The sequence below is a fragment of the Vigna radiata genome, unplaced genomic scaffold (assembly GCF_000741045.1).
Source record: "Vigna radiata var. radiata cultivar VC1973A unplaced genomic scaffold, Vradiata_ver6 scaffold_73, whole genome shotgun sequence".
In the NCBI taxonomy this organism is placed as follows: Eukaryota; Viridiplantae; Streptophyta; class Magnoliopsida; order Fabales; family Fabaceae; genus Vigna; species Vigna radiata.
The window spans coordinates 602611-653963 of record NW_014542365.1 but is presented as its reverse complement, the minus strand read 5'-3'; the positions used below and the strand labels follow the sequence as shown (position 1 = coordinate 653963).

General features: G+C 36.5%; 3 protein-coding genes and 1 long non-coding RNA gene across 7 annotated transcripts; all 4 read right to left on the bottom strand.

Moving 5' to 3' along the window:
* Positions 1 to 15355: 15355 nt before the first annotated feature.
* LOC111240862 lies at positions 15356 to 16139 on the bottom strand. Its single transcript, XR_002666473.1, has 2 exons — positions 15911 to 16139; positions 15356 to 15572 (listed from the first exon to the last, which is right to left on the bottom strand). It is a non-coding gene; the product is annotated as an uncharacterized LOC111240862 (long non-coding RNA).
* A 279-nt stretch (positions 16140 to 16418) lies between these two features.
* LOC111240861 lies at positions 16419 to 18839 on the bottom strand. 4 transcript variants are annotated; one of them, XM_022776771.1, is made up of 4 exons: positions 18542 to 18834; positions 17691 to 17937; positions 17208 to 17323; positions 16419 to 16953 (listed from the first exon to the last, which is right to left on the bottom strand). In XM_022776771.1, the coding sequence occupies exons 1-4, from the start codon at positions 18572 to 18574 to the stop codon at positions 16846 to 16848; spliced, it is 504 nt and encodes a 167-aa protein (XP_022632492.1). In that variant the 5' UTR covers positions 18575 to 18834; the 3' UTR covers positions 16419 to 16845. The 4 variants fall into 4 exon arrangements, with proteins under 4 accessions (XP_022632492.1, XP_022632491.1, XP_022632490.1 ...); XM_022776770.1 differs by lacking the exon at positions 18542 to 18834 and adding an exon at positions 18058 to 18241 and having other exon boundaries at positions 17646 to 17937; XM_022776769.1 differs by having other exon boundaries at positions 16420 to 16953; positions 17646 to 17937.
* A 23669-nt stretch (positions 18840 to 42508) lies between these two features.
* Positions 42509 to 42982, bottom strand: LOC106779881. The gene has a single exon (XM_014668093.1). The coding sequence runs from the start codon at positions 42980 to 42982 to the stop codon at positions 42509 to 42511; it is 474 nt and encodes a 157-aa protein (XP_014523579.1).
* A 2647-nt stretch (positions 42983 to 45629) lies between these two features.
* Positions 45630 to 48026, bottom strand: LOC106779918 (polygalacturonase 1 beta-like protein 3). Its single transcript, XM_014668135.2, has 2 exons — positions 47779 to 48026; positions 45630 to 47678 (listed from the first exon to the last, which is right to left on the bottom strand). The coding sequence occupies exons 1-2, from the start codon at positions 47830 to 47832 to the stop codon at positions 45861 to 45863; spliced, it is 1872 nt and encodes a 623-aa protein (XP_014523621.1). The 5' UTR covers positions 47833 to 48026; the 3' UTR covers positions 45630 to 45860.
* Positions 48027 to 51353: the final 3327 nt, after the last annotated feature.

Below are 51353 nucleotides of genomic sequence, written 5' to 3'. Positions count from 1 at the left end.
ATGAAAAGGAGCCTAAGCATCCAAGAGATCCTCTCCAGAGAGTGAAATTAGGTCTGGCCGCCCCCTTCTGTCAAAAGAATGCATCTAAACGCGCAATAGGGCTATTTATAGGTGAGGAGCGCAACAGAAAACAGGCCCAAGTCCAGCAGACAACCGCCCGGCGGAACAAGTGTGGCGCCCGGCGGTTTTCCACAAATCGCACTACCGCCCGACGGTTTTCCTCTAATAGAAAATCTGCCCAGCGCCAACGCCAAGTGCCTACTCGTCGCCCTGGACAGCCCGGTGGTGGAATTTGCCACCAGGCGGTGCGTCGACTCTTCAATTCTTCAATTTTCTTCTCTTTTCTTGAGTCCACGACCTTTATCTTCAACTCCATTCTTCACTTTCTCAAACATGCTATAAAACAATGCAAAACAAGCATAACATCGCTAAAAACAACTTTTGACTCTCTACAGACTCATTTATTGAGTTTTGTTTGATTCTAAGCTCATTCTAAGTAGTAAAGGCGTAATTTGGTCTAAAATGACATATGAAAATAACTTTTTTTCAACCTTCATCAACAAGCAGTGCAAGGGTGAGCTAATCATATAAAAAGCATGCGTCGTGTCAACCATAGCATATACAAGAGTTAATCTCAAATTAGAACAGAATAAGGCATATATCCTAGCATGTTAATTTCTAGACTTGACTCGTCCGGACTTTAGAATGAGACTCCAGCTATGGCGGGTCATGCACCCGTGGTGGCTTATGAAACTTGGATTCTCCACCCTGCCACACGTACGAGGTTACTGGAAGCCTCCGAGACTAAGACCTCCTGCTACTCCTCACGACATGGTCCAATCCTCTATATGTGAGAAGAAAGGCCATTGGAGCGTCAGGAAGACCCCCAAGACTGAGCTTCTACTTTCATTCTAAAACACTAAGAATCTCACAAGGAGATTCTACACAGATGGAACTTGGTTTACCACTTGGATTGTACTTTCATCACTTTGTAATCATATACTTTTTGCCCCAATCAACATATACATAATCTCAACAATATACATTACTCACCAATCACAAGTTATAAAAGTAACATCTCCACAATTGAATCTAAGTTAATCAATACCAAAAACCAAGTAGCTCCAACTAACCCGTAACAACTCATAAAATACATCAATTTATACATACCTACAAGTAATATAATTATTGATTAACACTCACGTTTCAATATAAAAAACAACACTTTATTATATATATATATATATATATATATATATATATATATATATTTATAATAGATTAATTTCAACAAAGACACTTACAAACATAAATTTCCACATGTACCAGTTCAACACCAAATCACAAATTATTTAAGCACAATTTCACAGTCTCAGTTATAACATCCAATAAAAATTAAAATTGTAGAACAACTTCACAAGAACACATCAGTTCAACGTTCAACCTGCATATATTTTTATAAAATAAATTCATACAAAATAATTAGCTCCCCTTACCTAGGTTTCTCAAAGTACAGCTAGTTTGAAGATGCCCTAACGGAGTCTCACCCAGAGAGAACACAACAGCACCTATAAATCCCATATTGGCAGTAGAAAATAGTTCTTAGAGTTATGACTTAACAAAAATTAGAATGAGGACAACTCTAACTGCATGAAATCAGTAGAACCCCAAACCCTAGGTATCCAAATGGTGGAGGGAAAAAGAAAGACCACTTACCAGAATGATATTGAGAAACTGATCGGTTCAAAGTGAAGCTCTTGACGCCGTGCACACTTAAGCCCCTTCAAACAAAAAATTAAACGGTTCAATGAGTTGAGATTCTAGAGAGAAGGCAGAGCAACTATGTGAAAGGGTTTCTAGAGAGAGAAGGAAAAATGGCTAAATGAAGAATCTGATTTTTGAAGAAGCCCCTTCTAAGTCATGTGCCCTTAACCTTTATGAATTGGACAACCTAAACATAAGGTCCATCAGTCCTTGGTTTATTTTCAGGTCCTTATAAAGATGACTTCGGTGAGGAGGGGAAGAATATAAATAAAATGATTGAGAAATGATATTTTAACACAAATTTTTTATATTAATTTTATATTATTTTATTTTATTTTTTATTTTTTTTAAAAAAAATATATAAAAATTTATTCTTTTGTAACTATATTATTTTTATAATATTTTTCAAATCAATATAAATATGTATGACCCTATCGTTCCTCCTAATCATTTATCTCTTTTATTGAGTGTGTTGATTAATATTTGGAGTCGGATTCCAGAGTTTTTATATGAAAAGTAACTTTTATGTTGATCGTATATATACTTTTAACTACAAATCAAATATGCACTTATTTCTTTCACATTATTTATCACTCCTTTTATGTTTTCAATGAAGGGAGAAATATTAAATTATGACATCAGAGAAAAAAAATTCAAATAATCATTTTATCGCAAAACACTCAATTCTCAATATTCAAGGGTCTATGTTGATTTTTTTTTCACAACACACTAATTTTAATATAATAAATTTTTGTAATGTATTTTGAAGTATAAGAATCAGTGTATTTGGAAAACAGATCTATAAAAAAAATTAACCAAAAATCTAAAATTTTGAAATTCCTGAAAATTGCTGAATAGTACATTAGTGGAAAAACGTCGATTAACGTCGGTTATTTTAGGTTTTTAACGTCTATTAAACAACCGACGTCATTATCGGTGACGTCAATGGGATATTGGACATACATTCAAGATATGTCTATAATGACGTCAGTTAGTGCCTAACCCGACGTTTAAGGGCACTATATAGACGACGTTGTAGGCCTAACCCGACTTTTAAGGGCATTACATAGACGTCAAAGTAAGCATTAACCGACGTTTAAGAGCACATAAAGACTTAGAACATGTCACTAACTGACGTCTAAAGCCACTATGGACGTCGGCTTTTGCATTAACCGACGCCTAACACAGTTGTTGTGTTTTAGTGCAGTTTTGTTCTTGTCTTTGGATAGCCTAATAGCACACTCTCCTTTTGCTAGTTTCCCCCAAAAAAAGCTTGCGTCTTTTGAATTTCTAATGGCATTTCGACCCAAAACCGAACCTGGGTTGTTGGTTCCATTTTCAACCGCAAAAGGGAAAAATTACGGTGAAACGATAACTAGGCAACGACCCAGGTTCGTTTTTGGGTCGAAATGTCACCATAAATCCAAAAGACGTCGCTTTTTCTTGGAGGCAGCTAGCAAAGGGAGAATGTGGTATTACGTTACCCAAGAAAGGAACAAAACTGCATTAAAACACAACACAAAGAAAACAAATTTTAATCAGTTGAACCAGAAGATAATCAAAGAAAGACTGAAAAAGGTGAAACGGTAACCATAAAAAACCACGCACCTGGGATGCTCTGCCGCAAGAGAGAAAAAAAAGAGGTGCCGCAAGAGAAAAAGGAGAAGAGGAAGACGATATCAGAAACTACAATGCTGCGAAGAGTCTGCGGTTTATTTAAAATGAAATGGGGCGTCAGTTGCTCCAGAAACCGACATCTATAGTCACCTAGACGCCGGTTATCGATGTAATTCGACGACCAAGTTAACATATAAACTACTTTTTGAATGCCAATTAGACGTCGGTTTAAAGGGGAGCCGACGTCTAGGAAGCTGAACTGATTGACGTTTCATTTCCTGTCAGGGATGTTGACGACAATTGTGAAGGGGCGCCGACGTCTATAATAATTTAGACGTCGGTACGCTGCTGCCGGACGTCCGAGTTTGGTGAACATAATTAATTACAGGCACATAGACGTCTCTCCCCTTAAACACCGACATCTAAATTGCAGAAATTTTTGTCTTCCCGCCTTCCGGACAGGCCATAGACGTCGCTTTTTTACTACATGACGTCTAAGCGCCTGGGAATCAGGTGAGGAGCATTAATTGCAACCCCGTAGACGTCGGTCCCCCACTAAAACCGACGTCAGTAGACTGTCTTCTCGCCTATCTCAGGCCATTAGACGTCAGTGTAGGGCAGAGCAGACGTTTACAATATCATAAACGTCGTCTTCCTTCGAAACCGACGTCTAGGTTACAAACTTATTTACGATAATGCCACTGTCCAGTCATATACGTCAGACTTTCCTCGAACCGACGTCTTGTGGGTGACGTTAAACAGTATTTTTACACTTGTGGTAATAACCAAATATCTCATATTGACAAATAAGAAAGAGATAAATTAAAAAAACGAGTGAGAAAAAAAAGATAAAAAAAATTATTTGATTAAAAGGAAATAAAGTAAAATTAATTTTTCTAAAATTATTTATCTTTAAGAATTATTATTATTTGTTATTAACATTATTAATTAATTTATTATTAAAAGAGTTGCTAACTTATTAGAGCATGATGAAACGTTTTCGTTTTAAAAGTATAAGAAAAAGAATAATAATAAGATGACATATATTTAAATTTATTTTATATATTATAAGGATAAAATAATTATTAAAAAATAAAATTTTATATTTTTAATAGAAAAAAGAATAAAAAATAAGAAATAAGGTTAATTAAAAGTAAAAAATTTATGTGTATAAAAGAAAAAAATTTTAACAAAAGATTACTACATAAATGAGAGAAAGAGAGCATCTTTCAAAAGAACTTGAAGGTTTATTTTTAAAGGCCTTAATCATTTATAGGGAGTCACATTGTATTCTATCCATAGACGATATTTATCTGCTAGGGAAATAACTTGAATAATTTATACTATATCAGCATCACTGATACTATTTATATAAAATACCACCACAAGTAGAACCACACTTACTTCATAAGTGTTGTATATATCACTAGTATAACAATTTGCAAATTTTATTTTAATTAATACTTTTTAATTTTTAAAATTGATTTAATGATAAAATTAGAAGAAAAATAAAAAAGACTGTAAATTTAATTTTTACACTGTACTTAAAGGTCATAAAATTGATTTTGTAAATTTTGAAAAAAAATATGATAAAAGATGATAGGTTTAATGCTCCCATTATCAAAATACTAACAACAATTAAAAAATGTACCTAACATTTTATATTTTTAATTGTTTTTCATTTTCCGTTTCTATCCTAGAAGCATAGAGGAATAATAGTAGTTAGTAGTGTGTTGCACTTAAGAAAAGGTGTAAGAATAATGGATTATTTAAACTTGATTTTGATTTGTTTTTAGCACAACATAATCTTGAAAATGCTGGCACTAGAAAAGTATAGACCACAAAAGCTTCTTTTGTCTTGATTTAGTAGGTGTAGACATTTCAGGCCAAATCTCGTGGTACTGAGGTTCCACCCTTATAACCACTTTTCACCATCTATATGGCCAAAAGTATTTATTTATAATACCTTTTTATTGGAATATATTAAAATAAAAAAAAGTCAGATCATTTAAAAAATATTTTCTTATATCAAAAATATATATTTCTGTCAATAATTAAATATAATATTAATGATGTCGGTATTACAAAATTCTTGTATTGAGTAAATGTTCCCAAAGAAAATCTTAAAGATGAAGTCACACAGTATAACTTACAAAAGTTAAATTAAATTTTTGTGACTGCTACCATGAACATTAAAAAAGCAAAAACCACTTTATTGGAGATATTGAGATTATTGTTAGTGCTTTTTAGTTAGAGTCGTGTCTCACATATTGGTTTAATAATTAAATATTCAATTAACATTTTTAGTGATTTATACTTAATTAACTTTTTAGTTAGGGTTGTTTTTCACATATTGGTTTAATAATTAAATATTTAATTAATATTTTTAGCGATTTATAATTATTTAACTTCATTAGAGTTTATATTTTTATCAGAAAAAATAAAGATATTAAAAGGGACCATAGGGTGTTTCCAATCTATGTACAAAAGAAAAATAGAAAGAAAAAAGTAAAAGAAATGTTTTCCTCCAACTAAACACTTCCTAATATATCTTTGTCCCCTTATAGCAATTGAATCATTGTTTACACTCCTCTATACTTTGTGAATCGTAGTATTCAAAGCTCTAACATCGTACCCGTCTCCATTGCTAAAAAATAAAGTGAAAAAATCTTATTCAAAAATAACCTTTAGCTTTCCTACGCCAAAGAAGTAGAGTTTGGACCAAAAACTAGGTATACCATTGTTTTCACAAATTTAGTTACTGCATAAATCATTGACAAAAAAAAAAAAAAGTCTATATGCTCCATTAATGGATATGGACTGTCTATGGTCATTGAAAATCTTTATTAGATGATTTAAAACCTTTTTTTATAGGTGATTCTTAATGGTAAAATTAACATTCACATTTATAAGGATGATAAAGAAAACAAAAGAATATTTCATCCTCCACACATAAAGTAGATGCATTATTATCTTGCAGGCACCAATTCAAGCATGATAAACATAATTGATGAGTGACCATTTCAAAAAGAAAAAGGAAAAAGGAAAAAGAAAAGAAAGAAAAAGAAAAAGTGGATAGAGACGAGGAGGATTATTTACTCCTTGCTTTGTTACTTAATAATTTGTTAGTTAAAACATTGTGTATTTTAATTTGTAAAACTTATGATTTCATAATCTTTCCATAATTAGATAGTACTGTATAATGAAAACACTGACATAAAAGTCCAGAATATTTTCTGGTTTAATTACCCAAAAAATCATTGAAGTAGAATATTAGGAGTATTTAAACCATAAAATATATTATTTTTATTTGAATAAATAGCTAGATGTACATGTTCGTTTAATAAGCAGTTAAATCAATGTGAGTAACTAGTTAACGAATTTTGATGGTAACTATGTGTGTTAGATATATATGTTGAATTTCTCAATAAACATTCAAAGAAAAGAAAATAAATTAAGTTTCTTCAACAAATTAAAACTAACGTATTACAGGCTAAAAACAAACTTTTTAAAGGGGAGAGTTTTATATATTACATTACAAGCAAATTTTAATTTATACAAAACTTATTTTTCGTTTATAGAAAAACATGGTTATAGAAAAACATTCAAAGAAGAATTAGTTTTCAATTTAGTTTGATAGCTGGGAGTTAAAATATGGTTTTTCGTTACGAAATCCTGTTTTGTTTAGTAACTTTTGTATTCAACAAACTTGATCGTATATTTCTTTAACATACATTCTTATCAGCTAAATTTTATTCTAAATTTCAAAATAATAAATAAAAAGTAAATTAAAAAATAAATAAAATTTCTCTTCACATAATTATTATTATCGTCAATAAAAAATATTAATTAGATTTTTTTATTGGAAAAGAATTTTAATTAAACGAAATATTCAACCTGTTAAATATTAATTAGATTTACAATCAAAATCAAATGAACAAGAAAACCTGTTAAACTTAAAAGCTTTTTCATTATTTGTCAGCCCTAGTGAGTTCCACATCATTCGATGTTAGCTCTGAGGCAAAAATAGTAAAACTTAGTTATGTTTTATCCTATTTGTCACTAATCAACTTTAAGAAAGTTTAAGAAAGTTTGATACCATTTCTAACTTCTAACAGTATCTCACCGACACTATACCAACTTTTAATACGTATAATTAATAACTCTGACAACGTTCACCAATACTAATCTTTGAACCTCTCTTTTTCTAATGTCTATTATGTACCTCTCTCTTTTCACTTTACAAGTAATTATGTGTTTAAAGCATAATTAATTAATTGAATACATGATTACGAGAGTCGAGTCTGACTTAAACAAAGACAATAATATGTATATGCATGACATCATAGCCACCCCAGGTTCCACTGATTTGTGGTAGTAAAAAGTATGTGCAAATGTTTGAGTTATGATTTGTTCTTGGACTCAACATGGTGATGATGATGTTGTTGAGAAGCATGTAGTGGAGCCTCCCATGTTATTATCACATCTAGTGAGTTATATATAAGTATATATCCAACTACGTCTACTTCCACAATTTTACGTTCTTGTCCCCTTCTATATCCTTATGTAAGTTTAGAATTAATTATTTTAATAATAATTTATATCTATTGCTAATTAATTAAAAGATATCACTACAGAAATTGTATTATGAGATGAGGTAGTTGAAACTTTAGTCAAAGCTAACACCAAAGTAAAAATTCTCAAAAAATTGACTGTATGTAACAGCTTTCTGATGGTGGTGTTGCTGAATGAATGACCACCAGGCATGCATGCACAAATTTTTAGAGCTCATCTATGAGAAAAGATTGGGTTAGAAACTGTGCGTGCCTTCTTTTTCTCTCTTTATCACACTCTCTTCTTTTTGTTTACTACTACGTACAAATAATTCATTCTTTAGTTGCATTCAACTCTTTTTCTTCAACACCAAGGTTCTCTGTTCAATTCAGAAACAAAACTGTGATATATATGTATGTGTTTGTATGCAATGTGAACATGAAAGGTGATTCCAAATGTCACCTTTATCCATAATAAATAGCTTTACCAGAAACTTTAATTTTTCAGACTTTTTCCATGTTTTTATAAATATAAACTTTGCTAAAAGTAGCATCTCGTGGCATTCGAGGATAACTATAATTAATGTAACCATTAATTAATCCTTATCCTCCATAAACTAATGGTTAGTGAACAAGGGAAACTTTAGCCCTCAATTAACTAAGTTATACATGAGCATCTCCATCTCCAGCTGTTTTCTTAACTTCAACTTCCAGTTATTTACCCTATTATAAAAAAAAAATAAAATTATCCATTAGATTTGTATTAATCAAGTTTCTTAACAACCATATATCGGCATCGATAACAAGATATGATATAGTTTCTAGTTAAAATGTAAGTTTCTATGGGTATTAAGAAAATTTAAAAAATGAAGAAACTGTTTAATATTATTGTTTAAGGTACCCACTTAAGCTATGAATATTATTCATGAGCTTAAAATTCAATACACAATTAATTTGTAATTATCTCTTACTTAACATAAACAAAGATTCAAGATTTATAGGTTTGGTATCATAATAGTTTAATTCTTTTTAAAGGCATGAATATTGTGTTGTATACGACCTATTCTATCTTGTTTATTCAATCTAGTCACAAGCTTACTTATTTTACTCGATCACAAATCGACCTATTCTATCTATCACAAACCGGCTTGTTTTATTTGGTCATAAGTCAACCTGTTTTTATCCAATCACAAGCTGACTTGTTTCTACCTGTCATAAACCGGCTGGTCATAATCTAATGGCGTATTATTCTTTAACTTAGCATATTTTCGATCAAAGAACTAAATTATAAGGTAAATGGGCCACTAGGCCCACCTTAGACCATGTAGGTGATGACCCATAAGCTTCGTAATTACTCTATAAATAGTACAATCACCGAGACACACCACCCATCCATCTAATAGAGGATGAGTACCGAGAGGAGAAAGGAAAAGTAGTCAATGAAGGAAAGATTGAAGAAGTTCATGAAGTTAAAGTCTCTTCATAGGATATACTTGACTCTATAAGAACAAATACAATATGTTCTGTAAGCTTAGAGGAACATTAATATAGATTGAAAAAAGAGTACATGAAATTAAGGTCAATTGTCCTATATTGACTCCGCCCAAAGGGAAAACAAAAGGATTATTCTCAACTATAACCTTACTATAATATAAATTTTGGATAATGGTATTTTAACACCCAAAAACCTTTTTACTCCAATTTCACATTATTTTTCTATACTTTTTTTAAGAAATATAATAGTTTATTTTGTTAGAATATGAATGAAGACATATTAATAATTAATGAGCAATAAACCCTTACATAAGTACAATAATTCCCAACATAAAACAGTAAGGAGAAGAGTACCTTGATTATCCATTCGGAACAACGCAGATTAAATGGTATCCGAACTTCCAACTGTGAAGCACCTTAGGTTCTCTCTTCATTTTCTCTTTTGAAGGGGATGAAAAGAAAGAAATAGTAATAGTGTACGTGCTTTTATATGAAAATATCAATCTCCAATATCAATTTCGTTAGGATAGCTTTATAGCATTGCATTGTGTTTTACTAACCTTTCATAGGCTTTCATAAGAATCAAGTATTGAAAAACAAGTTCGTATTCATTAGGAAACGACTCAGGACTAACTTAACCCTATTTTGTTTGTTAACTACTAACTTGACAATACTAAAGTTGCCTTGTTAAGTAATAGTAATTTGATAGTGTCAACGACAACGTATCAGGGACCGTGACCTCTTTATGTAAACTTTGTCTATACCTTTTCTTAAATTTCAATATTTTAATTTAACCCCTCAACAAATTAAAATATTGCTTATGATCTCTGAACAATTAATCTTTCATGACATATATGTCTTTAGCCATAACTTGATTAATTATATCACTTTAATAAATTGACTAACATAATATAATGGTCTTAACATATTTAATGATTTGTAATATATATATATATATATATATATATATATATATATATATATTTCATTATATGCCTTGAACATATTCAAAAGATCTCATTTGTTTATTACATCTACATATCGAACCAAAGTAGTTTTCATTGCATCATAATGCTGATAGAACCAAATGACATGGATTCATCATGAAATGTGTAGCATGAAAATTAAGTGAAATGGACTTGTACACGTCTATTTTCAATTGATTCTTACTTTTTCTCAATGAAATTAATATAATAACCTTAATATACATAGTGTAATTTCTAAATAATAAGTAATATAATGATTAAACTAAATATGTGCAAAAGACAATGTATGCATACATGAAAGCAAACATAGAACATAAACACACAAAAGTAACTTACTTCCACTAAACCAAACATTTCTTAAATGTAAAACACCCGCATGAGTGACATGCTCATGAAAGACCTTGCACTAGTGCAAAAACAATGTATAATATCACACGTTTTATGTCGAACCACTCAATAGCCAACATTAAAAATGACCGGTGGCATATTTGTAAATAAATGCAATTATTAAACGTCATTTAGAATTGTAATTCGACGTAAAAAGATATAAAACGTCGAATGCCCAGCGTTAGACGTTAAAAGTTAGTGAATTCAAAAAAATTTAAGCGGGAGATTGAAAATTAATTCACTTTATCTTAGCGCGCGAGACCCTTTTCTCTGCTCAAACTTTTTTCGAAGTTTGACAACCATCACATGTAATCTTTCTTTCATTTGATACAAATGCATGTTAATTAACTACTTTAGGTATGATTTTCGTTTGTTTTCACCGATTATTTTCGTGTTCTTGTCCTTCATAGGTGCATTCTGCTTTCTCTCTCACTTGTGGCAACACTTTATTCCGATGAACCCACCTTTTAAAGGTTAGTTTTCGTTTTCGTTTTCGTTTTGAAGAATTTATTTGTTGATAACTTGTTTGTTATTTATTTTTTTTGTTGAACTTGTTTGTTGTTGTTGTTTGGTTGAACTTGTTTGTTATTATTGTTTGATTGAACTTGTTTTGTTGTTTGATTGAACTTTTTTGTTTGTTATTGTTCTTTTTTATATCCTATATTATTGTTCATAGTTCATGCTTTATAAAATACCAAAAACTGAAATTTGTTGTTTTTGTCCTTTTCAGGTCTCATAAAGTTGTAAAAAAGGATCACAATTAATTAAAAAAATAAAAAGAAATTGATTAACATTGTATATTGATAAAATTCGACATTAAATTAACGTTGTATATTGACAAAATTCGACGTTAAATTAACTTCGAATTTTTTAAATTCGATGTCAATTTAACGTCTCTTGATATGACGTCGTTCTCGAATTTGACGTGAAAGGCCAAAAATATTCGACGTTATACGCTGTTTTTATACTAGTGTTGGGTGTAAGTCCCTTAATAAGAGGATTTTCTACCATGAAGTTTGTTGCTAAGTTTGCTATGAAAATATGTCCACTTTATACCATTTCTTTAACAACCAAAAACTTGATATCAATGTAGTTTGACTTGCTCGGGCTCCTATTGTTGTTAGAATACAATACAATTGATTTATTGTCATAGTATAACTTAAGTGGTCTTTCAATTCCTTCCATAATGAGCAACCTTGTGACAAAAAAATCAACCATTTTCCTTAAATTTGATGTCTCAGAGCATGCTACAAATTCTACAACCATAGTGGATGAAGTTGTAAGGGTTTGCTTGGCATTGGTCCAAGAAACTACACTACTAGTGGATTTTAAAATATCTTTGCATCTTGCAAAATTGATTCAGAATACCCAATGATATCTTATTGATATGACCTTTTATATGTGAGTATATAAACCTTTGTTCTCTTGAAATACCTTTGGCCTTTTCCAATGGTCCATTCATGGATTACTTAAATATCTAAATAAAACCCCAATTATGTATGTTATATATGGACGCCTACATACTTGGGCATACATCAAACTCTATAGTTGAAGCATAGGGAATCTTCTACATTTCCCAACTTTCCTAATTTCCTTTTGCAGATTGATTGTGTAACACAAGAAAACTCTAGAAATGGAGGATTTAAATAGAGTTTTAAATCTTTTCGCTAAACAATTTTGCAAGGGTTAGACGGTCTGTAATAGTTATTAAACACTTAAATATTTAAAGCATCATTAAGGGAAAACCTTTGAAAAATAAAAAGTAATAAGCCACGCTTATTTTTATACTGGTTCGTTCCAAACTGAGTTACATTCAGTTCTCCCTTAAGTACTCTTAAGGGGTTCCATTAATAAAAACGAATTATAATAAGTTTAACCACTCTCGGTGTACAACTTAACCCAATTGGTTAGGATGTGTATAATCAAACCTGATATCAACTAGTCTAACTGATTAAACAATTTAATTCCACTAAGTCAAACTTACAAGTATTTTACTTCACTTCTAAAAGAAAACAATAGAGTGTTTTATAGATTAGAATAAAAAAATATGTAATTCTCATAGAGAGGATTTGAAATCAATACAAAGATATTATGAAAACTTGTAAAGAGCTTTTCTTTTCAAAGAACAAGCATTAATTGATGTAAGCTTTAGAAAACAATAACAAAAGAGTATGCACATATAATTCTTAATTCTTAGATCTTGATTTCTTCTCTTCATGTAGTCCTATTTATATAGGCTTTTTTGAAAAAGATTTGTTACTAAGAGCTTTTAACTTTCAAGAAGGGATATAGTCTTTTGTACTAAGTCAGAAGTTATGTTGTGTCTTGTAGAGGCAACAATGCTATGTACGAAAGAGACAAGCAGAAGAATGAAGAAACATTCTTAGAATATCTTCACGTCTCTAAACATTCTTCTGATTCTGATGCACAACACAACAGACAAAAATGTACTACAACGTACATGTGATAAAGCATTAGACGATCCTGGTTGTTTAAACATTATATTTGTACTATCGTTTTGCATTTTTTGTTTGAGTAACTTATGGTGTTTAGGATATTTTTGATATGGAATTTAGCACATGTGTTTGATATCCTAGACGATTCATTTTATTAGACGTTATTTCGTTTAAATGCTTTGTTAAACTTCAAAACTAGGTTTGCTTAGACGATTATATCTTAACACGCAATGTTTAGACAGTCTTGTCTTAACGTTTATCGTTTAGACAATTTTTTCTTAGCAGATTGAAACCAAAATTGTCTCCCTTAGGAATTGGAGAATCCTCTTATTTACAATCTTTCATGTTTGTTGATAGGGGGAGTTATGTAAAACTAAACCCATATCTCACATATGTGTTTTTGATGATGACAATAGAAATGTTTTATAGTTTCTTGCACATGGAAAAATTGTTGCTTGTTTATATCTTTGATAAGTGCTTGAACTATCTGTAATGTGTATTCATTGTTTGATAATGAATCAGTGGATAAAATACTTTGCACTTTGCATATCTGTATGAAGTAATCAATTTCATTATTTACATAATCTGTTAGATTCATCAAATATCAGTACATGCTTAATTGTGGCAAAACAACAAGTTTTAATCGATTAAATTATGAGTATAATCAATTAAAACTTAGTTTACTGAGTGCATTGATATGTTTTTTAATGAAATTTTTTTCAAAATGCTTAAGTTTGAAACTTAACCGATTACACTAATTTCTTAATCGGTTAAATTGTGCTTTGTATGAAAGTCTTTTTCATGAACAACCATAATTGTCACAACGTTCATATTTTTAAATACTATGACATATGTGTTTTTGTTAACCGATTACATGCGTTGCTTAATCTGTTAAATGCTCTGAAATGCAAATCTATTATTGTAGAAGGAATTGATTAATCGATTACATTATTTGCATAATCGATTAAAACACGTCAGAGTTGAGAAAAACTATAAATAGATGCATTGCTCTCTATATTCAACAACTTTAACGATTCAAAACTTTCATATCTGATTTGTTTATTGAGATTTATTACAGGAGCATCCTGTTTGCTTCAAGAATCAAGATTGTCATATTTGGAAATTCATCAAGATTCTTTGAAGAACTTTGAGCTTCACAGTTGCTGATCATACTTGCACATTAAGGTATACTTTCTGGAGATCAGAGTTATCTACAATCAAATGCTAATTGTGTACCCTGTTGTTGCGGCCAGGAAGAGAACTTAGAGAAGTTCTGGTGACTTAGAGTGGGGTAGAGAAGTTCTACAATGTCGAATCCTTTAAGTATGTCATTAACATACAAGACCAGAAAAATATACTTTCTCCCACTGAATTTATGATACACGTAATCATCAACAACATTCATCTTGAAACCAAATTAGAGAATCACTTGATTAAATTTGCGCTACCATTAACAAGATGTCTATTTTAGCCTATAAATGAATTTAGTCAATTTATAAACCATATTCTTTGGGTTTGACTACAAGAAAAATCGTTGTTACATACGGCCAAAATCCGTATATAACTTCCAAAATCCGTATATAATGTAGTGTTATATACGGATTACATACGGTCAAAAATCCGTATATAATAGGGGTGTAGATAAGGTTATATACGGATATATCCGTATATAATTTACATACGGATAATCCGTATATAAATTACATACGGATAATCCGTATATAAATTACATACGGATAATCCGTATATAAATTACATACGGATAATCCGTATATAATATCCGTATGTAATTACATACGGAAAATCCGTATATAATATCTGTATGTAATTATATACGGAAAATCCGTATATAATATGTGTATGTAATTACATACGAAAAATCCGTATGTAACTTTATAGCTTTATAAAAAAAAAAGAGATAATCTCACATCTACACCCAATAACTCACATATCTATATACTATAAAAGTAAAATAAAACTGCCAAATTGTAAGAAATAATACAAAAAAACAAATTAAAACATGTAATTAAAATGGATAAATCAATCAAAAATTAAAAATATATATATACAATAATAATAAATAAACAAATTGTATATTTAGAAGTGTGACTTCATTATAATTAAAAGTGTAGTAGATCTATACACAAAGTCAATTTAATGGTGAAAAATGGAATAACAGTGTAATATATATACCAAAAGCATCAATTGCATAGGTGTCAACACGATTGGGTGTGACTTCGGTAGCTTCAATTTTAAGCCATTGGCTAGTTTCATGCTTTCTTTTCTATAGAGATATGAAATTTGTACAACCATCCCTGAAATGCAACAAGAGTAGGACTTGGTCAATAAGAAATCAGTTTTTCCAACTGCAATTCATGCATTAACAAATGTTACAAATCCCAAGCACAAAATGGAAATGCAGAAACAACTATTACAAAATTTAATTTATCATAGGTTTTTGGAATAAACCTTTTACATTCCGACAATTTAAAAGAACCCTATATTTTCTTAAAATTTTCACTAACTATAATATGCATATATTGTTATTTATCAGTAGGGACCTCAAAAAATTATAAAAGAATTGAATGGCAAAGAAAATGGAACCGACAAATATAATAAGGAAAAGAATAATAATAGGAAAAAGATCAAGTACCTGAAGGTATAATAATCATTTTTGTCTGTCAGTGTTCTATCNTAGATTTACTGTCTGAAGGTATGAAGGGTACATTTCCAAAGAAGGAAATCTTCACTCAAGAAATTTTCAACTTGTCTGCAAGAAATGACCTTTGAATTCATTTTTCCATTAAATTTAAAGCGACAAAAATTGTGTTTGGTGTATAGCACAAAAACACATAAAGATGAAATTTAAAGAGAGAATTTGAGGAAATATACCTTCACCGCATGGGGACTTCCTGGTGGTGATGTGAAGAACATTGGAAGGCATTCTAACAGGTCCCTTGACCTGTAACCTGCTTTTAAATTTATGTCAGAACAACTTTCAATTCAAGTTAAGTTTCACATGACTTTCACCTAATATTATAATAGTGTCAAGAAATGTGATTGCTAATATCTTTCNTTATGTCAGAACAACTTTCAATTCAAGTTAAGTTTTTTAATACAAAAGGATCAAATATTTGGTCATTGAATAACATTTAAGAGTGAGAAGGCATGGAGCCTGGTGTGTTTGTTTTTTCACATGGGGGTTATTAATGTTAGGAGCTGTAAAATGGTCCAAAAATAATTTACATGACAATAAAAGGAAGTAAAATCATGTCAAAGCAATAATATATAAAATATTATAAGTTAGTGTCTATATCAATTGTTAAATAATATACAAAATTTTTGTGTATCAAATTGAAAGAAATTATAAGGTAAGGTCGTGAAAGAGGTGAAACTATTGTCACAATGTTTGANAAAACAATCCCACCCTGATCATGAAAGGAAAATCTATTACTTATATTTACTGCAGATATATAATATGATTGGTAATAATTTTATGACCTTACCTTAGAATTAACTCTATCATGTGCTGAGTTGTCCCACATTTTATCTGATTNTTTTAGATTCTCGCTAACAAGACCCATTAGTCTAACTNTGAAGNTGNTGCAGTCCCCTGATACTNAAAGTTGTGGCATGTAAGCATATCCTAGCTGAATTTAATCCTTTATGTACAAATATCTCCCAGTACAGAGGAGCCTAGCAAAGAAACAAATATGCAATACTATTAGTGACTAAAAAGACAATGAATTAAAACGAAAATATCTAATAGAATGAATACCTGAAATACTGCCAACCTAGATTTTATTTTTGTATCATTGGTGATCAAAGTATGATTTTATAGGCACCGTCAAAGCCTGAATGAATAATCAAATTATTTCAAGTAGTGCAGGATACAACCTACCATGATAGTATCGAACACGTTCAATTATTTTCTTAATGAAATGGCATACCCGTAAGTTGCAGACATGATCATATTGCATACAATCATATTTGAGAAGCACAATTTCAACAAGGTGTCCTTTCTTTTGCAGTGCTTTACCTAGACCACTGACAACATCCCACCAACCTGTTCATGAAATAAATTAATTTAAATATCACTAGATGCTAGACAGACTTAAGAACAGGGCCATTGTATGCTTAATTCACCTGAACTTCCGCATAGATGATGACATTATTTCTAGTTGATTTCATACTAGATAATCTATAGAAGTACAAACTTGTAAAAGCAATATTCTGTTCAATAGGATAGTATCTATCATACATGCTGAATTGCTTTGAGAATACTAAGATGGAGTATAGTTTGCTCAACTGTCAGCCAGTTGACATGTACTCAGAAACTTATGTTAAAATTCTAAGTGAGATATCTCACAAACTTATGTTAAAAGGACCTGGGCTTTCAAATATAGCTGAAGAACAGATATTCTGATCCATACTTCTTGAACTAGATTTTGTTCTGGATGCATTCTTCACAAAAAACCGAAGCATCTCAATCACAGCAGAAGTCGTATATGCTCTTCGGGAATTGTCTACTGGATCTGATCCACCAGGAGCAGGATCACGAATAACACGAAGAGCTACACCAGTAAGAGTACGAACATATGTTTGAGATAGCACCACAATTTCTAAAAAACCATACACAATAGGCAATAGCAGCTGCCAAATCTCAAGCGATTGTTTTTCCTGAAAGGGGCAAAAGTGTGAAACATCAATACCACAGATCTAAATATTGAAATCAGCAAGGCATATAAAAAGCTCAGGTTAATTTCCATGAATACACCAGACTTGTTAGTGAGAAATAACCTCATGTTCACTCTGTTCTTTGTAGGCCATATATGTTTATCGTGATTGATATTCAAATACATTAAGGCTCCCTTCTTAGCAAACCTATTCAAATTCCCTCAATCAAGCTTCAATTCTTTCGTTTGGATAACAAGTTCTTGGAGTTTCTTAGTAATTGAATGAAACACGTTTTCAACTTCGAAGCCATTTCACATTCAATCCCTCATTCAAACACATTAGGATTTTCCGATTTTTCAATTTTAGGGTAGGGTTTCAGGGGAAAGCCAACGCGGGAGAGGTGTACGGTGGAGGTTAGACAACCAAACTTCTTCTTCTGACCAAATCTACAACAAGGAACACTGAGAGATGGCTAAATCTACAACAACGAACACTAAGAGATGGCTAGACAACCAAACTTCTCTTCTCAGTGAATCACCGCAACATTAAATGACTACACATCAACTGAAGAAAGTTATACATTAAAGGAAGAACATTAAGGACTCACCACAGACTCACCGAGACCGAAAGAAGGTGGCATTGACCTCAGAGTACGAGAATAGGAGTCCTAGGGCTCCACTGTGAATCGAGGGTTCGTTGACGGAGAACACGGGTACCACACAGGGACAGGGGGCCACGATTGGAGGCAGGGACTCCTAGGGTTCGAGACACGAAGATGATGGTTCCAGACAGGGAGAGGAAAGGCTCGAAGGAAATGGCTCAACGAAAAGAAAGGCTTGATGACGGGAAGGCTAGAGAAGAAAGGTTGGAAACAATGACTCGATGAGAAGGAAGAACAAGGGTTCGATGAAAGGGAAGAGGAAGGACTCTAGGAGAAATTTACAATGATTCTGACTCTTAGGTTTTGTCTTAAGTTTAGATTTTTTATTTATTTTTTAATTATTTATTTTAAAATCCGTATGTAAGGAGAAATCACCTGTTATATACGGATTTTACATACGGAAAATCCGTATGTAAATATTTTTATCATTATATACGGAAAAATCTGTATATAACTCATTCGTATATAAAATCCGTATATAATAGAGTTTTTATCCACAGATTAAAATCCGTATGTAATAATCCGTATGTAAATAACATTTTTTTTGTAGTGTTTTATAATACAATGTTTTTTAATTTCACCAAATAAATTGTCTCATCAATGTTGCTATGGAGAGATGTTGTCTTGAAATCCATTTGATAAAGCTTCAAATCATAATGTGTAACAAGAGTCTGATTGTTCTAAAAGAGCCTTTCGATAAAACTGGAGAGAAAGTCTCTTTAAAAACAATAAACCCCTTTCTTTTGAGTATAACCCTTTGCCACAAGACGAACCTTATATATCTCCACATTACCTTTAGAATTCCTCTTGGTCTTAAATATTCACTTGCTACCAATGAGTTTCACACCTTCTGCTAATAAGACAAGTTTTCAAATCTTATTGTCTTGCATAGACTTATACTCCTCATGAAGCACAAGTTTACGAGGATCTTAAGTTTTTTTTTTCTTGTAGAGATTTTAAACTTGCTTCATCATAAAAAACTGTATGAATCAAATATGGAATTTTTGTTGATTCTTCCTCTAAGACACTTTCTAACCCTATTCTTCCCCTAAACTCTATATCCTAAAATAATGCCATTGTTCTTATCTCAAAAAGGTAACTTTAATTTGGGATCATAGAATTTATAGTCTCTGATCTTGTTGTTTATGTTTGTTTACTTTTAACAAATTCAACACAAACAACAAGGTTTGTGAAGTCAATATTGTCAAAAGAATGAATGGCAAAGATATGCAATTATATATTTATTTGTAACTGTTATTCTCTTAATTAGAATAATTAGCTGTAGTAAATGTATATACGATAGTTTAGCTTATTTAGTGGGCTGAAAATCAACTTAACAGATTGGAATTAGTTGTATATATATGAAAGTTCTCCAGCAAGAGGGGACACGGTTTTCTGGCTCAATCTTCTCTAAATTTAACATGGTATCAGTCTAGGTTACGATCCCCTGCATTTTTCAGTCTCGTTCTCGACTCTCGACCAAACCTGGTTTGCGTTTTTCAGTCTTGTTCTCGACTCTCGACTCTCGACTCTCGACAGTCGATTCTTGACTCTCGATTCTCGATCCTTCTCGTCTCTGTTTTTCCTGGCAGCTCCATGGCTTCAGAAAAATATGATGTCTTGTTCGTTCGCTTTAACGAAAAAAACTACTCAGCTTGGGCATTCCAATTCCAGATCTTTGTCACCGGAAAAGATTTGTGGGGTCATGTTGATGGCAGCATTCCGGCTCTTAACAAAGACCAAGATAGGGTCGCTCATGCTAAATGGGCAGTCAAGGATGCTCAAGTCATGGCCTGGATCCTTGGTTTCGTGGATTCGAACATTGTCTTGAATCTTCGTCCTTACAAGACATCCAGCACAATGTGGTCTTACCTGAAGAAAATTTATAGTCAAAATAATGCAGCTCGTCGATTCTAGCTTAGCACAACATCGCTAACTTTAAACAGGATAGTCTCTCCATCTTTGATTTTTACTCTCAATTCATGAATCTATGGGCTGAATACACTGATATAGTTTATGCAAACTTGCCTTCCGAAGGTCTCAGTTCCGTACAAACAATTCATGATATTACTAAACGTGATCAATTTCTTATGAAATTGAGATCTGACTTTGAATGCATCCGGTCAAATCTCATGCATAGAGATCCTGTCCCATCGTTGGATGCATGTCTCAATGAGTTGTTACGTGAAGAACAACGTCTTCTTACACAGTCCATCATTGAAGAACAAAGAGTGTCTACTGTTCCAGTAGCATACGCGACACAAGGGAAGCCACGACGCCATGACATGAGTACTATTCAATGTTTTAGTTCCAAGCAATTTGGCCACTATGCTTCAACCTGTCCGGAAAAATTCTGCAACTACTGTAAAAAGGATGGTCATATTATTAAGGAATGCCCAATAAGGCCACCACGACGACCTGCAACAACTTTTAAAACCACAACTATTTCTTCTATTACCAACAGTTCTGCCAATGCACCACCTGTCCATCTAAAAGCTACAACTGATGTTCAAACTTTGACTCCTGAAATGGTTCAACAAATGATAATTTCAGCTTTTTCTGCTTTGGGATTATCAGGTAACTCATCTTCCCCATGGTACTTTGATTCTGGGGCTTCCAACCACATGACCAACAGTACTCGATTCCTTACTAATATAAAAAACTATCCGGGGAATCTCATAATACATACTACTGGTGGAAATTAATTGCCTAAAACAGAAACTGGTGATATTTCTTCATTTCTAACAAATGTCTTTGTTGCTCCTGGTCTCACCAGTAATCTCATTTCTGTTGGTCAATTAGTCGACAATGATTGTCGAGTTCAATTCTCACAGTCTGGTTGTCTTGTGCAGGATCAAAACTCGGGGAAGATAATCGCGAAGGGGCCTAAAGTTGGACGTATTTTTCCTATCCATTTCCCGCTATCTCCAAGTCTCTCTTTGCCTTTAGTCTTTTGTAATTCTGCCATTGTTGATCACCAAGTGTGGCATAAGTGCCTTGGGCATCCCAACTCAAATGTTCTCCATGACATGTTCAAATTTGGTTTTCTTGGAAATAAACACACCCCATCTCTTAATAATATTTAGTTTGATTGCATTCCTTGTAAGCTTGGCAAAAGTAAAATTCTACCTTTTCACATCAGTCCACTGAAACAAAACCATTTGATATCATCCATAGTGATGTTTGGGGAGTGGCACCAGTTACGTCTCATGCTAATTACAAATATTTTGTAACTTTTATTGATGATTATAGTCGTTTCACTTGGGTCTATTTCTTGCGCTCAAAAGATGAAGTCTTTTCCACTTTCAAATTCTTTAATGTTTATGTTCAAGCCCAATTCTCCTCCAAAATCAAGATTCTTCGCTCTGAAAATGGGGGGAATAGACATCAATGTATTTCAAGAATTCTTACAATCCAATGGCATTTTATCTCAAAGATCATGCCCATCAACCCCCCAACAAAATGGGGTGGCTGAACGGAAATATCACCATTTGCTAGATTTTGTCCGCACTCTTTTACTAGAGTCACATGTGCCATCACGATTTTGGTGTGAAGCCCTTTCCACTGTTGTTCATCTTATAAACAGATTGTCATCTCCTTCCATAAGTAACTAATCTCCTTTCACTCGATTATTTGGTCACCCACCCGATTAGTCCACTCTTCGTATCTTCGGTTGATCATGTTATGTCCATCTTCCTCCACACGAACGCACCAAGCTCACTGCACAATCTGTTGAATGTGCTTTTCTTGGCTATTCTCCTCATCAAAAGGGCTTTATGTGTTATGATCCTAACCTTCATTGGATTCGAGTCTCTCAAAATGTCAATTTTCTAGAAAGTGTATATTTTTTTGTAAACCATCATGACTCGTTCTCTTCTCCAATTTCTATTTTGCCATTGTTTTCCAAGTTTTTTGCAGGTCAATCATCATCTAGACCTCTACTGACCTATCAAAGGCGAAATACTACAAGTCAACATCACCTAGCACAACTCCATGGGCCCCTTCAAGATAATTACTTGGATGTTGATCCAGTACAAGCTCCAAAACCAGAACCAGCTCCTTTACGACGCAGTTCACGCATTGGTAAGCCCCCAGAAAGGTATATTTGTTCCATGACAGCAATATTATCATCTATTCCTATTTCTTCTTATAAACCGGCAATGAAGAATGAATGTTGGCAAAAAGCTATTGAAAGTGAACTTCTTGCCTTTGGAAGAAAATCAGACATGGGATATAGTGTCATGTCCTCCATCTGTTAAACCTTTAGGTAGCAAGTTTGTGTTCTCTATAAAGCTGCGTTCGGATGGCTCCATAGACCGGTACAAGGCACGACTCGTTGTGCTTGGAAATAAGCAAGAGTATGGCCTCGACTATGACGAGACTTTTGCTCCAATTGCCAAGATGACCACTGTGTGCACTATCCTTGCTCTTGCTGCATCCAAATCTTGGCCATTACATCAAATGGATGTCAAAAATGCATTCCTCCACGGTGACCTTAAGGAGGAAGTTTACATCACACTTCCTGGTAGTATGTTGACCCTCTCCCCGAATACTGTTTGCAAATTGAAACGCTCTTTATATGGATTNATACACATCACATTTGTTTCAGGAATTCTTGCAATCCAATGGCATTTTATCTTAAAGATCATGCCCATGAACCCCCCAACAAAATGGGGTGGCTGAACGGAAAAATCGCCATTTGCTAGATGTTGTCCGCACTCTTTTACTAGAGTCACATGTGCCATCACAATTTTGGTGTGAAGCCCTTTCCACTTTTGTTCATCTTATAAACAGATTACCATTTCCTTCCATAAGTACTGAATCTCCTTTCACTCGATTATTTGGTCACCCACCCGATTACTCAACTCTTCGTGTCTTCGGTTGTTCATGTTATGTCCATCTTCCTCCACACGAACGCACCATGCTCACTACACAATCTATTGAATGTGCTTTTCTTGGCTATTCTCCTCATCAAAAGGGATTTCTGTGTTATGATACTACTCTTCATCGGATTCGAGTCTCTCGAAATGTCATTTTTCTAGAAAGTGTATATTTTTTTTTGCAAATCATAATGAATCGTTCTCTTCTCCAATTTTTGTTTTGCCATTGTTTTCTAAGTCGTCTGCAGGTCAATCATCATCTAGACCTCTATTGACCTATCAAAGGCGAAATACTACAACTCAACATCACCTAGCACAATCCCATGGGCCCCTTCAAGATAATTCCTTGGATGTTGACCTAGTATGATGGAAGGTGCTGATCATAGTACAAGCTCCAGAACTAGAACCAGCACCTTTGCGACGCAGTTCACACATTGGTAAGCCCCCAGAAAGGTATATTTGTTCCATGGCAGCAACATTATCATCTATTCCTATTCCTTCTTCTTATAAACAGACAATGAAGAATGAATGTTGGCAAAAAGCTATTGAAAGTGAACTTCTCGCCTTGGAAGAAAATCAGACAATGGGATATAGTGCCATGTCTTCCATCTGTTAAACCTTTAGGCAGCAAGTTTGTGTTCTCTATAAATCCGCGTTCAGATGGCTCTATAGACCGGTACAAGACGCGACTGGTTGTGCTTGGAAATAAGCAAGAGTATGGCCTGGACTATGACGAGACTTTTGCTCAAGTTGCCAAGATGACCACTGTACGCACTATTCTTTCTCTTACTGCATCCAAATCTTGGCCATTACATCAAATGGATGTAAAAAATGCATTCCTCCACGGTGACCTTAAGAAGGATGTTTACATCACACTTCCTGGTGGTATGTCAACTCTCTCCCCGAATACTGTTTGCAAATTGAAACGCTCTTTATATGGATTAAAGCAGGCCCCAAGAGTATGGTTTGAAAAGTTTTGCTCCACTCTTCTTGGTTATTCTTTCAATCAAAGTCAGTATGATCCATCACTCTTCCTTCAACGGACTCCTAAAGGCATCGCCATACTTCTTGTTTATGTGGATGACATTGTGGTTACTGGTTTTGATCAATATGTTATTTCTAGAATCAAACAAATGTTGCACTCAAATTTTCACATGAAAGAGTTAGGTCATCTCAATTATTTCTTGGGTTTAGAGGTGCATTACCATCCTTAAGGCATTTTTGTAAATCAACATTAATATATTCAAGATTTGGTCCAGCTAGCGGGACTCACCAATGTTACCTCTGTTGACATTCCAATGGAAGTTAATGTTAAATATAGACAACATGAAGGACAACTTCTTGATGATCCCACTCAATATCGGAAACTAGTTGGTAGTCTCATCTATGTGACTATCACTCGCCCTGATATTTCTTTTGTTATACACACGGTTAGTAAGTTCATGCAATCTCCAAGAAACTTCCATTTTTTAGCAGTTCAGCGTATCATTAAATATCTCCTTGGCAACTCAAGTCGTGGTTTATTCTTTCCTAGTAATTCATCTCTTCAACTCCAAGCTTATAGTGACGCTGATTGGGCTGGTTGTCCAGACACTAGGAGATCAACTACTGGCTGATGTATGTTCCTAGGGAATGCTCCTATTTCATGGAAATGTAAGAAACAAGATTCAGTCTCCAAGTCCTCCACTGAAGCAGAATATCACGCAATGTCTGCTGCTTGTTCTGAAATAATATGGCTACATGGTCTTCTTACAAAGCTTGGATTGTCTCAAGCACAACCCACTCCACTGCATGCTGATAACACAAGTGCCATACAGATTGTCGTAAATCCAATTTACCATGAACGGACGAAACACATCGAGGTCGATTGCCATTCTATCCGAGAAACGTATGATCGTAGAGTCATCAATCTACCACATGTCTCCACATCGGTTCAAATAGCTGACATTTTCACTAAATCATTGTCACGCCAGCGTCATAATTTTCTACTTGGCAAATTGACGCTTGTAGATTCACCAACATCAATTTGAGGGGGGATGTCAATAGAATGAATGGCAAAGATATGCAATTATATATTTATTTGTAACTGTTATTCTCTTGATTAGAATAATTAGCTGTAGTAAATGTATATATGACAGTTTAGCTTATTTAGTGGGTTGAAAATCAGCTTAACAGATTGTAATTAGTTGTATATATATGAAAGTTCTCCAGCAAGAGGGGACACGATTTTCTGGCTCAATCTTCTTTAAATTTAACAAATATCACACTTAGTACCATGCAATTCTGTATTTAAGGATTTACTATAGGAAGTCACCATATTAAGCATATATAGATTATCATTAGTCAAAAGTGAACTGGTTCTAAAAACATTTTAATTTAGAGACAATCTGAATTCATTATTTCAAAATAAATACAAATAACATAATTTTTCTGAATAAATAGAAAAATGAAATCAAGCTAAATGGCGGTACGACTAAAGTATCTTTCAAATGCAAATAAAAAATTAATACACAGTAATAATATAAAATATCCTATAACTTTCATCTCTATCGATTTGTCATATCCAACATAGATCCATATTTCAGAATCAATTAGCTTCTGGTAGCTTAGACAAACCTTTCTTTGCACTCCAAGCATGATATTTCAAACAATCATTCTTTATGTGTCCAACTTTATTACAAAAGAAAAATTTATCAGACTATTTTTGTTTCTTTTGTGGTGGATCTTTAGAAGATTCATTATTGGGATTCTGTGTTTTCTTCCTTTTGCCATTGTTATTAGAGGTACTGCCTAAGTGAGCACTTTCAATTTTTTTCCTTTAGTCTCTCATCTTTTTGTACATGATCCAAACTAAGTGAATGAGTAAGTCTTCTGACAACTCAAGTGTTATAACGTCTTAAGTTTTGAAACAATGTTCGACATATCCATGATATAATATCTCGCATTTTCTTTGCCTTGATACTTCATGAAAATCAAGCTCTGAAGAAGTGCACTTGTTTTCGCCTTATCGTTTTTCGCAAAATGCTTTTCAATATTTTCAAGGAAATATTTAACACTTGTAATTTCTTCCTATATAACACCTCTAAAGACATCTGAAATGTTGTGATTAATGATTATTAAACTCATACGATTTGACCGGTCCCACTTCTCATAATCTCTCCTCTGTAAGAGTTAGTTTAGTCCATAAGAGAAGGAAGTTTCTTAATTCTTAACGTGAGGTCGAGATCCATGTAGCTAAACTATATCCATGTTCTTTTTCTAGTCCTAAAGCTTTATATCCTTCAGGACCAAAATTGAATTTATATTGACAGATATTGAAGCAATTGTATCTGTATTTAGTACAAGAGAAACAAAGGAAATAAGCTCCCATCGTAAAATTAATAATTATAAATATATTCAAATAATGATCAGTAATGCATCATCAATATCAAGTCTTTGGATAATAATGTTAGTTGCTAGAGTTATCTTGATGTAATGATCAAACACTGATAAAAAAACATGTCCAACAACAAACCTATCTTCTTTGGATTGATTTATCATTCACACTCAAAGCCTTATCATTTTCACACGTTTACGATCACAAGTGTCTATGCAATCCAACCAAATAGCTCATTTGAAATTATAAACGATACCAAAACAAATATTTATTATTTATTCCAAGCCCAAATTAATTATTAATTTAATTTTCTTTGAAAGTTTTCATTATAGTTTTCAAAAAACACAAACAACTATACAAACCAGATCTACAATGTGAGTGTAGGCCTAACCTCCATGACTCATATATCCAACTGCGCACCACCTACAAGTCATACGAGCCATACCCAAAACTTTCAAGCATTCCCCTACTCCCTCTCCTGTGAGCCACCATTAGTGGAAGAAACCACCACCAGACCTACAATGAACAAGACATTGTCATTCCTCCCATGTGAAGAAGAAGGACCTCCACAACACGTCTCTTAAACCACCATAGATCATCCATGTTGTCACGAGCAAACGAGAACCCTATATCTTCAATGATGTTTATGCAACGGTTTCCTCCTTACCAATGTGAAAACAGATGGTGGGAAGAAGACACCCTTCAACACAACCAACGAGCTATAACTCCACCATGGTAGCAGCGTTTGAGAGAAAGGAGAAGACCCGTTAGTGGTGCACTAGAAATGGAAAGAAGAAGATAAAAAAAAAATAGTAGATTACAACACAAAAATTGGGATTTTTCCAATTTTTAAGGTTTCATGATTGACTAGTAGGGTTCTTAATTGGTATTTTTTATTATTTAATCAAAACTCCTCAAAAAAATTTATTAATTCGATCCTTACGAACTAAAAAAGGATTCACACGCAAGCCATAACCAATTAAATGGAATCCTAAATTTTACAACTAGGATTTCTAATAAAATTAGGGAAAACAGATTATGGTTTATGCGAATTAAACATAAGCTAACATGCTTTGATATAAATTATCAAAATATAAATCAAAAACATATCAATAATTAATAAACAATAAACCTTTAAATAAGTAGAACAATTCCCAATTTCTTTAGAATAGTAAGCGGAAGAGTATCTAGATTAGTCATTAAAAACAATGTAGATTAACTTGGGTTATGATCTTCCAACTATAGAGCACATTTGGCTTCCACTTGATTTTCTCTTTTAATGGGATGAAATAAATAGAAATAATGTATGTGCTTATATATGGGAACTATGACCCCTTAATGTAACATGTGTTTGGTTACTTTTTCTTAAGTTTTAATATTTTAATTTATCCCTTAACAAATTAAAATACTCCAATTGATCTCTACAAAGTTTCACACAATTGTAAATAACATGATCTAAAATTTTTACACAAATTACAAATTTTATTAAGCTTAAATATTGTACATGTTTAAAAAAAGAGATTCAAGTTCCTTTTAATCCTTTTCCTTATTTATTTAATCTTGATGTAATACTTTTATATGTACATGGTTTTAATATCCCATATCTTATTTATTGTTTGTACAAGAAAAAGTAACATTTAGCATTGATGCTAATTAATAAGTGTCGGATTTGTCATATATGTATAATGAATTCCAAAATCATGAATGTTTGTCCATAAAAAACGTGTTGGAATTTGTTGAAGTGTCTTTCATATTGGAAACATGAAATAACAATAAGTTTCATCACCATCAACACCTCCACTATCATGAAAAACTGAAAAGACAAAACCACAACAAAAAAACCAATGCAACTTGGAACCGGAAGAATTCCTATGCCGTCGGTGACAATAGAATAAGCTTCGAGGACCGAGGGTAGAAATCTCCGACAAGAAAACTAGAAATGCCAACAAGAGCAATTGACACCTTCATGGATTGGTTCTTCACATTTTACTTTTGCCTATCTGATGATGATTATAATATATATTCAACTTTTTTTTACCTTAGATTAAAAGTTATTTACAATTCATATTTTAAAGAGTAATTATAATGAAATATATTTACTTTCATTTAACATATAATAAAAATAAAATATTATAAAAGAATGAAATTTTATAATCTTTAAAAAAATAAAAAAATAGAAAATAATAATAAATAAATAAATAAGTTTATATATATATATATATATATATATATATATATATATATATATATATATATATTAAAGTATTATTTCTCTATTTGAAATCGTAAGGACATACAAGTTGTAAGATTAATGCGGCTTACCTTAAAACAAAAAGAATAATACATTTAGGTATATATCGAAGGGTTAAGGGAGTTTTATTGCAAATTTGTTTTAAGGGATAACTACTTGGGCTTAAAATGTGTTAAATTCTAATAAGTGTACAGATTATATGTTTTATGTATTTTCTAGGTAGGGACACCTATGATGAGCTGGTAAATATCCTGGCTTTCTTTGAACATGTTCCGGGTAAACTCTAGTCCACTTCTTCCTCCACAATTTGCTCCGAATGTCCGGTCGCTTTTCCGCTCCTTGCGTAACTGTGTCAACAGACTTTGTTCCTGTCCAAACCGGCCGGGTACCTGAAGGCACTCAGACGCTCAAGTCAGTAGGTGGTTAAAGGGTAGAGATAGAAAGAGAAATTGTCTAATTGAATAAATGAGCATTCAATGTAACCAACCACCTTTTACCTGTTGACTGGTATTTATGGTGTCTGTCATGGGCCTATGATTAGTTGATTCTTAATTGCGGCCCAATCCGGGGCCCATCATCCCTAATTGTGTTTAGTCCCTAATGTGACATTAATTATAGTTTTCTGCCTGTCCGTTCTGGACGGTCGGTTTTCTGGACGAAACCGGCTTCTGATAGTCATGCAGATCTTCGTGAAAACCCTTACCGTCACGGTTGTCGTGTGACGACATGACCGTCCGCTACGTCTGGTCCTCGGAGTAGTGGCGAAGCATAGGGAATAATGGGTGGCGGCTTTATAAAAACTTCTCGGTCATTATTCCTTAAACCGACTGTTTGTCCTGGTTGGCTCGCGTTCACGTTGAGATCCTGTTTAGCCTTCCCTCATGTTCCGTCCGGTCCATATGGTACATAGGCCCCCCAAGCCCTAGGTAATTACATTACCGTAGGGTTTGCTCAGGATACCAAGCGGTTTGAGGGGTTGTCGCTTCGGATACTTCGAGAACGTTTTGGGCAGGAAAGAACACGTGGCATTTTTTCTGAGGCTGTTTGTGTTGGGTAACCGCAGCGTCGCTCGATCTAAGCCGTTGGTCATGGCATTTTTTGATGGCGAGGATGTGTTCTGTCTTTTCAAAAATTTTCTATAAATAGGGGTGTTTGGGAGTGTTGATCATCATCTTCAATCTCTTCCTGCTTCCATTTTGTTTTCCCTCAGGTAATAAAAATGGAATATGTTCCTATTGAGTCTTCTTTGGAGTCTTCGGGTCGCGGTGGTGGTGGTGGCGTGGATGGTGGCAGTGGAGATGGTGGCAGCCGTTACGAGGGTTCTTCTTCCACTGATTCGGCATTCGACGATGCTTCTTCTCCAGAGGGCCCCCCCGCTACGAAGGTTGCTCCAAATGCCGGTGGAGGCGATGGTGGTTCCCCGATTCCACCTCCGGTTGCGGGTCGGATTTTCTACGGGGTCCCCCTTTTTTTACTACAAGGTGGGGTGAGAATCGATCCAGTTCCCCTTGTTCCAGTCGGCGGTCTACCGTTGGTGACAGGTTATGATTGGGCTGGATTCGACGTAAATACCCAAGTATCTACCCTTTCGCGCACAGGCCTTGGAGATTTTGTTGACCGATCATACTTAGTAAGAGACGAAGCCGACGCCCGGTTGATAAACCTAGCGGTCGGTCGTGAGAACGAGCGTGTGTGCCATGGGAAAGGCTCCAGCGAGTCGGATTTTTTCTCCGTGTATGCAACCTTTTTTGACCAGTTGCATATTCGAATCCCATTCACGGATTTTCAAATGGGCGTGCTGCGCGCCTTAAACGTAGCACCTACTTAACTTCATCCTAATGCCTGGGCAGCGGTCCAAGCGTTCGGTGTGATGTGTCTGGCAGCGGGCGTAGCACCTACCGTTCCCTCTTTTCTATACTACTTCGACGTCCGTCTGCCCCCAAAGGGAGGATGGGTTTCTTTAACTTCAATGACAGTCCAGACTCTATTTAAGCCATATTCTAAGTCTTATAAAAGTTTTAAAGACCAATTTTTTAAAGTGGTTATTACTGAGGCCGGGCATCATGATTTCTTTGACGAGACCGGGTCTCCTCTTTTTCCTTTCTACTGGACGGAGAACCCGACAAGGATGAAGGCTTATATTAAGTATGATTTAGACATTGCCGATCTTTGTGTGATTGACGTCATCGACACTCTTCCACGCCGCCTCCCTGCCCGCAACTTGGTTGACTGCCTACCTTTTGAGGACTGTAGCCGAAGGGCACTTGGTATGGCATTGGTTCGATTTGCAATTTATCATTATAGTGAGGACTTAACTGAATTTGTTGCTTTATTTTTCAGATATCATGGCCGCCCCGAATCCCCGTCAATCCAACTTTCTTATAGCCAAGAGGGGGTCTTCCGCTGCTCCTTCGGTCGTCAAAAGTGGCGGTGTCCCCCCCCCCCCCCCCCCGAGGCGCCTGTCACCTGCCGGTCGAGTGACCGTCGCTGCAGTCTATCCTTCTTCGGGTGGGCCGGTCCCTGAGGGTGTACCTGTCAAGGAGAAAACAAGTCTACCGGGGAGCACCCAAGCCATAGTCGGGGAAGGCTCCTCCAACCCCATAATCATTCCTGTTGCCAGCTCTCAACCTCTCACTGAGGCGGCCTCTCAATCAGCCCCCGCCGGCCCGTTCGCCCCGTCTCGTAAGCGGCGTAGGTCGCGTAAAGAAGGGGACAAGTCGACGTCGAGGAAGAACCGTCAAGGTAGCGACCCGCCCGTTCTGCTTCCGGGTGGTGGAGTTTTTAGTACTGACTATAGCGTGAGCCGGCGTGTGGACTTTCACATGGGTCCGGTTCAACCTTCCATCGTGGAGTCCATAACTAGTCCAGCTTTGCTCGACGCCATTTTTGAGATGTCAAGTCGTACTGCTTCCATGGTGGGGTTTCTCCGAGAATTCGGGGACGTTCGAGGCTCAGGGGAAGTAAAGGCTGCCCTTCTGAAGGAGCAGGAGAAGGTAAAGGCCCTCGAATTGGAATTAGAGAACTTGCGTAAGGCGTGCAAAGAAGATGGCAAGCGATCGGCCGAAACCAGCAAAGAACTTTCCAAAACTTCCGCAAAGTTGAAAGAGACGGCCGATTTGCTGCAGGGCATGCACACTACGAACTCTGAGCTGACCGAGGAGTGCAAGCATCTGAAGGGGTCAGCCATTGTTCAGAGGGAGGTTGAAAAAAGACTTCAAGAAGGGACCATCAAACTGCAGACCGACCTCGATGTCGTCCGCCTATATTTGAAGGCTGTCCGAGAGAAGATAGTTGAACTTAACTCCAGCATGGTGGTCGAGCACGAGGAAGGGTTTTACAAGGCCTTTCGACAGGCTGAAGTACTCCTCAAGGTAGAGAAACCTCTGGACCTTGGGTTCGATCTTGAGAAAGATGTGTATGACGGGGTGTTAACGTACGTTGGCCTACCGGCCGCCCTAGAGGTTGCCATTGAGGAGGGGGTTGCTGATGTGGCGGAGGGCGCGAATGACGTTGCGAGGGAGGGTGCCTAAAAACAAGATTAGTTTTATGGGGTTTTGGTGTACGTTGGGGTACTCTTTTGGAATGTAGTTAGATTATTTTGCCGGGCGGAGGGTAAACATTCGCTTGGTTTGTTTACCCTGCCTCCCGTTTTATATTGTGATTTTTTACTTGTATACCCCCTTACTGAATGGAATAATTGCTTTTTGGTTTTCGTTCGTCATCTATTTGCAAATTTTTATCTTGGTTTCTGGCTTTACCTTAGTTTCTTATCGCTTCATGTTTTACTAGTGTAATATCGTTAAGTGATAGCCAAATATTCTCCGGCCAGATCGATAGGCTGATTCATCCAACCCTCGTTTGTTGGGGCGACCGACGATTTGCCAGTCATCAACTTGGTTCGTCTGGAGTGGGACGATCGGCGATCGCTAGTCGTAAGATCGATTTCGAACGGAATGATCGGCGATTGCCAGTCATCGTCCGACCAAGTTAATAGGATTTTCCATTCACTAACTTGGTTTTAATGGATCGATCGGCCTTAGCCAGTCATCGTCTATGTAAAAGATGAAAATGATAAAGTATTCGAAATGGATCAGAAGCGTCTGTATATCATTCAATCTGCTCAATCATACATAGACATTAGCTGAAATACAATTTTAAATGAGACGCGTTCTACGTGTTAGTCAGGTACTGTCCGATGAGTTTAGTGAGGCGGTATGCTCCATTTTCGAGGACTTCTACCACTTTAAATGGGCCCTCCCACTTAGCCGCAAGTTTTTCGTGGGATGCCGCTCGCCTTGCCTCTCCAATTTTCCTCCACACTAAGTCTCCTTCTTGGAAGTTTCTCGGCCGGACCTTAGTGTTGTATTTTCTCTCCACCATTGGTCTGCATGCTTCTGCCCGTAACACTGCCCGGTCTCGCCGTTCCTCGAGGGTATCCAGTTCCACCCTTAACTCTTGATCATTCATATTAAGATTATCCATGTTTCTTCATAACGATGGTTCCCCCAGCTCGACCGGTAACATAGCATCGGTCCCGTACGTTAAGTTAAAGGGGGTTTCTCCCGTTGTACCGTGGGGGTGCACCTATAAGCCCATAAGACTTCGAGTAATTCATCCACCCAAGCCCCCTTCTTTTCGCCCAATCTTCTCTTTAGCTCGGAAACGATGGCTTTGTTCATGGCCTCCGCCTGTCCATTGGTTTGGGGGTGTTCTACCGAGCTAGTTGCATGTATAATTCCCATTTCCTCAAAGAACCTCTCCAGTTTCCGTTCGATAAACTGACGACCGTTATCGGTGACGATTGTTTTTGGGAGTCCAAACCTACAAATTATTTTCCAGCAAAATGTCTGCACTTGAAATGCCGTGATGGTGGTTAAGGGTTCGACCTCTACCCATTTGGTGAAGTAGTCCACGGCTACGAGAAGGAACTTCTTTTGGGCCGGTCCGGGTGGGAATGGTCCGACGATATCCATCCCCCACTGAGCGAACGACTATGGAGCCACGATGGAGTGTAAGTTTTGGGGTGGAGAGTGGTGGTCGTTCGCGTGGGCTTGGCAGCCGAGGCATCACTTTACAAATGCGGCAGAGCCATGTTCCATTGTCGGCCAATAATAACCGGCGCGAAGGATTCGGGCCTTAAGCATGCGTCCGCCGGTGTGGAAACCACATATGCCGTTATGCAGCTCATCCATCACGTATTGTGCTTCTGTCTTGCTCAAACACTTAAGTAGGGGGTGATAAAGGTTGAAAAACAATTATTTTCATATGTCAATTTGGACCGAATTATGCCCTTTACTACTTGGAATGAGCCTAGAATCAAGCAAAACTCAATAAATGAGTCTGTAGAGAGACAAAATCTATTTTTAGCGATATTATGCTTGTTTTGCATTATTTTGTAGCTATTTTCAGAAAATGAATAATGGAGTTGAAGATACAGGTCGTAGACTCAAGAAAAGATCAGAAAAATGAAGATTTGAAGAGTCGACGCACCGCCCGGCGGCACACTTAAACCGTCGGGCGGTCCAGGACGAGGAGTAGGCATGGCGATTGACGTTGGGCGGTTCTGGAGGATTATGGCAAACCGCCGGGCGGTGGCTCGCTGGGCCTGGGCCTGTTTTTTGATGCGCTCCTCACCTATAAATACCCCTATTGCGAGTTCAGAGTCATTCTTTTGACAGGGGAGAACGGCCAGACCTAATTTTTCTCTCTGGAGAGGATCTCTTGGATGCTTAGGCTCTTTTTCATCTTTTCTAGGGTTTTCTCTTCCATTCTTCTTCCATTTTTCATCTAGTTTCACCATGTCTATGGTGAACTAAACCCTATTGTTGTTGGGGGAAGCAATGTAATCTTTTGATACTCTCTTTTATTGAAACTCTTGATTATTTATATGGTCTCCATATGTTTTGATTGATAATTATTGGTTTATCATCTGTGCTTAAGGCCTTTATCGTTTAACTCATTCGGTAACTGATGTTTGTCTTTATTGATATGGGGACGTACAGTAATGACATGAACTGGTGAGTAATCTCTTGATTTTGCAATACCACCTAGGGATAGTGGTAGGACGATCAATTGCACTAACTTCTGTTTATAATGCGGTATTAATTACTAGGGGAAGGTAGGGATAGCAAGCCAGTAGTTAATATTAGGCCCTTTTCGCCGAAGGATCGGGTTAAGGGGAGGCTAAGAAAGTTGCATAAGAATTAATTAATCAAACTAATATTNAAGAGGAGTAGGTAAGGGAGAGCGGATTAGATGAAATTGTNAACCCCCAACAACATCCATTCATCCATTGTTTTCNTTTGTCAATTGAATCAACTTTATTTTGCATGTTAATATTTTTGTTCTCAAATCCAATTTATTAATTTTTATTTTCAAGTCTTATTATTTTAATTCACGCGAACGAGAAAGTCATTCGAGTCTCTTGGGAAAACGATACTTGGTCTTACCATTTATATTACTTGTACGATTTGGTACACTTGCCAATTTGTTAACAAGTTTTTGGCGCCGTTGCCGGGGACTCGAGGTTATTTTTCAAGTAGTGTGAATTAATTGAATTTGGCTTGATTTTATCTTTATTCTCATTTTTGTTCTAAGTAGGGTTTTGTGCTTAATGTTTGCAGAATGCAGAACGGACAAGGATTTGATTATATGGACACTCAATCCTACCAAAATAATTTCAATCACTAGGGGAACCTCACTCATACATGGATCAAAGTAGATATGGACAAGTTGGTGAGCCTCATTTTACGCCTAAACAAAGAAGTGCAGAATCTGAGGAAATTTTTCAGAGGATTATGAATTTTGAACCATACCATGTCAAAAGCATGGAGGAGAGGCAACATTATCAGTGGCAGCAACAATGCTCTTCACCAATTGAAACNTGGGAGTATGATCAACAACTTTGTCAACAAATAGCTGACGTGACGGAACAAGTCAAAAGCTTGAATGAAAAATTCGACAAATTTCTGGAGAGGTGTGATCCCAATAGCTATGAAGTTGCCTTCAGGAATTTGGAGACACAAATTGATGAGGTTGTTGATAAGGAGAAGGTGGAGAGAGAAGTGAAAAAGATAGAAGAGATAGAAACAAAAAAGGCTGTTGTTAGGGATAAGATAGATGAAGAAAAGATAGAAGAAGAGGTTGTACAATTGAAAGAGAGGGAGTATGAAAAACCCTTGCCCTATCCAAAGACATATTCTAGGAGGGAAAAAGAAAAGTAGTTGGAGCGTTTTATGGAGATTCACAAGAAATTGGAAATAACCATACAATTCTCTGAGGCACTTAAGCAAATACCATCAGATGCGAAATTTTTGAAAGAACTTCTCATGAAAGAGAGGAAGTATATTGAGAAGGAAACTATTGAGGTGCAAGGAAATTGCAGTGCAGTCGTACAAAGAACATTACCTCCTAAATTACAAGATCCAGGGAGCTTTATCACTCAAGTGGTCGAAAGAAAAAAGAAAAATAAAAAATGTCCAAAAATAAAGAAGAAAATAAAAAGAAAGAAAAAGAGAAAGTTGAGGGGGGAGATTGAGAAAAAGAGGAGGAGAGGAAGGAAGAAAAGATCATATGCAAAACCCTTTCCTCATCAGAAGAAAAATCATAGGAGGGAAAATAGGTTCAAGTGCTTTATGGAGATTATCAAGAAATTGGAGATTAAGGTTCATATGGTTGAAACATGGAAACATGTGCTTGGTGTTCTTAACTTTATGAAGGAATTCAGTAGGAAGAAGAAAAAGAAAAGAATATCAAGCGAGAAGAATTTCAACACCTACTGAAGGGTGTTTGTTGGGGTCATCCCAATTGTTGTAAAACATTTTTTTATTTTATTTTATTTTTCATTTTTAGTCTAGGTTTATTTTTTTTAAAAAAAAAAAACTTGTACTTTTTGAATTTTCTGAACAATTTTTAGGTAGCATCTAATGAGGGATGCTAAATTTTTGGTATCCACTGAAGGATATCCGGAAGGTACACCTACTGATGGGTGGTGGAAGGAAGTGCACTTATTGACAAGTGCCAACTAGGTTTGGGTCAGGCTCGTGACGTTAAACAAGCGCTACTAGGAGGCAACCTAGAATTTCTTCTTACACTCTCGCATTTTAAATTCCTAGAATAGGTTGAATTTTAATCTTGGTGTGTACTCTTGGCTTTAACACTTGTTCTGAAAATGTTTGACTAACTGATGTGTATGATGGATCTATTTGATGATTATTTGATATGGATGAGAATTGAGTTGCAATACATGTTGATATCCAGGAAATAGATGTGTGATGAATTTATGATTGTGGTCATGATGCTAGGCAGGGTGCATGAATGAATTTTGTGTGAGAAAGCATGTGTGTGAGATGTTGAGCTCCAGAGTTTTTATTGTTATATGCATTGTTCACAGGAAAATATGGATGATATTGCCTTAATCTTGATGATCGATTGAATTGCATGTGAATGTCATATGATAAAGGCCATTTTTGAAAACCCTTCGTAGCCAAATTTTCACCCAAAGTGCTTGAAATATTATACCCTTTTTGAACCCTAGCCTTAAACAGTATGTGAACCCTTGTTTTGAAATTCTTTACCTTGAGTTGGGATGAGCTTAATTGTATGTGATGAAAAGGTTCAAGTTTGGGGTTGTATAGGGAAATATTGAAAAAGCAAGTGAAAGGCATTGAGCTCAATTGTTGTGAAAAGAGAAAAATTCATGAGAAAAAGAAAAGAAAAGAAGAAAAGCATGAAGATGAGCTCAATGAAAAAGAAAAGAAAAGGGAAGAAGTTGGGAATGAGAGACATTGGTGAGAGAGTTGTGCTTAAATGTTGAATATTTTGTTAGCTCTCTTGACTCAAGGATTTTGCATTCTAGAAAAACCAAGTTTTCTTGTTAGCCCGACCTCATTACAAGCCTTGGAAAAGTCCTTTTGATCGCATTTGCATGTAAAGGTGTTGGTTGTTTGAGATAAATGGCAATCTTGTTTCATGTGACTTGTGAACAACAGAGAGTGGAGTGTCACCTTAAACACTTGAGTGATCGAGTGAAACACTTGCTTGGTATGAACTGTTGATTTTCATGAGTACATTTTTGCTTAGTGGATTGGTCATTCATAATGTATAACATCTGTTGTGCAATCTCTGGATTGAAAGCATGCATGCATCTTACTTTGGACTTCACTGAGAATATTGAATTGAGTAGTTTTGTCATGTACCTTGGGATTGTTGAGGCATTGGATGAAAAAGTATAAAGCCAAGTTTTTTTTTGTGTGTTTTGTTTTGTTTTGCTTGAGGACAAGCAAAATTCTAAGTTTGGGGTTGTTGATAAAGGTTGAAAAACAGTTATTTTCATATGTCAATTTGGACCGAATTACGCCCTTTACTACTTGGAATGAGCCTAGAATCAAGCAAAACTCAATAAATGAGTCTGTAGAGAGACAAAAGCTGTTTTTAGCGATATTATGCTTGTTTTGCATTTTTTTGTAGCTATTTTGAGAAAATGAAGAATGGAGTTGAAGATACAGGTCGTAGACTCAAGAAAAGAGTAGAAAAATGAAGATTTGAAGAGTCGACGCACCGCCCGGCGGTACACTTAAACCGCCGGGCGGTCCAGGACGAGGAGTAGGCATGGCGATTGACGCTGGGTGGTTTTGAGGGAAACCGCCGGGCGGTAGCGATTGCCGCCGGGCAGTTTGGAGGATTATGGCAAACTGCCGGGCGGCACACTTAAACTGCCGGGCGGTAGCTCGCTGGGCCTGGGCCTATTTTCTGATGCGCTCCTCACCTATAAATACTCCTATTGCAAGTTCAGAGTCATTCTTTTGACAGGGGAGAACGGCCAAACCTAATTTTGCTCTCTGGATAGGATCTCTTGGATGCTTAGGCTCCTTTTCATCTTTTCTAGGGTTTGCTCTTCCATTTTTCATCTAGTTTCACCATGTCTATGGTGAACTAAACCCTATTGTTGTTGGGGGAAACAATGTAATCTTTTGATACTCTCTTTTATTGAAACTCTTTATCGTTTAACTCATTCGGTAACTGATGTTTGTCTTTATTGACATGGGGACGTACAGTAATGACATGAACTGGTGAGTAATCTCTTGATTTTGCAATACCACCTAGGGATAGGGGTAGGACGATCAATTGGGTTAACTTCTGTTTATAATGCGGTATTAATTACTAGGGGAGGCTAGGGATAACAAGCCAGTAGTTAATATTAGGCCCTTTTCGCCGAGGGATCGGGTTAAGGGGAGGCTAAGAAAGTCGCATAACAATTAATTAATCAAACTAATATTCAAGAGGAGTAGGTAAGGGAGAGCGGATTAGATGAAATTGTGAACCCCCAACAACATCCATTCATCCATTGTTTTCTTTTGTCAATTGAATCAACTTTATTTTGCATGTTAATATTTTTGTTCTCAAATCCAATTTATTAATTTTTATTTTCAAGTCTTATTATTTTAATTCACGCGAACGAGAAAGCCATTCGAGTCTTTTGGGAAAACGGTACTTGGTCTTACCATTTATATTNCTTGTACGATTTGGTACACTTGCCAATTTGTCAACAGGGGGAGGAAAATCCCCTACGGTACAAATCATTCCCTACAAGAAGGTAGCAGACGATCTTCTTAGCTTCCTTTACATGGAGATTATCTCCATTGTCCTGTTTCTTCATATGCTCCATGATCTCCCTTCGCCAATCTTCAGTATCGTCCGTTGTGATTCCCTGGCATTCGACTGACGGCTGCAGCAGGACTTGTCGAATGACAGTAGTAAGTTGTCCTTTCTCTTTTCCCGAGCTAAGCTTGGAAAGCATATCGGCTCGAGCGTTCAGTTCACGGGGTATGTGTTGTATGCTGACTTTCTCAAAGCTTTGAATCAATGTCGAAGCTTTGTGATAGTATCTTATGAGGTGCTCTTCCTTCACCTGAAACTCTCCATTTATTTGTCCGACCACCAGCTGCGAGTCCGTCCGTCAAGTGAGCCTCGGGCTCCCACGTCCTTGGCAAGTTCTAATCCGGCTATCAAGGCTTCGTACTCCGCCTGATTATTAGATATCTTGAACATGAATACGAGGGAATGTTCTATTAAAAACCCGTTCGGTCCTTCTAGGACAACTCTGGCTCCACTGACATTACGGCCGGAAGCGCCATCTACGTACAGGTTCCAGTCTTCCCCTTTTACTGGTGGTAATTCGGCCGCAAAATCGGCCAGACGCTGGCCTTTCACCGATCCTCTTGGTTCATATCGGATCCCAAATTTAGAGAGCTCCACCGCCCACCCGACCATTCGTCCGACAAGATCAGGTTTCCTTAATATTTTTGACACCGGGTGATCCGTTCGTACAACGACCTGGTGACTCTGGAAATATGGCCTTAGTCTCCTAGCGGCCGTGAGAAGTGCCAGGGCCACCTTCTCCACCTGCTGATACCGCTGTTCGATGTCCTGAAGGGTTTTGCTTACAAAATAATTTAGTTTGGGAGTTGGTTTCTCTTGAGAGAGAACATCGCTTACCGCCGAGTCCGAGACACCTAGGTATATCTGGAGTTCCTCGCCTTGAATCGGTCGGCTCATCACGGGGGGGTTCATAAGGACGTTTTTAACGTCCGCGAATGCCCTTTCACAGTCGTCATCCCACTTGTCGGAAGTTTCTTTTTTCATTTTTCGGAGTATCGGACGTATTCTTTCTGGCAGCTTAGGTATAAACCTAGACAAAGCCGTAAGCTGTCCTACCAACCTCTGAACCTCCTTCAGGGTCCGAGGACTCTGCATTTGTAGAATAGCCTCACACTTGTTAGGATTGGCCTCAATCCCCCGAGATGTTAAATGAAACCAAGGAACTTTTCAGCTGCTACTCCGAAGGTGCACTTGATAGGGTTCAAGCGCATATCGTACCTGCGGCCCTGATTAAACACTTCTTCAAAGTCGGTTAGGTGGCTCTTTCCGTCCGCCGATCGGACCACCATATCGTCAACGTACACGTCCATGCATCTGCCGATGTGATTGGCGAAAACTCGATCCATCAACCTCTGGTACATGGCCCCGACATTCTTTAGACCGAAGGGCATAACTTCGTAGCAAATGTTAGCCCTGTCTGCAATGAACGCAGTTTTTACTACGTCCGGCCCATACATAGGTATCTGGTTATACCCAGAATAGGCGTCTAAGAAACTTAACACCCGGTGCCTGGAAGCACTGTCCACCTCGAACCTTTCAACTCTTTTTCTCACTTCTCGGGGAAACATCTTCAACCCGGATGCATAACATTCCCTGGCAGTCTTCTGATCTGCCCGTACCGTACAAATCGTCTTGCGGGAAGTGGGATATTTAAGTGTCAAATGTGGCATAGACACTATGGCTCCAAACAGATTCAAGAACGGTCGTCCAATGAGAGTGTTGTACGACGTGTTCGCCTCCACAAGTAAAAACCTAATCTTCTTTTCCTCACTCTCCCGGCCGGTTCCCAATCACATCCACTAGTCCAGGTAACCTCGAGTGTCAACCCGTTCCCTAGCGAACCCCACCAACTGCTCCCCGAACGGTACGATCAAGTCATCTGAGATATCCATCTGTTGGAAAGTTTTCCAATAGAGAATGTTGATCGAGCTTCCCTGATCGACTAACACCTTGCTTACCCCGTAATGCGTTATTTCAACGGTAATTACCATAGGGTCGTCCTGCTCCAGGTTGGGGGCATGGAAATCTTCATTTGAAAAGATGATGGGTAGCATTGTCCTCTTCGGGACATCCACGGCGTGTATCGAACGCAGCGTTCGAATACTTCTTTTTCTAGCTGATGACGATTGTCCGCCGCCCGCGAATCCACTGGAGATCGTGTTAATCATTCCCCTCAACGGGCGACTCTGTCCCCTTTCTCGGCTTCTGCTTCTGGACTGCCTAGTAGGATTGTTTCTTCCTACGCCTGGGTTTCGATCGTTATGACCGTCTTGTTGTCGGTCTCTCCGCTCCTCGAACCGAGGAGGACTACGCCGTTTGTAATCTTTCCTTTCTCGTCTGTCCGGAGATCTTTCCGGACGATAACCCTTCACGTACTTCAGCAATTGCCCGACCCGAATCATCTCTTCTATTTTGTCCTTGAGTGTTACGCAATCTTCCGTATTGTGGCCCATATTTTGATGATACAAGCAATGTTTGCTATTGTCCGCTCCTGGGGGGGTAGGACGTTTTTGAGGGGTTTGCTTCAACTGCGCACTGAGCGCCTCCTGCAATATTCGAGTCTGGGGGGCGTTCAACTTTGTATATTGTTGGAAGCATGGATTATGAGGTCCTTCTCTGGTTTTATTAATGCCAGACTAGTTGCCTTGGTCGTCTCTCTTGACATCTTGTTTCTCCTCTTTTGCCTCCTGGATTTCCCTTTGGTAATTTTGTTTCATGTCCTCCACTCTGATTTCATCCACCGCTCTTTATCGCAACTCTTCCATGGTTTTCGGGGGTGTCCTACATACACTGTCTTTGAAAGGGCTCGGTCTCAACCCGGGCATTATATACTGCAAAGCCAACTCCGTGTTGAGCCCTTTGGCGCGTCGAACAATTTTTTGAAACCGATCCATGAAGGTCTTAAGAGATTCCTCTTTTCCTTGTTTCAAATTCATTAAGTCAACAACAGAGGCATCCTGCACCTGACATGCTGCAAATTGGTTCTTGAACGTGTTGCTTAAGCTTTTGAAGTTTTCTATAGATCTGTTCGGGAGCACGTCAAACCATTCTAGAGCTTCTCCCTCCAATGACAACGAGAACGCCCTACACCAAATAACATCACATCCCGTGCGAAACGCCATAGCGTTGGTAAAAGATTTGATATGAGCCTCGGGATCAGTTATTCTGTCATATGTCTTGAACTGCGGAGGAACGAACTGTTCCAATATGTGCACCTCCATAATAGCCTGTGCGAAGGGTACAGGCACCGATGGTGTTTCATTTTTCACTAATACCACGTTGTCCCCCCTTTCATCCCGGCCCTCCTGCTTCTTCTCCTCCTTATTCTAGGCGCTACTATGTGCCTCTTTCTCTTCGCCTAATGGGAGGGTTCTCTTTGGTCCCCCCCGGTCCCTGGGTCGTCTTCCACGGCCATACCCTTAAGTTGTGCCAAGCACTCGGCCCGCACAACCGCCATTTCCTCTTCGTGCCTCTTCTGCATTTCTTCGTGCCTCCTTTGCATCTCCTCCATCCTTAGCTCCAACGCCCGTATAACACCGTTCAGGTCTTCGCTAGCACTTCTTGTGGTCACCATTGGTAATAATCCTCCAGCCCCACGGTGGGCGCCAAAATGTTCCGGGTAAACTCTAGTCCACTTCTTCCTCCACAATTTGCTCCCGACGTCCGGTCGCTTTTCCGCTCCTTGCGTAACTGTACCAACATACCTTGTTCCTGTCCAAACCGGCCGGGTACCTGCTAAAGGCACTCCGACGCTCAAGTCAGTAGGTGGTTAAAGGGTAGAGATAGAAAGAGAAAGTGTCTAATAACAATAAATGAGCATTCAATGTAACCAACCATCTTTCACCTATTGACTGGTATTTATAGTGTCTGTCATGAGCCTATGATTAGTTGATTCTTAATTGCGGCCCAATCCGAGGCCCATCATCCCTAATTGTGTTTATTCCCTAATGCGACATTAATTATAGTTTTCTGCCTGTCCGTTCCGTCCGCTCCGGACGGTCGATTTTCTGGACGAAACCGGCTTGTGATAGTCATGCAGATCTTCGTGAAAACCCTTACCGTCACGGTTGTCGTGTGCCGACATGACCGTCCGCTACGTCTGGTCCTCGGAGTAGTGGCGAAGCATAGAGTATAATGGGTAGCGGCTTTATAAAAACTTCTCGGTCATTATTCGTTAAACCGACTGTTCGTCCTGGTTGGCTCGCATTCACGTTGAGATCCTGTTTTTTTTTTGTTTTGATGTACTTAATGGAAATATTATAATTGAATATTATACTAATGTAATAGAAAACAAATGAAGAATTTTTAATATGTAAATTGAAATAAATAATAGGTTTTTGTTGCTACGAAATGGGTTTGGATCAAGGTAAAATACATATGTATGACATGGTGGAATGATTTAAGGCGATACGAGAATGTGATTAATGAGCTATGTGTGACAGTGGTTCTTTGACTATTATTTTGTAATCGTTTTACCAATTTAGTAATATTTATTGTGAATTAAGATAAATATGAATAAAATGATGAGAAAGTTATTCCTAGGGTGAAAAATACTACAATGAGTTAATTTTTTGTGGGATTAAAACGAAACTATATTGACTTTAGTAGTAATTAGAATCATGTAGACGAAGATAACTAGTTGTGAGAGTTGATGGATAATCATATATCTAGAATCAAACTCGTGAAATATAAAATTTACCCTCCATGATTAATGGATCAGGAGAAGCTCGAACATGTTATACCTATAGCTTGTGAGAGGCAGCCATGATGAAGCAATGACAAGTGCATGAACTTAGGGTGCTAATTAATACATTTGTCCTCTAGAAGTTGTGCCAAATGAATTTTTATATATACATGTGTCATGACGACTATATATATTATCTTTGTTATTCAATTAATGTTCATTTAGATATGATGTGTGATTTGTTAAAAGATGTATGCATGTTCTATAATCGTCATTTAAAGTTAATAGTATGATTTAAATTTACACAATCTTTTTCTATTTTATGTATTTGTTTGTGGTCTATCCACTTATATGTTATATGTGAATAGAAGAGGGTGTAGATAAAAAAGTTGAGAAGTAGTGAAACCACTAATAAACAATTAAAATATAGTTGTTGTGTTGGTATATAATTTTTGTATTATATAATTCTTTAATCTCTTAATTTTTTTTGTATAATTTGATAATTTTTCTAAATTTTAAGGAGGATTATGAAATATATATTACATGATAGTTTATTGTTTAATACCTAAATTATAATGATCTAATTAATAGTGTAAATACGTTAGATTGGAATGTTACGTTATTTAATGATTATTTTTTGTAGTACATTAAAATATTTTATGATTATTTTATAATTTTATTATTTTATAGTTTTATTATGATTTTATAATTTTATATTTTCACTATTTTATAATTTTATGTTTTATAATTTTATAATTTTATATTTTTATGATTTTATAATTTTATAACTTTATAAAATAACACATAATTAATAACAACTTAGTAAGATATCAATAACCACATAAACTACTTATTAACACATATTAACAAAAAAATGTAACAACTTCCCCATTCAATTAAAAAATATAAAATTATTTAATACTCGATGTATCATATTAAAGACTCAATTGAAGTTTTTGAATTTATTAGAATCTTGAAAGGTGATGAAATATTGTTCTTAAACTTTATTATCAGTTATTATCTGCTTCAGAATAGGCAATGGTTAGTGTTTAAATATTACATTGAGGTAAACATTTATCTAAATTACATATTGATTTCACTGTATAATTATTTATGGACTTCATTTATTGAAATGACTTTACAGTTTTGTAGTGTGAGCTAAATAAAGTTTCCAGACATTTAAATCATAAGAGAAAGGAAGCCATATGATACAACATATAATCACAAATACAGTTGCAAACATTTAAATTAATAGACAGGTTACCTAAACAGGTGGATTCTTCTAGAAACCATTTAGTTATTTTTAAATAACAAACCAAAAAAGAAAAAACACATTAAGATGTGGTGGAGACAGCTTTCATTTTTATTAGCAGCTGGCGGAAACCGATTCTAATCACCATCTCTTCTTTCCTCAATCAATCTGCAATTGTCCAAGTCATGTCATTCTCGAAGATCCAATGGCATACTTCAATCCGACCCGGACCCAATCCAAGAGCTACGAATGCGCCGTGGGTCGGGCTCCATGCAGTGGTGTCCAAGTGACATATAGCAACACCGTGGTTAATCTTCGCCTTGGATTCCGGATCCAAGAGATCCGCTTCGTACACCCGAACCTTAGGTACCGAGTGACAGTAGTAAAGCAGATAAGGGAACCAGCTCTGGTGACAGGACACGGATTTGGTTACCTTGCCACCGTTCATCCCTTTGACCCGACCCACCATTACATTCTTACCGAACCCGTTTACGTTCTGAGTTGTCCAAACCCCGACATTACGACCCAATACAGAGGTTGCAAAATCAATCATGTCCTCGACAGACCCCACACAACGTTTGATCTCTCCGACACTGGGTGCTCTCTCGCACTCACCCAAAGAGTCCATCATCATCTTCTCCATGGAGGAGTTATCAGACACCTTGAACACGCTCTTCAGCTCCTCAATCTTTGAAGAAGAGAAGGGTAATTTCACCAGAATAGAGCGGGGCAGAAATGATCTTTGGGGCATTTTATCTCTTATGTCTGGCATGGCCATCACGGTTCCTTCCTTCAGCATGCTCTCGCGAAAAAACTTACCTGGTTCAACCCACCTTTTTACCAAACTGCCACCAACAGTTGAAGAAGAGGAAGAGGTGTTGTAAGAAGCGAAGGAAACACCCTCTTTGGCGTAATCCTTAAACGTTGCGTTAGTGTTAACGCTGTAGCCGGTGAAGCCAACCGTGTTACGCTCTGCTCCTTTAGCGTAACCTTTGAAAGTGTCGGAACCAGGGTTGGCGGAGTTGCCGTAGTTTTTGAAATTCACTGTGGACCCAAACGTGTTCTTCTCGTAGGATTGGAACGAATCGTCTCCTACGTTAGCTTGGTCCCTATAGTTGGCAAAGCTGTGCGTCGCACCAACGGTTCCATCGCCATAGCTTTGGAATTTCTCTTGGGGATCGTTCATGTTAACGCCATAGTTGGTGAACGTACTATTGCCAGCTGTGCCTTTCTTGCCGTAGTTGGTGAAGCTAGAGGAGGCGACGTTGGAGTCTGTTCCATAGCCTGTGAAGTCGTTTTTGTCGCCAAAGGAGTTCTTCCCATAGCTCCGGAATGTCTGGTCGCCTGCGTTTCCGTCCTCATTGTAGCTGGAGAACGACTGTTTCCTATTGACGGTGTCGTCAGAGTAGGTGGTGAATCGCAGTTCAGCGACGTTCGAATTGCTGGAGTAATTTTTGAACTCGCCGGAGCCTTCCCCACCGCTGTTGGAGCCGTACGTGTTGAAGCTCTGGTCGGCGACGTTGGCGTCGTTGGCATAGCCGGTGAAGCTTTCTCTGTGGTCAATGGATGAGCGGCTGTATCCACGGAAAGCGTTGACCGGAATGCTGAAGATGTCGTTGGAGTAGTTTTTAAAGGTGTCGATTCCGTTTACAATACCCGTTCCGTAGTTGGTGAAGTTCTGGCCGTCGTTGTAGGTTTGAAAATTCTCGTCTTTGGTGTGTTTCTCCAGGCTTGGACGTACCTCCGGGAAGCAGAGAAGGTGCGCGGCGGAGCAGAACTCCGGCAACCGTGTAGAGAGGGTGTTGGTGGCGGCAAGCTTTGTGAAAGAGGCGGCTTGGACGGCGGTCATAGGGGAGGCCTTGGAAAGAAGGAATGAAGGCTTTGGCAAGGTGTTGCGGACGTGTTTGTCCCAGTAGCGTGCGACCGAAGCCTTAGGAGTAAAGGGGTTTTTATCTGGTATGTCGCGACCAGCGAGAGTAACCTGCAGGCACGTATGTTATATTATACGTAAGCATAAGAGTATAATAGAATAGGAAAAAGTGCGATTGGAAGCAATAAGAGTTAAGGGAAAGTGTGATTACAGTGAGTAGAGAGAGAAGGATAAGGAGAAATAGGGTACTCATGATGTTGTGCATGGCTCTTCTAAGTTGTTGAAGCCCGAGAGAGAAGAGAGCATAGGCTGAGAATGCTGGTGGGTTTCTGGAGAAATATATAGCAGTGAGTGAGGAACTGCTATGAGCTGGATTGAGAGAGCGAGAATGTGTTGAACGTGGAAAACATGTAAGATCATCTTTGCTTTAATTATGCCGTTGATGCATGTGTAACGCCTTTACTCTTTAAGGAGGGAAAATTATATCATCAAATTATAACGTTTTTTTAATTAAGAAAACCATGATAGTAAAATGGTTTTTGATGAAAATATTTGACGTGTTTTGTGACCTATGTTATTTTTAATAACATTTTTTACATCGACTATTGTAAATAAAATGATTTGGCAAATGTGAGGATCAATGAAATATTAAGTGAAATACGAGAGAAGTTCTCAAAATACGATATCTCTAAAATAAATAACCGTTTTTGAATTTCCTATTTTAAAATAAAAATGAATAAAAGAAGGAAAAGAGATATTTTTTAGGACAATAGAAGAAGCACAACAAATGTAATTATATATTTATTGATCACCATGATCCGTTTAGTGGACACATTTGAAATAGAAAAAAATCTCGATATTACAATATTGGTTATATTATTTATGACACTTCCTAGAAACGTATAGATTTATAACTCTATACGTTGGAGATATTTTCAGCGTATCAATTAAGTCTCTTTTATTGTAAAATCGATTAAATTAGAGGTCTGTCGTCAAATTCACCAAACGGCCGTTTAATATTAGTTAACGTGGCATGGTCAGTTGAATGAGTAATCACATGTGACATTAAAAATTGGTTTTCTATTAAAATATTTTCATGGAGAGAGGTGAAATCAGATTGAGGGAAGGACAAAGGTGGAAAAATGAAAAAATTTAACGGGTGTCACCTTTAATTGGGAAAAATCGCATTTTTTGTTAGGGTTCTTTGAAGGGGAAAATTACGTTCTTTATTATTAGGGTTCGTTTGAAGGGAAAAAATTGTGTTCTTTGTTCGATTGCAAGCGTCGGGGTTCGTTGGTTTTGAATGATACTTATAAACTTTAGTGTTTGTGGGGAGGGGTCTCTTCAAGCTTACGGGTATCTAGCGTAGGTCACTATGGTTTTTTGGATTATCAAGGAGCAAATGAAATCTTGGAGTAGTGCATTTATGGCCTGGGGTGAATTTTTGTCATAGTTATAACAAAGTCATTGGGCTTTGCGTTCTTGAAGTTGTGTAGGGATGAGTGTTTTTATGGGGAAGGTAGGAAGAGGGTTGGGTTGGTTTGAGAGGAAGAAGGTTAGTGTTGAGTTGTGGGTGAGTAAGGGTAATGTGTTAAAGATGAAGGTTCGTGGGGGTCGGGTTTTGGAGTCTCATTTTATTTTCAATGAGTTTTGCACGACCAATGGCCTGGGAGATGGAGTAAGGGTTAAGGATTGTTAGCTCCCATTTGATGTTTGGTTGAAGGCCAAAAATAAAGCAATTATGGACGATTTCAAGGGATAAGCCAATGACATAGTTGCATAATTTTTCAAAATGTGCTTGTTATTCTGAAACAGTGCCCAGTTCTTGTAACTTGAATAGTTCAGCTTGATGGTTTGTGTAAGAGGATGGGCCAAAGTGAAGCCAAAGAGAACGAGTGAAGGATGACCAATCTGTGAAAAGGTGAATTTGGTGCATCCATTTAAACCAACTTAGGGCCTCACCTTTCATGTTGAAGGCCGTCATCGATAGTCATTTAAAGGTGACACTCCTTAAAGTTTTTCATTTTTCCACCTTTGCCCATCACTCAATCTGATTTCACCTCTCTCCATAAAAATATTTTAATAGAAAACCAATTTTTAATGCCACATGTGATTACTCGTTCAACTGACCATGTCACGTTACCAAATATTAAATGGTTGTTTGGTGAATTTGACGATAGATCTCTAATTGAATCAATTTTACAATAAAAGGGACCCAATTGATACGACGAAAAGAAAAAGGGACCTATTTAAGATTTCAGACCAAAATAGGGACTTTTAGTGAAATTAAACCTTCCTTTTACTATGATTATTGAAACTAAATCTAATAAAGTTCAAGGAACGTACACCTAAAAAAATGAATTATATTTTTAACTACTCAATATTATTTAAGGAGGTAAAGCAAGTACAAATATAATACAGAGTATCAATATTGCATAATAAGGAGATTTTGCCTATTTTATAGCTCATTGAATAATATTTTAGAAAAATATTTTTTAACACCTAACTTTTTTTATATTTATTTGACATTATCCTTTCCTACTTTTTATTCTTTTTTTTTAAATACATAACTTTATACTTTTATAATCATTTTACATATATACTCGATATCAAATGAATGTAAAAGTGTGTCATAGTATATTACTCAATATTTTATATTTCTGTAAGAAAGCGAAGCTCGTATAAGTTTTATCAAAATCATTCATATTTATGATTTTTACTTATACATATTTATGATTTCTACTTATACGTAATATTGAAGTAATATTAAAACTTCATATTTGAATGGTCTAAGAAAATTCATTATCAATCAGATATGAGTTCTCCATGTAAAAGATTTGATATTCTTTTCAAGAGAAGATTCTAAGACATTAATATCTACGGGTCTATACTTTTGTTATACATGATAACGGTCTAAAAATCATTATTTTCATACTTAAATTTGATAGTAAAACACACCCTATATAGGCTTAGAATGAGCTCTAAATCAAGTAAAACACTTAGTTGTGTCTTGTGAGAGTCAAAAGTTGGTTTTAGCGATATTATGCTTGTTTTGCATTGTTTTGCAGGGTTTTTAGATGAATTAAAGATGGAAGTGAAGTAAGGTGGACTTAGACCCATGAAAGAAGGAGAAAAATGATGAAAAGAAGGGTCAAGCAAGCAACTGAGTGCCAGAATGGTCCGCTGAGCGCTCAGAGCGATTAGAGGGAAACCACTCAGCGGCAAAACTGACCGTTGAGCAGTCAAAGCGGCAAGACGCAAACCGCTGAGCGGTGAATTTAGGCGCCTGGGTGGTTGTCTATTTTTTTAGCTAGATTATGTAAATCTTTCTGTAATCTATCTGTTATCTTTTTGGGCTTATATATAGCCCAGTGCGAATTAGAAGAGGATTCTTTTGGCAGAGAGAAACGTCCAGAGCTATTCCACACCTTGGAGGAGGTTCTTTGGATGCTTAGGCTCCATTCAACCAAGTTTAGGGTTATTTCTTCCACTCTTTCATTATTTTCATCTAGTTTCACCATGATTATGGTGAACTAAACCCTTTGTTGTTGGGGAACAATGTAATCTTTTGAAACTCTCATATATTCAAATTCTTATTTATTTCATATGCTTGTCATATATTTGTTTATCAATTGTTGGGTTCTCATCTGTGCTTAATGCTTTTATTATTTAACTCATTCAGTAAAAGATGTTTGTCTTTATCGATATGGGGACGTACGGTAATGTCATGAACTGGTGGGAAATTCCTTGATTATGCCAATATCGCCTAGGGATAGGGGTAGGACG

Coding starts and splice junctions, on each gene's coding strand:
- LOC106779918 (XM_014668135.2), bottom strand. CDS start 47,832: ATGCACAACATCATGAGTACCCTATTTCTCCTTATCCTTCTCTCTCTA. Junction 47,679..47,778: donor TCCTTCTCTCTCTACTCACT/GTAATCACACTT, acceptor ACGTGCCTGCAG/GTTACTCTCGCTGGTCGCGA.
- LOC106779881 (XM_014668093.1), bottom strand. CDS start 42,982: ATGGAGGTGCACATATTGGAACAGTTCGTTCCTCCGCAGTTCAAGACA.